The 72,089-nt window shown below is 41.5% G+C and overlaps 1 protein-coding gene, 1 non-coding gene and 1 pseudogene across 2 annotated transcripts; 1 reads left to right on the forward strand and 2 right to left on the reverse strand.

Annotated features, from left to right (window-relative positions):
* Positions 1-10,050: 10,050 nt before the first annotated feature.
* LOC143282415 (structural maintenance of chromosomes protein 5-like) lies at positions 10,051-50,221 on the reverse strand. Its single transcript, XM_076588048.1, has 25 exons — positions 50,012-50,221; positions 46,662-46,856; positions 45,655-45,766; positions 44,579-44,704; positions 38,975-39,187; positions 37,355-37,516; positions 36,475-36,546; positions 35,880-35,941; positions 35,169-35,250; positions 33,211-33,328; positions 32,019-32,173; positions 31,112-31,320; positions 29,838-30,021; positions 27,617-27,675; positions 26,642-26,708; positions 24,406-24,507; positions 22,667-22,734; positions 21,862-21,985; positions 20,749-20,871; positions 19,433-19,558; positions 17,773-17,868; positions 15,221-15,448; positions 14,705-14,884; positions 13,432-13,527; positions 10,051-11,461 (listed from the first exon to the last, which is right to left on the reverse strand). The coding sequence occupies exons 1-25, from the start codon at positions 50,167-50,169 to the stop codon at positions 11,336-11,338; spliced, it is 3,243 nt and encodes a 1,080-aa protein (XP_076444163.1). The 5' UTR covers positions 50,170-50,221; the 3' UTR covers positions 10,051-11,335.
* A 950-nt stretch (positions 50,222-51,171) lies between these two features.
* On the reverse strand, positions 51,172-51,243 carry Trnaq-cug (transfer RNA glutamine (anticodon CUG)). The gene has a single exon. It is a non-coding gene; the product is annotated as a tRNA-Gln (tRNA).
* A 20,639-nt stretch (positions 51,244-71,882) lies between these two features.
* On the forward strand, positions 71,883-72,005 carry LOC143282584 (5S ribosomal RNA; annotated as a pseudogene).
* The last annotated feature ends 84 nt before the right edge of the window (positions 72,006-72,089 follow it).

Here is a 72,089-nt window from a genome sequence, read left to right on the forward strand (position 1 = left end):
TGTATAGACCTACTTACTTGCTGCGTTTTTCTCTCTGTGTCTGTCTCTCTGTTTATGTCTTATCTTTGTGTATCTTTGTGTGTGACTGCCTCTCTCTCTATGTCCTTCTCTGTGTGTGTGTGTGTGTGTGTGTGTGTGTGCGTCCCGTCTCCCTCCCACCATCCTCTCTCTGTGTCTTTTTCTGTCTGTGTCTGTCCGTCTCTCTGTCTGTCTCTGTTTTTCTTTCTCTCTGTCCGACCTATCTATCTATCTATCTATCTATCTATCTATCCATCTATCTGTATGTCTGTCTGTATCTTTATCTATCTATCTGTTTGTCTATCTGTCTGTCTGTCTGTATCTATATTCTGTCTGTATGTCTGTTTGAAGAAAAGCACTTTCCGTCTCGTTTTTTTTTTTTTTCTTTCAGTTGGCTTAACTCAGTCGTTAAACGCCTTGGCATGCTAAAAGGTCTCGACGGTTTGTGTCCATGCACACACTGTGTGTGTGCGTGTGTGTGTGCATGTGTGTGCGTGTGTGTGTGTGTGTGTGTGTGTGTTTGTGCGTATGTGTGTGCGCGGTGTGTGTGTGTGTATGCGCGCGCGCGTGTGTGTGTATGTGTGTGTGTGCGCGCGCACGCGCGTGTGTATGTGCGTGTTTCTGTGTGTGTGAACAAACACGCGCACACATCATGTGAGTCAGCCCAAGTGTACATGCGCGTGTGTGGGTGGTGGGTGGAGCGTGCACGTATAGGATCACACACACACACACACACACACACACACACACACACACACACACGGGTCCGTCCGAATGTGTCAACGGTACCGTGGGCACACACATATATAGGTACACCTACACTTCCAAATCGAACGATCGGTCATGACCCGGTATTCAATAACCCATAAGTGTTAGCTCTTATCGATCAACCAGCCAATCAGTCGAGTATCCAACTGACCAACACTGTTCAGCACTGACCAGTCAGTCAAACAAATCCACTACCCAAAAATCTTTTCTAACGGTTCGTTGCCAATTGATTAAGTACAATCTTGTGGGTGGTCAGGGCTCATGACGGAAAGTCACCCAGGTATATAATTATTGTTATTGTCGCTATAGACTCTGTCTGACACACAAAACATCTCAGTCAACAAAACAGCTCGTGATAGAATTATTGGTTGGTATGGTGTCACGTCAGCTTCAAATGGTTTAAATACAATTTTCATTTGTAAAAAAAATAATTAAAAATAAAAATAAAAAAATAAAAATAAATGTCAACTATATGGGGGTTCAGTTTTGTGATGTTCCCAGTGTGAAATCTTTTTTTTTTTTTTATTCGATTCGAATTAGATCTCTCTCTCTCTCTCTCTCTCTCTCTTGTGGTGATGGTGGTGGTTGGGGTTGGGGGTGGGGATGAATTAAGATAAGATTAAGCAATAAAGCTTCGATTTTCTTTTCTTCTTTATGGGCTGTGTAACTCCCACGTTCACTGGTATGAACACGAGTAGCCTACTCTTTAACGTGAATAACCGTCTTTTGTATTTGTATTTCTTTTTGTCACAACAGATTTCTTGGTGTGAAATTCGGGCTACTCTCCCCAGGGAGAGCGCGTCGTTACACTACAGCGCCGCCCTTTCTTTTTTTTTTCATTTTATTTTATTTTATTTTTGGCCGCGTGCAGTTTTATTTGTTTTACCTATCGAAGTGGGATTTTTCTACAGAATTTTACCAGGAACAACCCTTTTGTTGCCGTGGGTTCTTTTACGTGCACTAAGTGCATGCTAGCACACAGGACCTCGGTTTATCGTCTCATCCGAATGACTAGCGTCCAGACCACCACTCAAGGTCTAGTGGAGGGGGAGAAAATATCGGCGGCTGAGCCGTGATTCGAACCAGCGCGCTCAGATTCTCTCGCTTCCTATGCGGACGCGTTACCTCTAGGCCGCGTTACTTCTAGGCCGTCACTCCATTTACCCACTGCCATCGGGTGTTTTTGTTTCTTACTTTCTCAAAAAAAAAAAAAATAAATAAATAAATTTAAAAAAATAATAATAATAAACACCCCCACCCCTGCCTCTCTCTCTCTCCCTTCTTTCCCTCCCTATTAAAAAAAAAAAAAAAAGTGATCGTCGATTACTCATCACTTTATGCGCGAGAGAAAATCAGAGATGATATTTCTGTCATTGTAGGTGGCATGAAAAGCGGAAGGGTGGTGGGTAGAGTACATGGTGTGAGGTGTCCATCGAGGGTGTGTGTGTGTGTGTGTGTGTGTGTGTGTGGCTGGGGAGAGGAGGGGGGCGGGGGGGAGGGGCGTAGCGGCGGACAGACGTTGAGAAAGTGGGGGTGGGGACAGGGGTGATGGTTTCGTGAGAGAGGACGAACTAACGAACGAAGAGAGAGAAAGAAAGAGAGAGAGAGAGAGAGAGAGAGAGAGAGTGCGCGCGCACTGTGTGTGCCAGCATGCGCTTTGGCATGTTTTCGTATTAGCTTCAAGTCAATCCCGGCTGTTGACAGCCTAATTAGGGAAATGCCATTCATTTGGCATGCAATGCGGTGATCGAGACACACAGCTCTCCACACCTCCACCCCACCCCCACTCTGCCTTACCTCTTCTTTTTGTTGCTACACTTCCTGTTCCTACCGATTTCATACCTACTATGATTATCTTAAATCCTACTCTAGTAGGTAATCTTATCCAAATTCTATAATAATAATAATAATAATGAAGCAAAAGTTGTTGTTTTTTAAAAGAGGGGGTGGGGTGTAATATTTTTTATTTCTATTTTCTTTGTCTATTTAGCAGGGGATGATGGGTGGATTTTTCGTGGTTTTTGTGATGTTGTTTTTTGTTGCGGGTAATACTTTGATCGATGTGTCTGCCTGCCCGTCGATCTAAATTATCCACTCTATTAGTTTACTGTCTTGTCTCTGGCACGGCAGCCAACATTTAGCTGAAAAAGTGACCCATAAATTAATCTCTCTGGATAATGCTGACCAGTGCAAGATACAAGAGAGAGAGAGAGAGAGAGAGAGAGTCGTTTAGATCCAAGGGAGACTACACACATACAGAAACGCACAAAACCCGGGCGAACTCGTCACGCAGCTTTTTTTAAAATTTGTTTTCGGCTTTGGTGCTAATTTTAATGAACAGATTGATTTGGCACCACCACACGGCCATTGTGGAAACACCAACTCCAGGAAGGATGCTCAATCAGTCTGGTGATACTACTGACCAGTTAGTTAGTGCCATCAGATTGGGGGGATTCAGAAGAAGATCGTGTCCTGTCTATGGTGACACAGAACAGATACTGCTGAACACCACCAAACTGATTCAGCTGCAGTACAGTGTCTCCTCAGGGGTGTGGCCCCATCAGGACTTACCACTGGCAGCTCACTGTCAACGGTGGAGGAAGGTGGTAAAATGGATAAGATGCTCATCTGCCAATACAGAGTCCACGAGGGTTTGGGTTCAAATCCAGCTCTCACCCTTTCTCTTAAGTTTGACTGGAAAATCAAACCGTGCGTCTAGTCATTTGAATGAGACGATAAACCGAGGTCCCATACACAGCATGCACTTAGCGCACTGAAAAAGAACCTACGGCAACAAGTGTTGTCCCCTGGCTAAATTCTGTACAAAAAAATCCACTCTAATAGGTACACAAATACACACACACACACACACATGCACTCAAGGCCTGACTAGGTGCGTTGGGTTATGCTGCTGGTCAGGCATCTGCCCAGATGTTGTGGTGTAGCATATATAGATTTGTCTGAACGCAGGGACGCCTCCTTAAGAATCTGAAACTGAAACTAAACTGTAAACGGCTTGCACCGAGACTGTGGCAGACAAGTTAAGGAGCGTGGTGGTTTGTGAATGGGAAATTGTGGATGAGCTGCTTGAGAGTAATACCACTAAAACTGCATGGATGACAGCACAATGCACACACACACACACACACTCTCACTCACACACACTCACACATACACAGGCACGTGCACACACACACACACACACAACTTTCATCTGGATTTTCTTCCATTAGTAATCTCCTCAAACTTTCACACAGACAAGTTAAGAAAGAAAACAACAACTGTCATTACCTCTGATGTCTCTTAACTTACACATTCTGTTCACTTTAAACGCTTCAATAACAAACAAACATCATTTGCAAACTACATCATACACACACACACACCGATGGACACACACTCATCAGCATGTCAGCATTATTCAAACAGTAATTTAGTGTATCCTACATACTGTCGTAAACAAAATAAAGAACCAGTGCATTTCTGAACTGCTCCATCCAACCAATTTTGCACGTATCTGAGTATCAAAATGCTGGTGTGCATATACACACATATGTACACCCTCTTGGATTTCAATGTAGTAAATGAAGTCTCTCTTTCAATCTCTCTAGCACATACACACCCACGCACATACACACACACACACCCTTTTGTGTCAAATTACAATGAAATCGCGTACACACACGCACGCACATACACACTTTTGGGATTCATAAGAATGAAATTAAGCCTTACACACACTTTTGGAATTAATGACAATGAAGTCACACACACATGCACACACATATTTTTTTTTATTAATGACAATGAAGTCAAGCCTCACACACACACACACACAAAACACACACACACACACTTCACTTTTGGGTTTCATGACAATAAATGAAGTCAGTCACACTCACACACTTTTTTGTTTCATGACAATAAATGAAGTCACACCCACAAACACACATGCACTTGATGAGATGAGGGATTACTAGACCTAAAAGAGCCTATGGAATACAGATTAAGGTGTTACTGGAAGAAAGAGAGTGAAGGAGGTGTGTGTCGGGGGCAGTGGGGGGGGGGGGGGGTTGGTGAAGGGGGGGGAGGAGAACGAATAAACAAAAACTCATGATTTAAATTCTGGTCATTTGAACTAAAACCACATGGTGAACATAATCACCAGTTATGTTTTAGAAATATTGTACATAATTATGTACATATCTTGATTCTGATTTCATTTGTTCTCTTTGTCTGGACACTAGTGAAAACAGGACTCCAACTGATCCTTCAATAATAATAAGAGATTTTATTATTTATAATAATAAAAAAAAAAAAATATATATATATATATAACCATTATATATATCTATAATGGGGGGGGGGGGGGGGGCATAGAAGAAAATAAGGCTACACTTCATCTGTCTATATACTAATGCTAGATAAACCATTTCACTTCCGGAACTATTTGTGGTTCTTACAAAATAATCATCACCAACTTCTAAAACAAAAATCATAAAAATTAAAATTCTGCACAAAAGTATGTAAAAATATGTTTTCTTGGAGGAAAATGAATGGAAAATATAATTACCTTAATTTCAGTGTTGACAGGATAAGATAACTCACACTCAGGGGAAGATAACTCAGATTTTTAAAGAAATAAAATACACAAAATATTCAATTTTATTTTATTTTATTGGTAGAAATAGTGTTAAAATATCAGCAAATACATTAGACACAACAAACAAGTGCAATTATGTTGTTTCCTTTCTGTTGTTCAATGACAATGATCCAAAAAGTGTGTGTTCGTGTGTGTGTGTGTGTGTGTGTGTGTGTGTGTGCGTGCGTGCGTGCGTGCGTGCGTGCGTGCGTGCATGCATGCGTGCGTGCGTGTGTGTTGACATATTTTTGAAAAGCGCATAGAGCCCTATCAAAAGAATAGGGACCATATAAATTAACTTTTTTTTCATTCAAAGTTCATTTGCTTTCTTTTTTGGACATTACTGAAAACAGGACTCCAATTCATCATTTTGTCTACTGATAAATATTATATTCCACAATATGAATACTGATCATCTGTGCTATTTCTCAACAACAGGCATGGAAGGCCAAGAGAGAAGGGCCAAAATGGCCAAATTTCATTTTAACAGCACGCATATATAGCTTACTAGTTCATTTATTCATTATCATACTATTCAGTGGATTCAGCAACTAAAGATCAGCAGCAAGAAAACATGTGTACTAACAGATCTGCCCAAATCATACATGTGTTTCTTCAACACAGTATGTTCATATCCTGTTTTTTTTTAATTATCTTTTTTTTTTTTTTTTTTTTTTTTTCTCATTCAGCACTTGAAATGGAAAATTCGATGGGCACAATAGCCGAGTGGTTAAAACGTTGGACTTTCAATCTGAGGGTCCCGGATTCAAATCTCGGTGACAGCGCCTGGTGGATAAAGGGTGGAGATTTTTCTGATCTCCCAGGTCAACATATGCACAGACCTGCTAGTGCCTGAACCCCCTTCGTGAGTATACGCAAGCAGAAAATCAAATATGCACGTTAAAGATCCTGTAATCCATGTCAGTATTCGGTGGGTTATGGAAACAATAAGATACCCCAGCATGCACACCCCCGAAAGCCGAGTATGGCTGCCTATATGGCGGGATAAAAACGGTCATACACGTAAAAGCCCACTCGTGCAAATACAAGTGAACGTGGGAGTTGCAGCCCACAAACGCAGAAGAAGAAGAAATGGAAAATTCAAGGTGAGTGTGAGAACTTTAAAGATTCCCCACCACACCCTCATCTGGCAAAGCAAACTTGTGAATGTCTGTGAATGGGGTTTTGGCAATGAGAGCATGGGAGGTAACTGACAAAGGAAGCAGTACACTATGGCCCAGTGAGAACCTTGGGGAAAAAAAAAAAAAAGAATTATGAAGGACTTCATAACCCCCCCCCCCACACACACACACACACACACCAGGCAAATGTGTAATGTGGAGAGGGGGCAATCATTAACTGTGAAACTGGTGTCACACACTATAGGGAGAACAATTGCTAATCAACGTTCCACACAAAACATTCAACGCCAAGCAATGTACACTGAATCTATCTAAAATGTAAACTAGAAAAAAAATCAAGAATTTCAAGAGTCCAACACTCTCCAATACCACATTTGAGCTGCCAAGTAGTGCTATGCCCTTCAGTTATGTTTCCAGAGACGCCAACCCCCTGTCAAGTGTGTGTAGGAACAATCAGGAAATTTGGTAGGAACATTCTGAATTTGGTAGAAACGCTCGGACTCCCAGCCACATCAGCAAACATACATTTTATCTACAAGGCATACAAACACTTGGGCCCAACTGCAACATGGTGTGACTGCTATGATTACGCTGATTGGTCCATGCAATACTGTTTCAATGATCATCATCGAGTGAGACCAAGGTTAGTAGCAGCGACTTCCCTGGTCTCGTGATCGGTAGGTCTAAAGAGTCTTGGTAATGTTACGACAAGAAAGCATGTGACCATGCTATCTAGTCGAAAATGAACTCGTCGGAACAATCTTGACGTTGGCGTAACGACGGAACAAACTGCGACTGATCGTAACAAAATACCGCAAAATTGTAACAGTTGGCATCTCAGTGTTCCCTTTTTTTCTTGCAAAATTAATACAATCTGATAAAATGTCACTGTGTCTTTCATTTTTTTGGGGTTTTTTTTGCTCATTTTGTTTTGCTGCACTGACTCTAACAAACGGTTAACAAAAATACATACATATGAGAGAAGCACCGACTCTTTTAACAAAATATACAAACATGCACATGAAAGACGCACTGACTCAGACAGACAGTTAAGAAAAAAATATATATATATGCAAGTGAAAGACGCAATGACTTTTGACAAAACGGGGGATAACAAAAAGTACAGACACATGAAAGATTGACTGCAAAAGGCACACTTTGTCCACAGCGGACAGGCACTGAATCTGGTGCCAGGTTGTGCTGCTTTCTGCAGAAAAACCATCACTCATCTATGGTATGATTCATCTCAGCTTTCTTTGGTTCACAATCAATGCACGCCCTATAGTCATACAAATCCACGCCACCTTGTATTTCTCATCTATGTTTGGTAACACCTTGGATGATTGATAATGACACTGTTTGAGATTTGACAATCACATCTTATATATGCCAAATAGCCATGTGTTACAAATTTTGTCCACTTACTCTGTCAAAAGCACCATGTGATGGATGAGGTGGTCAAATGGTAAGAGAACTGGATTCTTGCTTCGGTTTCTTTAGTACTGAACTTCAACCCCTATTGCACCTAAAGGGTTAATTAAGGGTGGAATTTTTTTTCTGATCTCCCGGGTCAAATTATGTGCAGACCTGTTAATGCCTGAACCACTTTTGTGTGTATACGACACACACAGAAGATCAAATATGCCTGTTAAAGATCCTGGAATTGATGTCAACTTTCAGTGGGTTATGGAAACATGAACGTAACCAGCATTCACATTCCTGAAAAAGAGTATGGCTGCCTACATGGAGGGGTCAATAAACAAAAAAACAAACAACAAAAAAAACAAAAAAAAAAGTTACAAGTCTGTGTGAGTGCGTATACGTGTGTGCGACTGAAACCCTGATTGAATGACACAAGAAACAAATGATGAGCACCCAGTGACAGCTGGTAGTCAGCTCTACCCAGGTAGGCAGCCTGTTGTACAAATGACTCCGTGTTTGTAAAGCGCTTAGAGCTTGGTCTCTGACAAGAGGATCGTACCAATATCTTTATTGCTCCCTTCATTTTCGATTGAATTGTCCAATAATAGTTCATGTCTGTACTTCTTCTTCGAGCTAATGCTCCAATGCTTTCTCAGAATCAGCTAAAGCAATTTTGGTTGTGGTGCACCTCAGGTCGCAAAGCTTAAGCCGGTTGTCGCCATTTTGCTGCGCGTGTGATCGGCGAGTCAAAACACAGCCAGTAACCCCACCAAATAGTTCAAATAAAGGACTATCCCATGATGTAGATGGGGTTTCTAGCTATCAATAGAATCTAGAAAGATTCCCCAAGCTAAAGCTACCACTGTTTTTGTCAGTGTACTCAATACAAACCAGGGAAAAGTCAAAATATTTCTGTGACGAGTTATCCCGTCACTGTGGCAGTGAAGCGTAGACAGCTGCACTGAGGAGTTATCTCCATATACAGGCAGCATAGGGGTTAACTCTTTCCATATGAACGGCGAAAGAGATGACGTTAACAGCGTTTCACCCCAATTACCATCATCAAAATATTGCAAGTGGAAGGCTCTTATACTGAAGACGTGAATGTTGACAAAGAATACCACAATTCTGACGATGGAAGCTAAAGGTTGGGTCATTCAGACACCCACTAGACATCCGAGGGGTCTGTGTAGAGGAGAAGAGAGGACTGGCCGTACTGAGTGAGTTAAGAAAAACAAACCAAACAGAAAATTATGTAATGTTCAAAATTATTTTTGGATGCAGAAAAAAAAGGAAAAAAAAGAAAAGAAATACCACCACCGCAAGTCTATTCTCTTTTAATGACAAATGTTTAAAATTATTCTAAGACACAGTTAAGAAAAAAAAATAAAATAAAGGCTCTACTCTTTTCTCTATAAATGACAGATCGACTCTATCCTCTAGAAACAACAAAGTATTCCGCACAACCAAAATCCAAAACACTCTTGAATCTTGTTTGGCTGAAATACTGTTTCTCGTTAAGCTGTCAATCTCCACCAGCCTCTTGACTGCGGAGCTCCTATCATCTGCACTTGCATCAGTAAAACCTACCCATAAAACCAAGCACCATTCAAATCTCAGCAGTAATGCAAATGTTCAACAGACTTTCCACTTTGTACATATCTACAGCACACCATTTCATACACATCCGTACCACAGAAGTTGATGCCATTCATGTCACGCCGCCAACATAATGAAGACTTAACTAGAGTTTTTTTTCCCTAAAGAAGATGGTGACCTCTGTAAACTGGGAAAAAAAAAAAAAAAAAAAAAAAAACATTAAAAAACAAAGGGCTGTGATGATGTTTTTCAACAACAAGATGTTTCAGTCAAGGCAAGTCAACTCCTTATCTGTTGTTTGCTATAAACTCAGATTTTCCCAGTCTGCAATCATCCGTTTGAATTCTCTGCCTTTTTCAGTCTTCTGCTTTGGTTGACTCACTTTAACACAGGCTGGGCCAAAAAAAAAAAAAAAAAAAAAAACCAAAAAAAAAAACCAAAAACACCCGATTCACGGAAAAAAACAACAACAACAACAAAAACAAACCCTCAGGCAAACATCTCCACTGATTCACCAATCACATATTTCATATTTTTCTGTGTCTGTCAACTACAAAGATTCCCATCACATCAAAACATGTTTGCTGCCGTCCATCCAGCTGCTGGCAAAGTGTATGCTGCCATTACGACTGACATTATTTCACTGGTTCCATAATAATTCATGTAAAACCTTGTTCCACACTGTAGTAAATGCAGAACAGGAATTACCGGGGGAAAAAAAAAAAGAAAAAAAAAAAAAAGAAATCTTCATCATTTACACACGAAGCACTGAAAAACAAACAAACAAACAAAAAAAATCCTGTGCGAACGACAGTTTCACATATGCTCCCCCCACCTCCTCTCCCTCCCTGAGGCATGCAGAAATAGGATTCGGCAATGGAGTCAAAGAAATGGAGATGATGATGACGATGTGAGATGTGACTCAGACTCAAGGAAGGAAGGAAGGAGGCAGAAAGGCTGAGAGACTTATCTGCCGACGCAGTGTCTATAAGGGTCTGCGTTTGATCACCGCTCTTGACCTTTCTTCACAGTGTGACTGGAAAACCAAACTGAGCGTCTAGTCATCCCGATGAGAAGATAAACCAGGGCCCCCATCCATGCGCAGCCAGCACTTGGTGCACTGAAAAAGAGCCCACGGCAACGTAAGTGTCGTCCTTTGTATTTGTATTTCTTTTTATCACAACAGATTTCTCTGTGTGAAATTTGGGCTGCTCTCCCCGGGGAGAGCGCGTCGCTACACTACAGCGCCACCCATTTTTTTGTACTTTTTCCTGCGTGCAGTTGGATTTGTTTTTCTTATCCAAGTGGATTTTTCTACAGAATTTTGCCAGGAACAACCCTTTTGTTGCCGTGGGTTCTTTTACGTGCGCAAAGTGCATGCTGCTAACGGGACCTCGGTTTATCGTCTCATCCGAATGACTAGCGTCCAGACCACCACTCAAGGCCTGGTGGAGGGGGAGAAAATATCGGCGGCCGAGCCGTGATTCGAACCAGCGCACTCAGATTCTCTGGCTTCCTAGGCGGACGCGTTACCTCTAGACCATCACTCCACATATGGCAAAAACATGTTGGCAAGATTCTGTAGAAATCCAGCTCTGATGTATAGGTACCCCGAGGCCTGACTAGCGTAGCTGGTTTATGCTGCTGTCAGGCGTCTCCCTCGCAGATGCGGTGTAACTTATTTGTGTCTGTCCAAATGCAGATGAAGCCTCCTTGAGAGACAAACTGAAACTGACACAGCGCCTCAGTTGATTTCTGCTCCCTTCCGTATGAAGGCCCGGAGGTTCCACTGCTTGTGGCTCATGAGGTGAGGCCCGTTGTTCACACACAGTACCGTCATGTTGTCCGCATACTCCAGATCAGGCAGCAACTGAAAAATAATAACGATACTAATCGTAACAACAATAATAACAATAATGATAATATCAATAGCAGTAATATTATACTATCAATAATAATAATGGATACTTATATAGCACACTATCCAGAAATCTGCTCTAAGTGCTTTACAAAAACACTTTTGTTAACATAACACATTACATCAATGTTACATACACACACCGAAATGTGACTACACACACACACACACACACACACACACACACAATGCATACAAACATTTTAACATACATGTGTACCTAACAGCTGCCCTCAACACATACACACACACAGGCATGCACAAACATACATAAACACATGTTATTAATTATCATTAATAGAATAGAATAAATCTTTTATTACCAAGTGTACCGGGGTCACAAGGAATACTGAGGGGGATAGTACATATAAAGGAACAAACATAAATCAAAAATCATACACAAACACAAATGCAACAGCACAAACACACTCACACGTGCACACGCGCGCACGCACACACACACACACACACACACGCGTTTGAACAGAAGCCGCATATCACATGTTGATGGGGCTGATGACTAGATCTTCAGGTAATCGGTTGTTGATTGCACTTTTCTATTTTATCATACTGGATTTGTTCAAGAGACAGGGCATTGACTGCTTTTGGGGGAAAAGCTACTGGCAAAGCGATTGGTTTTCATCCTTATACTTCTGTTCCGTTGACCAGAGGGGAGCATCTTGAAAATCCCCAAAACTGGATGTGATTCGTCCTGGCTGATTGATTTTGCTTTTTTGAGTACCCGCTTATGATATATGTCATCTAGAGAAGGTACATCAGCTCCGGTAATCTTGGCAGCTGTTTTTACGATTCAAATGACAATTTTAATGATAATTCATGTACTTTTTTAGCACTACATCTTGTGCAGAAACAAGTCATAGAGCTTTCACACCCAACTTTTATATGCATGCGTAACTGAAATGAATGGATGAAAGACAAAACTTATAAACACATGCAGGTACATTTTATTTTGATTGTTTTTTTGTTTTTTTTAATAAAAACTAAATGCATAAAATATTCTTAAAACCAAAAAAAACCCAGCAGCTGGTAACAGACAAGATGTTATCTTGGTAACAGATAAAATCTTATCTAACTTTATTGCTAAATATCCCAGCCGACCACATGTAGCCATATCAGGACTGAAAAACTGTAAATACAGGCCCAATAAATCTGAAAAGTACAAGGAAAAAAAAAAAAAAAAAAAAAAAAAAAAAAGAGAAAAAACCCTGAAAAAGAAGGCACAAGGACACAACTGGTAAAGAAAATCAGGCAGAAGTACGGTCCCTTTTTATTTGTCTTTGTATTTCATTTTGTATTTCTTTTTATCACAACAGATTCCTCTGTGTGAAATTCGGTCTGCTCTCCCCAGGGAGAGCGCATCACTACACTACAGTGCCACCATTTTTTTTTTTTTTTTTTTTTTTTGCAGTTTAATTTGTTTTTCCCATCAAAGTGGATTTTTCTACATAATTTTGCCAGGAACACCCCTTTTGTTGCCATAGGTTCTTTTACGTGGGCTAAGTACATGCTGCACACGGGACCTCGGTTTATCGTCTCATCCGCAAGACTAGCGTCCAGACCACCACTCAAGGTCTAGTAGAGGAGGAGAAAATATCGGCGGCTGAGCCGTGATTCGAACCAGCGCGCTCAGATTCTCTCGCTTCCTAGGCGGACGCGTTACCTCTAGGCCATCACTCCACAAATATATATGCATGCACTCAAAGCCTGACTTACGCTTTGGGTCATGCTACTGTCAGGCATCTGCCTAGCATGATGTTGTGTAGTGTTTATGAATTAGTCCACAAGCAGTGATGCCTACTTGGGAAACTGAAAGTGTACTAGAGCAACAGGCTCAAGGGATGTAAATCATTATATCTAGATTCTGATTCACAACCTTTAAAAAAAAAAAAGACATCTCCTACCTTGGGGGTGAGCAGAAAGTACTGAGAGGCGCTCTGCTTGCACACTGTCTGCACCACCAGTTCAAACACTTTACGCTCATTGACCGGGTCCATGCCCTGAAAAAGGCAAACAAGGCAAAATCAGTCCATGGAGAACAAGGCCTTCAAGACCCACTTGTGACTGAGAGTAAAACACACAAGCTTTTTATGTATTGAGTATAATTTCAAAATGTAATGTTTAAGATGAGAAAGATCAGTTTAAAGCAAATTAAGTCCCATAGCATTAATTACAGAGTAATTTCCCTTTTTTACTATCTGCACCAAAATGTTTGCAAAATAAATAAAACTTCCATGCTTAGCAAAAGAAGTTCCTGTTTGAACAAAAAATGATAATAATGACTGCTCTTGTTGTTGGGTCAGAATATCAGATCAAAGTGCCAAGTTTAGAGAATACAAAAAATATAAATATAACAGTAAATGCAGTTTGCATATAATTAGGCTTCATTATTTATTTTTTTGTGCCCAACCCAGAGGTGCAACATTGTTTTAAACAAGATGACTGGAAAGAACTGAATTTTTCCTATTTTTATGCCAAATTTGGTGTCAACTGACAAAGTATTTGCAGAGAAAATGTCAATGTTAAAGTTTACCACGGACACACAGACACACACGCAGACAACCGAACACCGGGTTAAAACATAGACTCACTTTGTTTACACAAGTGAGTCAAAAATAGTGTGTCAACATTCACAAGAAGACACAAAACACACAACACGAACTGATTCACATATAATGTAATAGTGTTGAAGCGAGGGAGGAGGCGGCGGGTTGGCTTTGTTGAGAGAGCCTGAAGTAGAGGGCCCAGAGTGTCCACGAATCGATTGTGACCGCGCCTTAATTTTAGCCCGATCACCCAATCGAGCCATGTAATTATGTGACCTGATTGAAGACATTGTTTGACACAAAGCAAGAACGCCCAATAATAGACAGACAGACAGAATATAGGGAAAAAAAAAAAAAGCCGTATGAAGAGAACAGGAACAGGAGTCAAGATGGTTGCCAGAAAAAAAGAGGGAGCCAGTAAGGGTGGCAAAGGGGAGGTTACCTACTTCCACTGTTATCGGCCATAGCTATTTTCGATTTCCCCGCATAGGCCGGTATTAGTTTGCACAGGACAGGAATGTCAGACCCCTGCTGGAGTCTGCACTAGTGGGTCACAGTCAAGTATATGTTGTTAAAATACAAGAGGGCCAAATCTTCAGCTGAAGTGCTACACGTTATTGTGCAGAGTTACCTGGTTGATTTCATCCACACAGCGGAAGGGGCACTTGGCCAGCTCCTGCAGGGCCATCATGTAGAGCACTGTGGCCACGCTGCGCTCCCCTCCGCTCTGGTGGAATGGGGTGAGCTCCCTTAGCGTCTCCCCATCTCGGAACTTCACCTTGATCCGCACCCCGTACCGGTCATAAGCCTCCTGCCTCGCAAGACACACACAGCGATGATGCGTTCATGTCACCAAACACACAGCAACAGTGTTAAACACCAGTAATGCGTACATGTCACCCAACACACGGCAATAATGCAACACACACCAGTGATGCATTCATGTCACCCAATACACAGCAACAGTGTTCAACAGCAATAATGCGTTCATGTCACCCAACACACAGTAATGATGCAACACACAGCAGCAATGCATTCATGTCACCCAACACACAGCAATAAACAAGTAAAAAAAAAAAAAATTTTTAAATCATGACAACACCAAAAGCCACACACATACACACAAAGAAAAAAAAAACCCACCGACCTGATCATCGGGAATGTTGAGGTCCACCTCCCCGCAGCAGTCCATGGCGGAGAAGAAGCGGGCAAAGTTGACATTGATGCGGTCGATGAGCTCCTTGAGGGGGTCCAGCCACTGGTTCCTCATGTCCGTCACGTCCCCCTTCAGCTGCTGCTCTTCCCGCTCCTTACGCTCCAGCTCCGCCCGCATCCGCTCTATCTCCTTCTGCCGGTTCTGGTACTGCTGCACCACCTGTGTACACAGATTGTGACCGTTCAGTCACCTCCCTCTGATACGATGCTGCTGTAAGCCTGTTAAAAGATCATTCATGTCATGACCGTTCAATGTCAGGTCAGAGGCAGAGGCACTTCTCTGCTACTGGTAACCATAAAGCCCAGTACTACCTGCCGCATGTGGGGAGTAAACCCAACGTAAAAATCCGATCTGGAGAGGGATAGTCCCTACCAGATTAGGCACATCATTAAAGATGGCTTTTAACCCTTTGAGCCCTGACCACAGCTTTACTGGTGTTGGGGAGAGGTGGCATAATGCCTGGCCACCGGTTGAGCGGTGCGTAAACACTTGTGTCGTGTTTTGCTATTGGTTGACTTATATTGAAGAGCCAATCAGAAAAACCGTAATATTCTGATGTCAGCAAACGTAGTACCAACATTGCCGCGCCTTTTCACTGTGTTTTGTGCATGTGCTTTGGATAAAAAAGATCGATTTCTACCATGAAGCATGCAGTCTCAACCTGACACGCCTCCTTTGATCAACTGATTCTGCATGCTCAGATTCATTTTCAACATCACTATCTGTAGCAAAATCATCCAATTCAAATTCCACCTCACTATCAGAGTAATCATTGTCATACTCTACTTCCGATAAATCATCAAGCATATCAATTACTTGCTGCGTTGTGTACAGTTGTTTTCTCGCACGTTTTGTCCCTGATTTCTGCCCTGACGGGCCAGGTTGAGGCTCTGCACGTTTCAAGTGTTTACGCACCGCTCAACCTGTGGCTGGGCATTATGTCATTTTTCTCTGCCACTGGTAAAGCAGTGGTCAGGGCTCAAAGGGTTAAGGGAGGTGGTAGCTGGCCCCCTATACATAACGTGCGGCATGCATAGCCCACCAGTGTGTGGATACGCCACGGTGCCCACGAACCAGCCCCTATGCACAAGTCAAATAATAAGAGGTCATCCCAACAGCGAAGCAGGCAGAAGAGGAGACATCTCCTATCAGCTGCAATGGCGGATGAGGATGCCAAACAACAGGTAGGGAGACTTGTGAGCACACTGGTGGCCCAGGGCATAGGGTCGCTCTATACTGGGCCACAGCAGCAGTGGAGTCCGGCAGCCCCCTGAGTGTCTGAGCAGCCCTCTTTAGGATCGCTCTGCTCAAGGGGGTAGAAAAGGTGCCCCAAACATAACCTGCTTCACTTCTCCCTGGCCAGCTTACTGCGGCTGTTGGGGATCCCTCACAGCGGTTGACAAACTACTTCTTCTTCTGCGTTCGTGGGCTGCAACTCCCACATTCACTCGTATATACGCGAGTGGGCTTTTACGTGTATGACCGTTTTTAACCCGCCATGTAGGCAGCCATACTCTGCTTTCGGGGGTGTGCATGCTGGGTATGTTCTCGTTTCCATAACCCACTGAACGCTGACATGGATTACAGGATCTTTAACGTGCGTACTTGATCTTCTGCTTGTGTATACACACGAAGGGGGTTCAGGCACTGGCAGGTCTGCACTATGTTGACCTGGGAGATCGTAAAAATCTCCACCCTTTACCCACCAGGCGCCGTCACCGTGATTCGAACACGGGACCTTCAGATTGAAAGTCCAACGCTTTAACCATTCGGCTATTGCGCCCGTCAGTTGACAAACAAAAAAGAATGCCCTAATTCAGTAAATGAAAAGTTGTATGCTTTTTCTTGTACGGGTGATTTATTCCATAATCGCTATTGATTACAATGACATAGTTATGGAGAGCCGGGTACTGGTCTTGATTATTGTCTCGTTTTGAGTTGACTGTGTAATGGACTATAATGACATCTGTTACTGTTAAAGTTCACTGTATTCAGTTTTTTTTCCCCCATCTATTCTGAATTGACATAATGAATTTATGTACAAAATAAAACAATGGTTGACCCAAGATAGTCCATGACACACACACACACACACACACACACAAATTAAGGACAAAAAAGAAAGAAAAAAAAGAAGAAAGTGATGATGCTCAACCTTGGCACATGGAACGTGAGAACTCTGCTGGATAACATCAAGGCAGACAGACCAGAGAACGTTAGATTTTTGGTTTTTTTTAATCACTCTTCACAATTGAAGTGTTCCAAATTTACTTTCATGTAAAACTGTGGTGTTTTCAGCATATCGTAAGCTGTCTTCTGCAACAAAATAAATAAAGCCTTATTCTACATGATTTGTTTATCTTTTTTTTTTTTTTTTTGGTATGTGTGTTCTGTGAGGAGTTACTTCCTATCATACAGGATTTAGGAGTTCCCTTTGAATTTTTCTGTCAGGAAGCAGAGGGTTAACCAAACAACATGCTCACAGATTCATCTATTTGGAACATGGAGTCGGCTCGTGCCTGCTGCCGATGAATCTCGTCGTCAAGCTCTTCCAGCGTTTGGGGACAGCTGGCAAACACCTGGAACCCAACCTGAGATCTATCAAAGCACTGTACACACAGACAAAGCTTGTCAAAGTAGAAAAAAATAATGAGAGGTGTGTGTGTGTGTGGTGTGTGTGTGGTGTGTGTGGTTCGTGTGTATATGTATTATGTGTGTGAGTGTGTGCACGCGTGCGTGTGTGCGTGTGTGTGTGTGTGTCTGCGTGTGTGCATGTGTGCGTGTGGGTGACAGAGCAAGAGAGAGAGGTACATCATGTGTCTGTGAAATGTGTGTGTGTGTGTGTATGTGTGTGTGTGTGTGTGTGTGTGTGTGTGTGTGTGTGTGTGTGTGTGTGTGTGTGCGTGTGCGTGTGTGTGTGTGTGCGTGACAGAGCAAGAGAGAGAGGTACATCATGTGTGTGTTGTGTGTGTGTGTGTGTGTGTGTGTGTGTGTGTGTGTGCATCATGTATACCACAATTCACTATGGAAATGGCCAGGAATATATATGTGTGTGTGTGTATGTACGGTGTCTCAGAAAGAAGGATATTCCTGGTGTGCAAGAGATAAATGGAAGTTGTTTCTGAATTGTTTTCTTGCTTAGCCATTATCACTTTTTCTTACACTCTTGCATTTACTCCAAACACAGCCAAACACTTACAAAAGTTTCTGTCTAATTTGTGAATGCAAAATGGTTAAATAACAAACAAAAGTAATTAAAAGACATAATGAGGTTTTCATATGGTGAAACAGCTGCTGTTTGCTGTTGATGTATGTAATGACCTCTGCTGCGACCCACAAAAAGCACACACACACACACAAACATGCACATAGTCAGATCTGATGGTAAAGCATGGTCCCATTTGCACCATGCATTTTGCACACATAAAAGAACTCACAGAAATGAAAGTGCAATCCCTGACAAATTCTGTAGAAAAATCTATTCTGATAGTATAACAAATGCACCAAAAAAAAAAAAAAAGGGAAGTGCTGCACTGCAGTGAAACGCACTCCCAAGGGAGAGCAGCCTGGATTTCACACACACAGAAATCTGTTGTGACAAAAACTATTTCAACACAGCACAACACAACACACACATGCACGCACACCCACACCTAGTCGTACAACCCCCCCTTCCCCCCTTCTCCCCTCAACCTTCCACACACAGAAATATCCTTTTATAAGGCCTGCCTACAGCTCCTCTCTCCCAGAATTGTTTGTGGCCTTCTTGGATTCTTCCAGCAATACAACACACACACACACACACACACGTAGTCACACACACACCCACCCACACACAGAAATACCCTTTTAAGGTCTGCAGACAACTCTTCCCCCCTCAGTGGTGTTCTTGACTTCTTCCAGCAATACAACATAACACACAAATGTGCACACACACACACACACACACACACACACAGACACACACACGCAGTCACCCACCCACACACAGAAATACCCTTTTAAGGTCTGCAGACAACTCTTCCCCACTCAGTGGTGTTCTTGACTTCTTCCAGCAATACAACATAACACACAAAAGTGCACACACACACACACACACACACACAGTCACACACACACCCACCCACCCACACACAGAAATACCCTTTTAAGGTCCGCAGACAGCTCCTCTCCCCCAGTGGTGTTGGTGGCCCTCTTGGCTTCCTCCAGCTTCTCTCTAGCGCTCTGCTTGGCGTCTCGCACCTGCTGCCGGAGGGCCTCCACCTCTCTCTGTTCAAAAACACACAGCTTCAACAAAATTTGCATATTTTATCTTTCGTTAAGATAAAGGAGTTCATTCTTCTACTTTCCAACAACTTCAACAATATATATATATATTTTTTTGTTTGTTTGTTTGTTTATCTGACAGTTCATTTCTTTAATTTCCAACAACTTCGAAGCTGACTTACACATTTTTTTTGTTAGTTTATCTAAGAGTTCATTTCTGTACTTTCCAACAAAAAGCGAAATTTGGCCAAGCAGAGCAAACCAATAGGCCTAGTTTGCATCAGTTTGACATGGTACAGTATATGACACCAAACATTAATTTTAGTTTATCTAACTTATGTTTATCTAAATGCAGAATAGTTAATTACCTGTAAGTATTCTGATATTTGATTTTCCTAAAATTACGTTTAATCTAACACATTTTCCATGAACCACCAGTGCAGACTCTAGCAAAGGTATGATTCCCTGTCCTGTGCAAAGTACACACCCGCTGAAGGGGAGAAAACAAAAGTAGATGCAGCCAGTTACCTTCCCCTCGTTATTCATGTCAGTTGATTTGATGGTAACTAATTTGATTTCTTAGTTTGTTTTCATCCCCTGAAACTTCCTTGTATAATCTAAATGTTCATTTCTCATCACAGTTGTAACCTAACAGTTCAAGCACATTCTCATAGTAGAGGGCCAGAATGTCCACGAATCGATTGCGATCACGCCTTAATTTTAGCTCGATCGCCCAATCGAGCCACGTAATTATGAGACCCGACTGACGACATTATTTGACATAAAACAAGAACGCCAGAGAATTGACAGACAGACAGAAAATATGAAAAAACTTAGCCGTATGAAGAGCACAGGAACAGGAGTCAAGTGGGCTGCTGGAAAAAGAGGGCACTAGTCAGGGTGGCAAAGGGGAGGTTACCTACTTCCAGGAGGTTATTGGCCTTAGCTACATTCGTTTTCTCCGCATAGGCAGGTATTAGTTTGCACAGGACAGGAATGTCAGACCCCTGCCGCAGTCTCTACTAGTGGGTCACAGTTAAGTATGTGTTGTTAAATATACAGTTCAAGCATGTTCTCATACACATACATTGCACACTCCCACCCCCACACCCTCATGTCATGAACTCACCGTCAATGCCTGTAGTCATGTCATGAACTCACCGTCAATGCCTGCAGTCATGTCATGAACTCACCGTCAATGCCTGCAGTCCTTGCTGCTGATTCTGCAGCTGGGCCTCCAGCAGTGAGTATCGCTTCACCGTTTCTGCCTGCTCCAGACTCTTGCACACCTTCTGCTGGCTCAGCTCAAAACATTTCTGTCAACAACAAAACAGTTTCAGTTTCAAAGAAAAAAAAGGCAGAAGAAAAAAGAAAAAAAAAAAGAAAAAAAAAGGCAGATGCTTCATCTCTGCATTGACAACAAATACAGTGCTTCTGATTCAGCTGAGAGAGGTACAGAGACAGAGAGAGAGAGACAAGAGAGAGTGAGAGAAAGACAGAGTGAGAGAGAATGTGAATCAATGTGTGTAAGAGATAGAGCGCGTCAGAGAAAGAGAGAGAAATAGAGAGGTGTGTTTGCTGTGTTGTGTTGTGCTGTGCTGTCATGTGTGAGAGTGTGTTGTGTTGTGTTTAATGTGTGTGTGTGTGTGTGTGTGTGTGTGTGTGTGTGTGTGTGGTGAGGTGTATATGTGTGTGTGTGTGTTTGTCTGTGTGTGAGCACTTGAGGGCGTAATTTATACTTTTCTGCAGATGAGTCACATTTTCAATCAATGCTTCCTTGTACAATTATTTTGTGTACTGTTTTTATGGACGTTCTTAGAGCCCACTGCATAGGATGTTTGTGCCATATGATATATATCATAAAAATTATTGTAATTTCCTGCCTAGAATGCAATGCATCACATATGGGGTACCCCGTACTTTTTGTACAAAATTATAATTCAGTCACTGGTATTGTGCATACATCTGATAGGATGTGTTTGCACTGAGGAAAACAACAACAATAAACAAAAAAACAAAAACAAAAAATGAAAAAACACTGATAATTCAAATGACATACTCTCTCACAATCGCACAGTATGTGGCATGGAAGAAAGAATGTTTACGTTACAAAATCAACACCCCTCCCCTGCCCCCCCCAAAAGCAACAAAAAAACAATGAAAAAAACCAACAACAAAGTCAGTGATGATAAACTTTGTGTTGGCAACTCACTTAAGATTCAATCATTCCTCTGTTACTGGAAATCCTGCTAATTTTTCTTTTTAATAATACCGGTTGGTGACATGTACACAACATGTACATTTACCTGAGTGTGACCGTGCATCTTGGCTAAATTGACAATCTTCTGGTTGATGATGTCGAAGATTTTCTGACATGTGCGTCTTTCCTCAGCACTCAAATCAATGGCTTCCTTTCTCACTCTTTTTATGCTGGACAATAAGACACAACAGGAAGTTAACGGAAACAAATGTAGAAAAAAAAAAAAAAGGCGTTATGTCGGTTATCACTGTCAACTACTTTGCATCAAATCAAATCAATGAGCACAGACCTTTCCACAGGCACCACCTCCCTCCCCAGCACCTATCCACACACAGACACTGAAAAGCAGACACACACACACACACACACACACACACACACAATGCATGCATGCATCTACACACACGCACACACACACAAATAAGCACGCACACACACACACACACACACACACACACACACACAGAAGAAGAAGAAGAAAAAAATCACAAAGCACACAATTACAAACACACAAGGCAAGTGTGGATGGGAAAAAAAGACAAAAATTCATGTCACACTTGATTCAAACATGCAATCCCTATCATTTTTTTTTGGGGGGGGAAGATGTTTTCTTCTCTATTTCAGTGCCCATGCTCCTTTCATGATCATATCTTAAAGTATGTACACAATTCCACATGGTCATGTCACTTGTCAGCATTATTCGGATACTGAACTTAAAGAAACTGATCAGACCGTAACACAAATTGCTAATGAACACACACACACACACACACACACACACACACACACACACCACAAAACTCCCACCACAAAATCAATACATAACACACACATGCACACACAGAAACTACCTTTCTTTCTTTGTCTCAATCTGCTGCTGAAGTCTCCGTTTCTGGTCTTTTTGGCGCGTCAGTTCTTTCTGTAATACAAAACACACAGGGTCTTTACGGGGGTTTTTTGTTGTTGTTTTTTTTGCATAGACAATACATTTTCAATATTTCATCACTGCTTGTGACAAACTATGGCACAGAATAATAATCACAAAAGAAAAATGAATAAATTACAAACAATAGCAAAAAAACCCCCAAAAAACAAAGAGGGATAAGAGAAGGTTGGAGAGAAGGACCAATACAAAGGAGCAAACGAGAGAAAGAAAATGACCGAAAGAGATTGTTTAAGTCAATGAAGTTGTCCAAATCTCTCAATCACAAGTCTGGAAGGAAAAAAAAAAAAAAAAAAAAAGAAAGAAAATCCTTATGGGATAATCATCATCATCATCATCATCATCATTGCTGCTTAAAGCCCAACTGATAATCATCATCATCATTATCACTGCTGCTTACAGCCCAGCAAATAATTATTGTCATCATTATCATTGCTGCTTGCACTAGTTAAGCCCAACTGACCACACAGGATTATATAAGGGATGAAAACACCATCAACATTTACCCTGTAAGACCCAAAAAGAGAGAATATTGGAAAATAAATTTTGGCACGTGTACAGCCACATTCAAGCATTTGGAATCTGGAATACTCTATAAACTTTACAACAGAAAATTTTAAAAAATTAAGCAAGCTAAACTTACATATAATATACAAAATTGTATACAAAATCAGGCACACAGAACTAAAAAAAATTCCAGCAAGCAATTCACACATCCTTGGCACAAAAAAAAACCAAAAAAACACTTCTTCTACTCATTTGTAACAAAAAAAAAACAAAAAGGAATGTGGCACAGTATGAATGCCCAATTATCAAATCAGAAAAAGTAAAGAAATATTAAAAGGCATCCTCAAAAACATACAACAAAGAGATTGACAGAAGAGAAATTTTATCACAGAATACCAGAAGGTGGGGACACCATTTACAATTGAAGGAGCCCCCAGCAGGTGATGAACAAATGAGACGACAGTGAAATGTGTTAAAACAGACATCATCTTTTGAGAAAGAAAAAAAAAATACTGGATACAACTATATTGTCTGTGCACTCACAGAAATTTGTCTTTTTGGTTCACGTTCATGTAACATTAAACTTATGAAGCACACAATCAAATTGTATTTACCTTATCTGTAAATGGCTGCAGCAACACAGAACCATACAGAGCAGAAACTTCTTCTTCTTCTGCGTTCACTTGTATGCACACGAGTGGGCTTTTACGCGTATGACCGTTTTTACCCCGCCATGTAGGCAGCCATACTCCATTTTCAGGGGTGTGCATGCTGGGTATGTTCTTGTTTCCATAACCCACCGAACGCTGACATGGATTACAGGATCTTTAACGTGCGTATTTGATCTTCTGCTTGCATATACACACAAAGGGGGTTCAGGCAGTAGCAGGTCTGCACATATGTTGACCTGGGAGATCGTAAAAATCTCCACCCTTTACCCACCAGGCGCCGTCACCATGATTCGAACCCGGGACCCTCAAATTGACAGTCCAACGCTTTAACCACTCGGCTATTGCGCCCGTCAGAGCAGAAACAAAATTCAACAGACGAAACAGCACAAGGGCATATTTCCATCAAAATTACCCCCACCTCCACCCCCGGTGAACAACAACTGTAACAACTACGACCACTACAGTTTACCTTCCTCTCTCTGAAGCCATTGAGGGATTTCTCCTTCTCCGCTTGCTGGCGCTGCAACTCTCGGTACTGGTTCTCCTTCTGTTCCAAGGCCCGCTGCACGTTCTGCACAAATCCACCACAATTCAATTCAACGGTCATACCTATAGCGTGGGTACCCAGGCTTTGACACACAGCCGACATACCTGGAGGAATCTGGTGAACAGTTCTCCTGTGTGGAGGAATCTGCTGAACAGTTCTCCTGTGCGACAGACCTGGAGGAATCTGGTGAACAGTTCTCCTGTGTGGAGGAATCTGGTGAACAGTTCTCCTGTGCGACAGACCTGAAGGAATCTGCTGAACAGTTCTCTTGTGTGACAGAGAAATCTGGTGAACAGTTCTCCTGTGTGGAGAAATCTGGTGAACAGTTCTCCTGTGTGACAGACCTGGAGTAATCTGGTGAACAGTTCTCCTGTGTGACAGACCTGGAGGAATCTGGTGAACAGTTCTCCTGTGCGACAGACGTGGAGGAATCTGGTGAACAGTTCTCCTGTGCGACAGACCTGAAGAAATCTGGTGAACAGTTCTCCTGTGTGACAGACCTGGAGGAATCTGGTGAACAGTTCTCCTATGTGACAGACCTGGAATAATCTGGTGAACAGTTCTCCTGTGTGACAGACCTGAAGGAACAGTTCTCCTATGCGACAGACCTGAAGGAACAGTTCTCCTGTGTGACAGACCTGGAGGAATCTGGTGAACAGTTCTCCTATGTGACAGACCTGGAGTAATCTGGTGGACAGTTCTCCTGTGTGACAGAGGAATCTGGTGAACAGTTCTCCTGTGTGACAGACCTGGAGGAATCTAGTGAACAGTTCTCCTGTGTGACAGACCAGGAGCAATCTGGTGAACAGTTCTTCTCTGTAGCACACCAATGACTCTTTTCAGACTTTTTCACAGAGTTATGGAAGAAGTAGAAGTGGATGTAGGCTCTCAAGGCTCTGACTAGTGTATTGGGGTTATGTGTAGGTCAAACAACTGCTCCTTTTTCCCCTTTTAATAAGAAGACATGCTGCAGCAAATAAATGGATCAGTCCACAACATTTGATGCCTCTTTGAAACTGAAACTGAAACTGAAATAACCACAATTCCCTTTTGTTTAAAACCTATCAATGGATACCTCTTCGAAACGCGAACTGAAACCGAAACCACCACAATTCCCTCTTGCTTAAAAACCTATCACTGGATGCCTCTTTGAAACTCTAACCAAAACTGAAACAACCACAATTCCTTCTTGTCTAAAATATATAATCGATCACTGGAAAAAATACAATATTGTATTAATGTGTGCATGTGTGTCAATGAGTAGGCATAATAATAATAATAATAATAATAATACCGTAAATTTGGATAGCCATCTTTCTGCCTAGGAGCTTAGAGCACTTTACATGAAAGAAAAAGTTATAGATTACATGAACCATTCATGATCACTCATTCTCCCTCCCTTTGCCACCTTCCCCATATCTCTCTCATTTGTCATACGTACAAAGTGAGCAGACAGGTATGGGGTGGTACTGGAGAATAATGAAACTGAGAGTGCTTACAAACATGTTTTAAAAATATGAGCTTTTAGTGAAGAGCAAAAGGCAGAGATGGAATCAGATGAACAGATATAATGTGGAAGATTGTTCCAGATATGAGCAGCAGCAAAGAGGACAGAACATCCACCAGAGGCACAGGTCTTGTGCTGACATGGGGAATCTTCAGAAGGTAACAGCGGAAGGGCAGAGAGTTCTGATGTACTGATGAGGTCAAAAAGATAGGTAGGTTCAGTGGAGTAGAAAGCAGAAAGTAGAGACACGTAACTGTTATCTAATTCTCGCCTCAAAGGGGAGCCAGTGCAGAGTACAGGGGTGGGGAGAAATGTGATCAATACGAGGGGCTCTGAGAGTCAAGACCATTGTTGCGTATAGAATGAGTAGTGTTACAACATACAAAGACAGTGAGTGAACTGACTTATTTCATTTTGTCATCTGCAGTATAATGAGTTTTCTTTACATGTAGTGCTCTTTGAGCAATACTGCAGGAAGAAAAACTCAACTGCTAAAGTTCAAGTTTGGAAAAAAAAAAAAAAAAAAGAGAGAGATAAAGCAACCTTCACATACCTGCGTGTGTGAAAACTTGAAACCTCAAAACCTTGTTCCTCTTTTTTTCATTATTTTTATCCTTTTGTACAATCACTTTCATTATCATCCCAACTTACCTGGATGGTCTGAAGAAGAATCCGCTCCCTTTGTGTGTCAATAGATGTTGCCAGGAACTGTGGCTCTCTGAAATAACAGCAAATGGATTAACCAGTTTGGAACCTCTTATGGATCCCCCACCAACCCCCCCCACCCCCTCCCCCAACAAAATCATAGCATAGCAGAATGAGTGAACACAAAATCTGCTGGATGAGTTAATCCACATTTCAAAATCTGAAGGCATAGCTTCTGACTCACCATGACCATTTTTCAATTCTCAAGGTCTGCAAAAAACACAACAAATGCAGCTACCAAGTACATCCGCTATCCTTTGTGGTACCGGTAATTTCATCTCCACAAGTGTGCACACTAGCAAGCTATTTGCTCTTCACAGGGCTCTTGAACATTCAAAGCCAGCAAAATTCACACACATAATACGGATGTCCATGATAATAAAGCCCTGGACTGATGTTAATCATAAAAGGGCAGGAAACAGACCCCTGCCAGACTCTGTGTACAATTTATGTATTCAAACATAATGTGGAGTTATGGCCTAGAGGTAACGTGTCCGCATAGGCAGCGAGAAAATCTGAGCACGCTGGTTCGAATCACGGTACAGTCGTCAATATCTTCTCCCCCTCCACTAGACCTTGAGTGGTGGTCTGGACGCTAGTCATTCGGAAGAGACGATAAACCAAGATCCCATGTGCAGCATGCACTTAGTGCACATAAAAGAACCCACGGCAACAAAAGGGTTGTCCCTGGCAAAATTCTGTAGAAAAATCCATTTTGATAAGAAAAACAAATAAAACTGCACGCAGAAAAAAAAAAAAAAAAAAGGGTGGCGCTGTCAGTGTAGTGACGCGCTCACCCTGGGGAGAGCAGCCCGAATTTCACAAAGAGAAATCTGTTGTAACACAAAAGAGAAATACAACAAAATAATCTCATCAAGAAGATGATGACAAAGAAAATTAAAGAAAAGTGTTTTCTCTTACTTGAGAGGGGTGTTTCTGGAGGAGACTGCACCGTCATATCTGCTTGTCTTGATGCTATACTGTTGATGAAAAACAAAACAGATGGCAACATCAGACACTGTGTGAAAACAGAGCGCAGGAGACTGATGGAATGGAGGGGCAAGGGAGACAACAAGGAAGACAGAAAGACAGCATCTTATCGATGTTCATAACCGTCCTGTGGTTCCTTTGTGTGTATGTGAAGGGGATAAGAGAAGAGAACTCAAAACTCAGAGGAATGGGATTAGGAAAGGGTCAAAACAAAGGTTCATTCATGCGCATCCTGCACTCAAGGGAGTTGTTGTCATCACACTATCAAGTATATGTGTACACCCCTGCATACGTAAGTATACACACTGAAGGAAACAAAGACATGAGATCAATTAAAAGCTGTCAAAGGACAAATACAAATAACACAATGATAAACTTAGATGGAGTCTCCCGTCGGTCCGACGGATGAGTATGCAGGCAGGCTTATCTGTCGGTGTGTGTCCTCATGTGGGGGAAGAGGCCGATTCTGGATGCACAGCACTTCCCACAGGTGTTGCAAGGGAAAACGTAGCCTGTCTGCCTGACCAGCACAGGTGACTTTTTTTTTAGTGAGGAGGAGTTGTGCAGTCCCTTCCCCACTCTCTCGCTTACCGACGCTCACAGTCCCACAGGTGCAGATACTGCCACGTGTAGAACAGCCTCGGCAGGTGCTGGTTTTTTCTTCGGAGCTCCATCTCCTAGGGGATTTCCAGCCAAGGATAAGAGCTCCCCCTGCCCTTTGGTCATCCTCTTCCGCCTTCACAGCCGTTGGGAAAGGTTTCCTCCTCCGCCTGGTCCGTCATTGGGAGACTTCACATGCGGCAGGTAGTACTGGGTTACATGGTACCAGCAGCAAGGGCTATGCCCCTGACCTGACCACCATGATAAACTGGTCATTAATATAAACTCTTGTCGCTATGAACAGAGGTAATATCAAACTGCAATAACAGTGAAGTGAAAAAAACAGTATACCCAGTCATATGACGTTATTTTTGGAATTCTAAATTCCCATTTTTCTCCTTCTGTTGATAGCATGACAAACATCTCAACACATTAAGCCTGTGAGTATTGTTTGATTCTATGAGTAGCTCAGACAATGCTACATCAACAGAACCATTAAAAAATTTCATTCTTAAGTCTTCGTACATGAAACATTCAAGTAAAAAATGAAACTCAAGTTCAGATCATATCTTACAAAATTTACTGACATAATCTTGATTGCATTCACTGAATCAAAACACACTGTTAATAAGTGACTGATTTGTGAAATAGCAACTCATACGCAGTATGTGTTAATACTATAAATGCATTTTTCTTTTTCTTTTTTTTTTTTTAAACAGTTTTGACAGACTTCTAACTCTCATAAGTGTCTCTGACTGAGTCAGACCATTCCTGGATAAAGAAATCCACAGAACTGTTTGAATAAAAATTTCCAACATGATAAAGCCACAGCAACAAGTCCAGTCTTGCATAATATTTCTCTGATCTTTGACAGCCACAATTTCTTCCCATTACTTACTATCCATATCAAGCAACATTTGATAGGCACTGAAAGGTAACCTGCCATGATCCATCTGTAGCAATATACATTAGTATTTAATAGAGTTAGAACTTGAATCAACAGTTCAGGGATAGCGGACAGGGAATGGAAGGAAACCTTACATTCATAACAATGAACAATCACCTAATGAGATCATCACTATAAATCTGCTGGAAAATTAAATCATTCCTATCCAAGACACACTGACAGACAGACACAGACAGAAAGGAAGAAATAGAAAAAGAAAAAAAAATGTTTAATACATACAAAATATATCAAACTGACAAATACTCAATAAAATAAAACTGAATAAAACAATTACATTAAACAAACAAACATATAAACACACCCTTAAAAAAGAAAAGAAAAGAAATAAAAACTTTAAAAACAAATCTATATGAATAACTGGAAATTCTTGTTAGCCAAAACTACCACCACCTTCTCTTTCCGTCATGACTACCTATCTCTCACTAATTAAAAAAATAAATAAATAAAATAAAATTTCTAAAATTTTTTTTTTTTTTTTTTTAAAGAGGAAAAAGAAAATCACTATAAAATCTTTTTTTTCTCATCACCTACAATGGACTCCTTCCAATCTTCATCCGACACAGGGGGCTGGGGGTGTACTCTTACCTGAACTGTCGAGGTGTAGAAGGTCCTCAATTCTGGGTGTCTGCGAATGACATCCTCCACATGCTTGCGTGCGCTGTCGTTACCCACAGGTATGTTGTGAACATTGTACAGCAGACACAGGGAGGCCATGACCGGGTCCGGACATTGGAACAGATCTTTCATGTAACCGAAGAAACCGAACTTTCTGCAACACATTAATCACCGGGGAGTGAAAAAGATCTTCCATGTAACCGAAGAAACCGTACTTTCTGCAACACATTAATCAAATGCATACACAACAACTTTTTTTTATGTTAATAACTAAACAAAGACAATGTGTTACAAGTCTGAGTGTGTATGTGTGCGTGCCGGAAATCTGATTGAATGACACAGGAAACGAATGATGAGCACCCAATGGTAGCTGTCAGTCAGCTCTACCCAGACAGGCAGCCTGTTGTGCAAAGGACCCCGAGTTTGTAAAGCACTTAGAACTTGGTCTCCCACGAAGAATAGGCACTATATAAGTATCCCTATCAAATCAAATCAAACATCACAAACTGACACATACTCATACCTCACCCCCCTCCACACATACCCCCACAAAATCTCCCCAAACATACACTATGTCAGTCTCAGTTACATTTAAAATAATACAAACAAAACAAAACAATTAAGAAATGACCATCTCCAACAACAACCACAGCAGAAAAAAAATCACCCCTTTCAATTTGTTTTTTTTGTTTGGGTTTTTTTTTTTGGAGCTTGTGCTCCCATTTGCTCTGTCACTAAATTTATCCATGAAAAAGGCACATTCATGTAAAGGCTCAACACTCAAGGAAAAAACAACTGTCTTATCATCCAAAAATTATGTCAGGCAGAGATCAACATGGTGTCATGCCTTTTGAAATTACTAAAAACATAAACAGACATGTACATCCATTTTGTGCTGCGACCAGTTTCAAAATCAATCAAGTTGTCTGCTATACTGAGTTTCTTTTAATACTTGCTATTGTTATTGCTTGTCTTCAGTTTTTCATTAAATGTGTTTCTGTTCTCTATGAAATGTAATAAACATTATATTAGAAAATAAATCATTAATGAATTACAGTCTCCCATGCTATCAGAGCTGATGTTTTGCAAATGCAAATGCATCACCAAATCACCATCACTGATGCCATGGATATGAGTACACACCCAAGCAGCCATCCACCCCTCGTCCTACCCTTGAGCATGTGAACAAGTATACATCTAGGTACCTCATACTACTCTGTCACAAGTAAAAACATCTTCCTTACTTTATAGAGTTGATGGAATCTCTTGGTTGAAAAGATGATAAAGGCTGAGGTGGCACTTTCACGGCATTGACCTTCAGCTTCTGTTCATCCCTCATAATTTGCATGAAAAGTTCAAGGTCGTCCGGGTCTTCGCAGACAAAAGCCCGTATGTCGTTTGGAGCTATATGGGTCTCCACAAACTTTGCGTGGCTTGGGTCAATCATGTTGAGCTGAAGACAAAAACACATTTACTGGGTTCTGTCACTACAAATCTCTTACAGGAGACTGTTAAAGGTTCACACAGGATTTTCACTTTCAAATTCCTAAACCTCTGCCATTTTTTTTTTTTTTGCAAAACATTCTGTTACTTTTCAGAAACCAAATACCCACCTAATATAATTATTCTGTTTTCTACTGATCACTGAATTCAAACTTGGCATGTCCTCTCGTTGAAAAAGAAAAACATGAATGCTGAATAGCAGGATGTGAAATAAATGAAAATCCAGCACCAGCATTCAACTCTGAGACTATATCGTATTTACCTTAGGATTATTCTTTCTGTATGCTTTCAAAAGCTTTAACAATATTGTGTTCCTGATTTGTCCAAATTTGCAAATTTTCTCCCCAAACCCTGCTCAAAATTCATGAACTTTTTCCTGACTGTACAAACCACTTTATTCATTACCAGAAATTCAGTGACAAACAACAACACTTAAATTACCACTCACACAGACAATGAGCTGTTCGCAAATTTTTCAATGCCACTTTGTTAACTATCGGAATTTCAGCAACAGACAAAAAAAACACCCAACATACACTCATGCATAGGATGATGAGATTTTCATCATTTGCTTCATGTCATTTTATTCACCATCAGAAATTCAGCAACAGACAACAACAACAACGACACGTCCGTTACCGCACTCACACAGAGGATGATAGGTTCATAGATGGTGGCCTTGAACTTGTTCTTGTTTTGTCGCAGCCACAGGACGGCGTCGTAGGTGTGCTTGTGGATACGACGCAGCTGTTCCAGCCTCTGGTTGCCCACGTCCTGAATGTTCCTCAACTCCTGCTGTGCCTCTGTCAACAGAATGGAGCTGGACTGTCAGAAATGCCTACCCCCTGAATCTATCAGCACTGCTGATGGGGCGATGGCCCAGTGGTAATGCAGCCTACTAGTTGTGTCTGCAAATCCATTCTCCCAATTTTTATTTTCAAATATGGACTAAGATCTTTACTTCTCCTTCAAATAGATCTTTAATGTTGGTCTGGGTGCTAGTCTTTCCAATGAGATGAACCATAGGTCCCATGTGCGGCATGTGCTTAGCACACATCAAGAACTCACAGCAACAAAATCACTGGCAAAATTCTACAGAAAAATCCACTGTAGCATGCGCTTAGGGTACTCAAAACAATCCACAGCAACAAAATCCTTGGCAAAATTCTACAGAAAAATCCACTTTGACAGCAAAACGAAAATACTTGCAGACAGCCTCCACAAACTAAAACTATCAATAACACCATGTAGCAATTCTGACTTTACAATTAGTAAAGAGTGGTTACTTTCTCCATTCACAATGTACACAACTTCAAGCATGTAAAAAGTCAACTTGTACAGTAGATCAAATTATAGTGAAAGCAGCCCACCACCAATGCTGAGGAAGAAGTTAGGTGAGCATTGGTGGTGGGCTGCTTTCACTAATTTGATCTAATGTACAAGTGGGCTTTTACATGTATGACCATTTTTAGTCTGTGAGAGCGAGAAAGAGACGGAGAGACAGACAGAGTAAAGAGAGAAAGACAGAACAAGAGAGAGAGGAAGACAGGAAGAGAGAGGGAGAGTTAAAGTGAGGGAAAGAGAGCAACATGTACAGACAAGTGAGTGTGTGTGCGTATGTCTGTGAATGTGTCTCTGTGTGACAAAGAGAGACTGAGAGAAAGAGAGAGAGAGAGAGGGTGAAAGAGAGAGAAAGAGAGAGAACAACACATACAGATCAGATCATTTTCTTCAACTCTCTTAGAAGTCCAATGCCGAACCGATTCTGCCATGCCCCCCTCCGTCCACCACCCTGTAAAGACTACAGGTGGCAAAAGAACAAAAGAAACACACAACACACCCTGGATCTCTCTGCGTAAGTTGCTGACTTCCGACGAAATGCCGGAGCCTTCCTGGTTAATGGTGTTGATGTCTTTCATCAGCTGACGCATCCCTTCATTCACTTCTTGCAGTTCTCCCTGTGAAATAATAAAAAAAAATCCTGTGTTTGTAAAGCACTTAGAGCTTGAGGACAGGCGCTATATGAGTACCCATATCATTCATTCATTCAAACACACAGACTGTGCTTTCAGAACTGCCCATCCTCCTTGTGAGAAATTCACTGAAATGAATATACAAGACAGATCAGGGTTAAATAAATAAATGAGCAAAACTGAAAATGTCAGATGGTTGTAATTTACAGTTTATGTTTATGTTTATATCCAAAAAGCATTGAAAACGGTCCAACAGTTATAGGAGGACAAAAAAAAAAAAGATCACATACACACATACACAGACACTCACACTGACAAACACACAAAATATTGCCCTGTAGCAACCTGTTCCAGTTCTTAACCCATATTACAGCTAAGTGCCCACTAGAACCCACTAAAAATCCCTTTTTTTTTTTACCACTGAGTATCCAACAGTGCCAGCAAAACATAAGGTAACTATGAGCACAACCATCGCAGTTTACAAAAGGACATTTTTGCAAGACTGCCTGCCCCGTTTTCGCCAATTCCTGTCTATGTTTTGCACTCCACTGGGTCTGATTTGGTCGAGTTTTGCTAAAGTTTTGAATTTTCACAATTTAAGATGAGTTTCATGACTGATGAGGAGCTATGACATTTGCTGAACAATGATTCTGATGACGATGGTGAACTATTTCATTTATTTCTGTGCAAGAAGCTTGTAAAGGTCTATCCTACTGAGATGGAAAGAGACCTAGATATTGACTTTTAAGGCTGAAACACTTGACTGAGGATGGGAGGGGTGGGGTGGGGGGGGGGGGTTCTTCTCTTAAGACCTTGTGCTGTCCAGCTCTCCAGAGAGTTTCTTATCACTGATTTCAGAGCCACTGCTTCCAAGTTAGCTGATAATGACAGTGATAGTGAAAGAGAAGAAGATTCAAACATGAATCAATTGGATGATCATCCAAATCGAAGATCGAAACTGGCAGAAAGAACTACACAGTGTCAGTCATCAATTTCACTGAACATGTTGATGTTGTGCACAATCTTCCTGTTTGTGCTAGTCCCATGGATTATTTTTCTCTTTTCTTTATGGAGAAGATGTTTGAAGTCATGACAGTCGAGGCGATATTACTTTGAAACAAAGTACTTTTTTTTTTTTTAATTGTCAAATTTGACGTTTCCATATTAGTTCTTTTTCAATTGGGTACACTGCAATAAGAGCCTGGAAAAAAATCCTTTTACTTTATTATATGCAAAAACAGGAAAAATAACTCAGTGCAACAAAAGGAGGCAATTATCATATTATTAACATTTTTTAAAAAATTACCAACTATCGAAAATTGCAAGAGTTCTTTCCTTGACATGGGATTTCATGGGTGATTAGTACCTTGGGGTGTCCATATGACGAAGAAGAAGAAGATAGGTGATTAGTGCTGGGTGACCTGGGGTTGAGCAGAAGACTGTTCCTTAACCATCCTTCCCTCTCCCCTCCCCACTCCCTTCTCGCACCTCCACCCCTACCCCAAGCAACCCATTGTCCTTCCCCATCTGTTTAGAAATTATTTTCATCCATCCAATATCACTTCTGGTGGAACAACAAGAAATTGTAGACTAACTTACATGCACAAAACAAAAAAAAAAAGCCCTCACTGAAAGTGGAATGACATAACTTTGAAGACTACCTGACACACACAAAACAAAAAAAGCCCTCACTGAAAGTGGAATGACGTAACTTTGAAGACTACCTAACACGCGCAAAACAAAAAAAAAGCCCATTAAATACAAAACATTGAAAACTTTTCCCTCAAGGCGGTTTCCTGCAGGTATGAAACCACACAAAACTTACTGCAAGATGCGATTCATCCGCCCCTTCCAACTGACTGAGCTCAGCTTCCAACGCTGCCATCTGACTTGTGAGGTCATCCAACCTGGTGTCAAAAAAGAGAGAGAAGTGAAAAGAATTGAAAAAAAAAAAAAAAAAAAAATCCTTTAACCCTCAAGATTCCAATCATTGTAACTCCAGTAAAATCAAGGGAAGAAAGGACAGTTAAAAGAGACGGAAAGGAAGGACAGATGGAAAGAAAAAAAATAGGAAAAACAAAGCAAGTTTTGTGCACTCCAAAACATGCATGATTTTATGAAGCACATTGTCGCGCACCCAATAACAAATGAAAGGTGGAAAGGAAGAACAAACAAGCAAAAACGCAACATCTCCCCAGCAGACATTATATAATGTACATCATTGTAATCAGAGAACTTAACGCACACATGCATCGCATGCTGCAGAAACGAAAAACTGTCTCCTAACAGAACACACACACACACACACACACACACAGAGTATTCATCTCTTTCAAACTTGTACGCACTTCTCTATTAAATCAAATGCTTATAACCATACTCTATTTTCTGTAATATTTAGATTTAGTTTTTCTGTCCATTTCCCCTTCTCTATTCCTTATGACACAAAACTACTTTATCTGTAACAAATGAACAGCAGAGACAAAGAGGGGGAAAAAATCAAATGACTCTTCTGGTCATGTGTTATTGAACTCACTTTTTCACTCTTTTTTCTTCTTCAGACTGTTTCTGGTCAAAGTCTGATTTCACTTCCTGAATCTGGAACAAAGCACAAAGCATGTCAGTGCTGATCGAAATCAGGAGAAAATATGTTTCTCACATGCCTGAAATCCGACAGTCACTCTGAGCACTGAATAGGAATGAGGACTGAACTTCTGCTATTTACCTGTTGAAAGTTTACTTCACATATATTCATAAACTTGAAAGATTTCATACGGTTTTTCATTGTTTTTGTTCTAAAACGATATCTAATCTAAACATATTTACCATGACCCACAGGTGCAGACTCACCAAAGGTCTGATTCCTGTCCTGTGCAAACTATTATGTCACTCATGCAGAGAAACTGACAGTAGTGCAGCTTGTGACCTCCTTTACCATATTAATTCCCTTCTGTGTTCATATGTTCTAAAATAATGTGAAACAGCGCGACTTAACATACCAATAAACTGTTACATCGCTACTGTGGCTCATTCGGAACAAAGCTACTTGCAAAAAACACACCAAAAAACACACCAAAAAACAAAGAAAAAACAAAGCCTTAATTGTACTAAACTGAAACAGGTGACGTTACCTTGTCATCCAGATTTTCCAAATCACGGCTGCTTTCCTGGACTTTGTTGGCATTGTCTCTTATCTCTGTTGTCTGCAAAACCATGGAAACCACGGTTACACATCAAAGGAAAGGATTCATTAAAATGATAACGGTTAATAGGCAGAGGATAAAAATGTTGACAAAACATATTAATGACAGCAAGCTGTGACAATGAATCATATCCAAAAATAATCAATATTTTAATGACAGTAAGCTTTTACAATGATTTTGGTCCCAAAGCAATGAATACTTTGAAGTTTAATGACATCAAGCTGTAACAATGAAATGTGAAACGTCCTGAAACAATACTTCATTGACAGCAAGTTGTAACTATGAATCATATCCTAAAACAATCATTACTTCAACGACAGCAAGCTCTAACTGAATGGTGTCCAAAAACAATCAATACTTCATTGACAACAAGCTTTAACTACGATTCATGTCTTAAAACAATGAATACTTCAACGACAGCAAGCTATAACAATGAATGGTGTCCAAAAACGATCAATACTTCAATGACAGCAGGCTTTAACAATGAATGGTGTCCTAAAACAATACTTCTAATGACAGCAAGCTGGAACAATGAATCGTGTCCTGAAACAATCAATACTTCAATGACATCAAGCTCTAACAATGAATCGTGTCCTGAAACAATCAATACTTCAATGACAGCAAACTCTAACAACGAATCGTGTCCTAAAATAATCAATACTTCAATGACAGCAAGCTATAGCAATGAATCGTGTCATCAAACAATCCATGCTTCAATGACAGTAAGCTATAACAATCAATTGTATCCTAAAACAATCTAATCATCTGAAGGCTTAACAACAGAATCTTTCCATTAGAACAGTTTTACCTTCTGCTTCAGCTCGGTGTCGAGCGTGTTTTTAAGCTCCCCCATCTGCCTAACTTGTCGCTGCAACGGTGCGTTCTCCTTCTCTGCTCTCTTCAGTGCGGCTATCTTGGCATCACGCTGCTCCTTCACAGCTTCAAACACCGTCTTCAGTTGATTATATTCCTGGTGATAAAAGTTTCAGTTTCAGTTTCTCAGGAGGCATCACTGCATTCAGACACATCCACACACCTACACCACATCTGCTAGGCAAATGCCTGACCAGCAGCATACCCCCAACGCACTTTGGCCTTGAGTGCATGCATATATTTGTGTACATATCAGAGTGGATATCCTCTGCAAAATTCTTCCAGAAGACAACACTCATATTGCCATGGGTTCTTTTTCAGCGCACCAAGGGCATGCTGCACACAGAGCCTCAGTTTATCATCCCATCTGAATGACTACACGCTCAGTCGGACTTTTCAGTCAACTTGGGAGAAATGGCACGACCAAAATTCAGACCCACACCCAGATAAGTGTCTTAACCATTTTGCCACCTTCCTCTCTGTTATTGCTGAAAAAACAACAAGAAAGAAAGAGAGAAGGAGAAAACACAGACAAATAATCCATCATCAACTTAAATTTCAGATTTTTTTTATGGAGAAAGTAACATGTACCCTATCTAAGTAAAGGCTGAATCAATCAAACAACATAAAAATAATATTCAAGCATGTGCGAAAATATTATACATGTCATAAGCCTGTGACAATCATTTTGAGAACAAAAATGTAACTGATTTTATTGCGCTGCTCATCAATATTACCTGAACTGAAACTTTGAAAATCTTGTCTGTATAGAATTCATAAATGAAGATACTTTCCTTTGTCAGTCAGTGAAAGCTGGTCAGTAAAATTGCAAACTGGTTATTTGTGCTAGGAAGTCTATTTCATAATAAGAGTCAATGTGAATAATGGCACTGATTAAGAGTAACCTTTATCTTACATTTGCCCATACAACCATATTTTTTTCAGGCAATCTGACACTTATTTGTTGACATGGCAAATTTGAAAGACAAATGTACTATGGATGTCTACCATATCTCTCTTAAACACAAACATACAAAAACTGTTTTTGTTTTTTTCTGAATAAAAGATGCATCCTAGCACTAATGTAACCTGTTGTCACAAAATAAAACCATCCATATTGATGTAACTTTCACACCACAAAAACACACTTCTATGACATAATGTTTTCAAAACCAGATCCATGAAACAGATAAGCCAAATGCATTTTCTTGTGTGCAGGGGACTATAAACAATTCCTTTACAGCTGTGTAAAATGTTCCCAGCTCTTCAATATGTTGGGATTTAAATTACAGTATTTTCTTAAGAATCTTGCCATGGCACCACAGATTACTGTGTTTTGCACACACATAAACTACATGTACCGTTACGTTTTGTTGTCCTTTCGTACAACATTTATAGACGGGAGAGCTTACTGGGTTCAACAGTCATAATCATATTGTCTACACTGAAACACCGCACTCAAGACTTCCACACAGACCTCTAACAATGACACATAATTACAACAAAGAATGTTAACTCGCATGATCAAGAGCAACCAAACTTATGTTGCACGTACCAGCCAAGGTCTCTTCATTTTGAGGATGTTCACTTTCTGTAGGAACTTTTCCCTCTCTCTGTAGTTGTGGACATCAGGCTCCAGACGGGCGTTCTTCTGGACCTCTGTGTCCAACTCACCGCGCATGTCCTCCAACCGCTTGTCCATGTCGTGCGTCCTTCGTCCCATCTCGATCAGTCGCTGGTGGGTCTCGTACATTTCCACAGTGCCCACCTGAAAGGTGAATGAATGGCTTTTTATTACCACATGACATGTGCGATAGCCGAGTGGTTTAAGCGTTGGACTTTCAATCTGAGAGTTCCTGGTTCGAATCTCGGTAACGGCGCCTGGTGGGTAAAGGGTGGAGATTTTTCCGATCTCCCAGGTCAACATATGTGCAGACCTGCTTATGCCTGAACCCCCTTCGTGTGTATACGCAAGCAGAAGATCAAATATGCACGTTAAAGATCCTGTGATCCATGTCAGCGTTCAGTGGGTTAGGGAAACAAGAATATACCCAGTATGCACACCCCCGAAAACAGAGTATGGCTGCCTACATGGCAAGGTAAAAACGGTCATATGCATAAAAGCCCACTCGTGTACGTACGAGTGAATGTGGGAGTTGCAGCCCATGAACTAAGAAGTGTAGTTTTGTTAATCAAATACCTGGATTTTGCTTCTACTAGTAGTCAACCACAATGACAAGTACAGTTCACTTTTTACGAGCAGTTCTGTGTAGTTTTATTGATTAATTACGTGGAATTTGCTGCTACTAGTCCGCCACACTGCATGTACTTTTACTGTAAATGAATAAACAGTATTCATCATGACTGCTCATCAATCAAGAATCCTGGATCTTCTCGCTATCCTGGTCATCCTAACTCCATCAGTGGTTAGAAGGAAGATAGGAAACATCTAAAAACCATCAGGGGTTACAGGGAAGGGAAAAAGATGATAACATCTTCTGGAGTAACAGGGAAGGAAGGAAAAATTGTAACACCACCAAGGGTTACAGGGAAGGAAAGAAAGATCGTAACACCACCAAGGGTTACAGGGAAGGAAAGAACGATTGCAACACCATTAGTGGTTACAGGGACGAGAGGAAAGATTGTAACACCATCAGTGGTTACAGGGATGGGAGGAAAGATCGTAACACCATTAGTGGTTACAGGGAAGGGAGGAAAGATTGTAACACCATCAGGGGTTACAGGGAAGGGAGGACAGATTGTTACACCATTAGTGGTTACAGGGAAGGAAAGAAAGCAACACCATTAGTGGTTACAGGGACGGGAGGAAAGATTGTTACACCATTAGTGGTTACAGGGATGGGAGGAAAGATCGTAACACCATTAGTGGTTACAGGGAAGGAAAGAAAGCAACACCATTAGTGGTTACAGGGACGGGAGGAAAGATTGTTACACCATTAGTGGTTACATGGATGGGAGGAAAGATTGTAACACCATCAGGGGTTACAGGGAAGGAAAGAAAGCAACACCATTAGTGGTTACAGGGACGGGAGGAAAGATTGTTACACCATTAGTGGTTACAGGGATGGGAGGAAAGATCGTAACACCATCAGGGGTGACATGGAAGGAAAGAAAGATTGTAACACCATCAAATGTTACAGGGAAAGGAGGAAAGATCGTAACACCATCAGGGGTTACAGGGAAGGGAGGAAAGATCGTAACACCATCTGGGGTTACAGAGAAGTGAGGAAAGATCGTAACACCATCAGTGGTTACAGTGAAGGGAGGAAAGATCGTAACAGCATCAGTAGTTACAGGGAAGGGAGGAAAGATCGTAACACCACCAAGGGTTACAGAGAAGAGAGGAAAGATTGTAACACCATCAGTGGTTACAGGGAAGGGAGGAAAGATCGTAACACCACCAAGGGTTACAGGGAAGGGAGGAAAGATTGTAACACCATCAGGGGTTACAGGGACGGGAGGAAAGATCGTAACACCATCAGAGGTTACAGGGAAGGGAGGAAAGATTGTAACACCATCAGGGGTTACAGGGAAGGGAGGAAAGATTGTAACACCATCAGGGGTTACAGGGAAGGGAGGAAAGATCGTAACACCATCAGAGGTTACAGGGAAGGGAGGAAAGATCCTAACACCATCACGGGTTACAGAGAAGAGAGGAAAGATCGTAACACCATTAGGGGTTACAGGGAAGGAAAGAAAGCAACACCATTAGTGGTTACAGGGATGGGAGGAAAGATCGTAACACCATCAGGGGTGACATGGAAGGAAAGAAAGATTGTAACACCATCAGTGGTTACAGGGAAAGGAGGAAAGATCGTAACACTATCAGCGGTTACAGGGACGGGAGGAAAAATCATAACACCATCTGGGGTTACAGGGAAGGGAGGAAAGATCGCAACACCATCTGGGGTTACAGGAACGGGAGGAAAGATTGTTACACCATCAGGGGTTACAGGGAAGGGAGGAAAGATTGTAACACCATCAGGGGTTACAGGGAAGGGAGGAAAGTAACACCATCAGGGGTTATATTACAGACAGTGGAGGAAAGATTGTAACTCCATCAGTGGTTACAGGGAAAGGAGGAAAGATTTTAACAGCATCAGTGGCTACAGCGACAGGAGGAAAGACTGTTACACCATTATGGGTTACAGGAACTGGAGGGAAGATTGTAACACCATCAGGAGTACAGTGGAACCTCCCTATTAAGACTTTGAAAAATCAGCCAAATTTAGGTCTTAATTGAGAGGGGTCTTAATAGAGAGGAGTCACATTGGGCACATTTCACACAGACGCACTCACACACATAGATACGCACACATATGAATGAAAGAAAAACTGTAATGATGAAATCAGTGTCAATTAAAACACTAAACATTACATATACATGTACTGTACACACAGTCATAGAAATCTCTTCTATACATGTGGCTATTGTTTTGTAAAAAACTGTGAGATCATTGATTGTTTTTTGGACACAGTGTTTTTGATGATGTGCATTTTCTCTATCTCTACTTTTGCATCACTCATGTTCTCAAGAATTGAGATGCCATGAGCAAGTCCAAAGCGAGCAAGTTCATGAGCATATTTTGCTGCTGTGGAGAAGTCAATCACTGGTGCTTCTTCAGCCTCAGGCTCCTCTTCCTCAGCATCTTCCTTGACATCTTCAGCTGCACTGCCTGAAGCTGTGGATTGTGCTGTGTAGCAGGTGTCAGGGAAGATCTGCAGGTTTTCCTAAACAGCTGTCATCTCCTCCAGTGTTGCACCCTCCAACAGAGCAGCAGCTCCATCACCCAGAGGCTCCTCTTCTTCACCTGGCCCTTCAGCTGTAGCCACTGCAACCTGGACATCTTTGCACACACACACACACACACACACGCACGCACACACACAGAGTACAGACACACATACACACAAACAAACACACACACACACACAGAGTACAGACACACACACACACACACACACACACACACACACACACACACACACACATGCACAGAGAAAATGTCACCTACAAATTACAAATCAAAATGTATGTGAAACAAAGACAATGGAAGCACACACACACAAACACACACACACACACACACACATGCACAGAGAAAATGTCACCTACAAACTACAAATCAAAATGTATGTGAAACAAAGAGAATGGAAGCACACACACACACACACACATGCACATGCACAGAGAAAATGTCACCTACAATGTATGTGAAACAGAGAATGGAAGCACACACACACACACACACACACACACACACACAGAGAAAATGTCACCTACAAATTACAAATCAAAATGTATGTGAAACAAAGACAATTGAAGCACACACACACACACAAAGAAAACTCACTTCTGTTCTTTGTGTTTGTATTGTCCAGAATTGATGTGAATGAATAAAGAATTTTAACTGTAGAATGGAAACAAGTCAGAAAATGTATATGAAATAAAGAGTTATCACAAACATACACACAAATGCACACATAGAACACAAAATATAAGTTTTATCTCTCTTAGTCTTGCACACAAACACACACATGCACATACCTTGTTGAGGATCTGGACAGAATCCACACTTCTTGAAACAGCTCGTCACTGTGCTTGGCTTCAAGGAGTTCCAGGCTTTCTTCAGCCAGAAGACAGCATCCAACAGACTGACTGACTTGGCCAGTTCTGTGCCAGTGGCAGTGCCATCCCTCTCCATTTCAAAAAGAACATGGCGAAGAAGGCATTTTCTGTACTGCAGTTTTACAGCCTGGATTATTCCAGCGTCACAGGGCTGCAGACGCGAGGTGGTGTTGGGTGGCAGCATCACAAATTTGATGTTTGAGAGCTGGATTGGGGGGTGAGCAGAGCAGTTGTCCACAAACAATAGAATATGTCTCTGCAAAATCTTCATTCTGTTGTTCAGTTTACTGGCCCACTCTGTGAAGATGATTGAGGTCATCCATGCTTTTTTATTAAATTTGTAATCCACCCCAAGTGATGATATGTCCAGTCCTTGGAAACACCTTGGTTTGGCACTTCTTCCAATTACAAGAGGCTTGAGCTTTTCCCCTGTGGCACTGACACAAAGCAGAATGCTGACCCTCTCCTTTGATGTCTTGATGCCAGCTGCCTCTTGGCCTTTCACTACCATCGATTTGGACGGCAAAGTTCTGTAAAAAAGACCAGTCTCGTCCGCGTTGAAAATGTTTTCCGGGCTGTAGCCCTCACAAAGATGTGGCAAACGGCCGATCCAATCATCTACAGTTTGTTGGTTGACGTCTCCCCGCTCACCACTCAGACACGACTGATGAACATTTCGTCGTTTTAGCCATTTTTCCAACCAGCCATTCGATGCCATGAAGCCATCACACCCACTACCCACAGCCAGACACAGTGCTTTTTCTTGGATCAGTTTTCCTGTCACTGGAATATTTTTTCTTCTGGCTTCACAAAACCACTCCCACACTTCCTCGTCGATGTCCGTGTACGTGGTTTTGCGAATTTTTGACAACTTTCTGTCCCCACTCTCACCGCTCTGCCATCTTGTCAGGATCGACTCTTTGTCTCTGATAATTGACTGGATTTGAGTTTTACCAACATCCAACGATTTCGCAATGGAAATCGCACTTTCCCCACGCGAACTCCGTTCAACAACCTTGACACGTTCTTCCAGAGTCAGGGCTTTTCTTTTTCGTGAAGATTTTGATGCTGACATCTTGAAGTGAAAACGCACGTGGAAGCTGAAGCCGAGATGAAAATGTGTGCAGTGGAACCGTTGTGTCGTCTTTGGCGGAAGGCGCGAACGCTATTGGAAGGGCGATAACTCTGAGCGACTTTTATGAAGCAGTGTTTCCTGTCTTTGTCTAAAAAGTGGGAATGTAGCGACTTTTTAAGATCGGTACCACGCATTTTCGATTTATTTTCAGTCATTTTGGGGCAAATTTTACGCAAGAAGTCGTATCTGACTAATATTTTTCGGTCGCAAGTCGCGTTTGGGAGGTGGTCGTAATACAGAGTTATTTTATATAATAAAGTGTGTCGGTCGTGAGGGTGCCGGTCGCATCTTAGAGGGAGTCGTAATAGGGAAGGTCGGAGTGAGGAGGTTCCACTGTAACAGGGAAGGGACCGCTCTAAAATAAGCTTACTCACCGCCTTTTCTGTGTTTTCCAGCAGCTCCTGTTGTGTCATCCGCGCAAAGTCAGCAACTTTTTCCTGCGGCAGGAACTGAACAAGGTTGCCCACCTGTATGTTCAGACGTGCCACCATCTCCTCCACCTGAAGATCACACAGTATTTTTTGTCACTGAAACAACTGAACCATGTTTCCCAATACTAATAACCCACCTCAAAACACTTTTAACTAACTAAACCGGACTAAAAAACAAAGCCTTCAAAGACACATGTGCAGTGCTCGAAATACACACCCATCACCCAAATACTCCTACAGTCCTGGACAACTAAATCAAGTAGAAATGTTCTCTCCAACTAAACCCCCTTGAAATCCCTTCCCTTCTCCCTTTTCGATTTGACACCTCAACATCCACACCCCGTTTTTTTTTCCTTTTCCTGTAAGAAATCATACAAATAAAAATGAATTATCAGTGTTTACTAACTTGTCACTGCTCTGCCAGTAGTTGCTTTTATTAACCATCTCTTTACTTTGGGCAGGCCTGCAGAAATTTGCCGGATGAAGTATTGAGTAGATCTTTTTTTCTTTCTTTTTTTTTTTTAAGTACTTGTCCCCTGAACAACTAAAAATTATCTAGGAATTTTTACTTCTAGCATGTGTGATGCCCTCTTCATCCAAAGCAAGAATTTTGGAAGAGAAAAAAACAGAGGCGCAGTAGTACATATATCATTTTGCAACAGGACATTTCTTAATGGACAATGATGTCACTGGGACTTCCACTTCTGACATATAAACTAGATTCTCAAAAGGTTTTTGTTTTATCAAAACCGATGACATGTCTCTGATGAAAATGTCAAAGAAATTCTATCATACTTCAACAATTTCTTCCATGGTATAACTGATTTTTAACTTTGATCACTGATTTTAACTTTAAAGACTAGTATTACCAGTACCAAAGCAGTGGTGTAGCGAATCATTATAAATGGAAAAAAGAATCAGCACGGGAAATAAAACAAAAAAGAGTTATGTTTACAATTCAAAACATTAACATGAAAGGGAAACATTCAAAATTCTTTCAACCTGAACAGGATACTTACACTTTTCAAGTTGGCAGCGCGTCCATTTACCCACCAGTTTGAGGTGACTTTGTTGTCCCTTCCCTTTGAGATTTCACGACGTATTGTGTAATTATCCCCATCACAATTGAAACTGAAACGAAATCACTATATAAGTAGATCAGAATCAACTGTATAAATGGAACACACATCATCTACCTAACAATACAATTATCATGATACAAATAGCGATATAACACAACCAAAGGAAGGATTAAAATTCTCTTCATATGAACAAAATATTCAAAGATGTAAGCGTACATGTCAATGTAATCTGGTTAACACTTCTTTCTTTTCTTCTCCTTCTTCTTGAAGTTCTTTGTTCGTGGACTACAGCTCCCATGTTCACTCATATGAGAAGGCTTTTACGTGTATGACCATTTTTACCCGCCAAACTGATTCTCTATTTTAAGGAGTGTTAACATTCTAATTATCACAGTCCAGATAGTGTCACTCTAGAGTTGTTTTAGAAAGAAAATCTTAAAATTCTATCAATATCAACAGAATACCAGAGAAGTAAGCAATGTCAATACAACCATAGGTGCAACAATCAAACTAGCAGTTACACAGTCACAGCTGGATTCTGGAGTTGCTTACCTCTCTGATATTATGTTTATAACATCAACAATGAAGATAATTCAAATTTCTAACTTGCTTTCTTAAACTGCTATAAATGACACATTATTATTTAATACAGATAGTAATGATAAACGATTAATCATAATAAGGTTAACTCTCTCCATACGAACGGTGAAAGAGACGACGTTAACAGCGTTTCTCCCCAATTACCACCATCAAAATATTACAAGCGGAAGGCTCTTACACTGCAGAGGTGAATGTTGACAAAGAATACCACAATTCTGACGACGGAAGCTAAAGGTTGGGTCATTGAGACACCCACTGGACATCCGAGGGGTCTGTGCAGAGGAGAAGAGAGGACTGGCCGTACTGAGTGAGTTAAGTTACACATTCAGCACAGTCATACTTACAGTTCCATTTCAATGATGCCACGATTGGCTCCATAGCGGATAAAATCAGCAGGACTGCTGGCACGTCCCAACCAGCTGGTCTTGCCAGCCAGCCCCAGGCAAATGGCGCATACAATGGCTGACTTTCCTGTCCCATTGGGCCCGATGATCACATTCAAATAGGGGCCTGTGTTGAACTCCACAGATTCATATGTTCTGTAATGAATGAATCATCCAAATGTTCATGTACCTGCTGAATGTCCACAAAAAATATGCCGCCCCACCCCACCCCACCCCTCTTAATAAAATCAGGAGAACACACACAGACTGAAAACAGTGAAACAGTGACAGAGAAACAAATGGTCACTTTTTAAGTTAAATTACGGTCTTCAAAAGAATTACATTAAAACAGATGAAGTGTAAAATTTATGTTAATACAAATTATTCTTTCAATATAATTTACAGAATAGCTAAAATTCACGTTAAATACTATTTCAATATAATTCACAGAATAGCCAACATTAACCCTTTCACTGCCAGGAAAATAAGATTTAAGTGAAATCTGTTTGCCAGGGTTTTTTCCACAAAGAACGGGTATAAAATTTCAAAAAAATTTGTGCTCTTTGTTATTGGAGAAAGACCCATAAAAGTATATATTTTCTGAAAGGTAAATGAATAAAGAATACCAAACACATGATGTGTTCCCATTTTATATATTTTCAGTTATATGCTGTTGTTCTGAAATCAGTGTTTTGTTTTTTTGTCACATTTTCAACTTGTTCATTACAAACATTAGTCAGGTAATTTGCACTAAAATATATTTTCTGGACAAATGGATATCTGCACACACAAAATCGTACCAGAACCACAATAAAAATTTTTTTAAAAAAAAAAAGAAGAAAAAAAAAGACAGATACACAATGCATTGTGACCTCTCCAAAGTTATAATATGGATGTGAGGCCACGCCCCCTCAGTCTCTACCCCCCTCCTCTTCACCCGTCTCACACAGTCACTTTAAGTTTATCCAGTTCTCATCAGACTGCGGTGGCTGAGTGCCAAGAAAATTGCTCACACTGTGTCCTGCGAACAATTTGGTCACTTTGTGTCATATGCTACATCTACGCAGCCGGCATCACTTACTGACAGTCGTATATTGACCACTCTCTTGATTGCTCCCAGTAAACCAACCAAAACGTTCAAATAAAGGACTGCCCCATGACGTAGATGTTTCTAACTATGAATAGAATCTAGGAAGATTCCCCAACCTAAAGCTACCAGTATTTTTGTCAATGAACTGAATGCAAACCAAGGAAAAGTCAGAATATTTTGATGACAAGTTATCTTGTCAATGTGGCAGTGAAGCGAACATGTTTACGCTGATGAGTTATCTCGTCATATAGGCAGCCTAGGGGTTAATGATTAAATCCACACTCAATATCATTAAGTTCATTAACTCATCAAGAAAAGAGAGAGAGAAAAGAGAAAGAGAGAGGGAGAAAGAGAGACAGCCAAGTGAGAAAGGACAGACAGTATTTCAGTTTAACTTTAGTTAATTTTAATTCCTAACTTCACTGAATTTAAATGCAATTTATGCAATATTTATAATTTTAATTACAGAATGGGCAACCTGGTCAGACATTACAAAGTTTTATGCAAGTATATATTGATACATATTTTAATTATAAATACTCAAAAGCATGACACACTGAGTATTTGACACAGTGATAGCAATAACATTTCAGAACTTTTTTGTCCCCAGAAAAGATTAGACTTAGTTCAATCCCAACTGTCATATTGTAATTTACAGCTCATCAATGCCTATACATGAACTATGAAGATCTTTAAGCACCTTCCAAATCTATATATTATTCAGCAATGGACAGTGGCTTGGTTTGAGACTGAGTAACTCACAGCTTGCCAGTTCAGGTCTTGCACATATCATGAAAATAAACTTGGCAGTAGCATATGATAAAGATAGCAGTTTTTAGCACACTCTGTGTTGGAGTGTGTGATGGGGGTAGGGGGTTGTGTGGGTGGGTGTTGGTGTGTTAGATGTGTGTGTGTGTACATGTGAGAGAGAGAGAGAGAGAGAGAGAGAGAGAGAGAGAGAGAGTAAATGATCATGAGGCCCAACATTTCAAAGCCAAACTTTGACTGTAAAAGTAAAACTAAAATTTGAGACCAGCCTATCATTGTGAAAATCAAGTTCAGGTCTTGCACATATCATAAAAATAACCTTGGCAGTAACATATGATAAAGATAGCACACTCTGTGTTAAGAGTGTGTGGGGGTGTGGGGGGTTGTGTGGGTGGATGTGGGAGTGGGTGTGTTAGATACATGTGTGTGTGTGTGCACATGTGTGTGTGAGAGAGAGGGAGAGAGAGGGAGGGAGAGAGAGACACAGACAGAAACAGAGAGAGAGAGAGAGAGAGAGAGAGAGAGAGAGAGAGAGAGCATAAATGATCATTGGGCCCAACATTTCAATGCCAGACTTTCACTGTAAAACTAAAATTTGAGACCAGCCTATCATTGTGAAAATCAAGTTTACTAGTCAGAGGTCTAGCAAACCTTTCAAAACATATTTTGGTTATGTGACTTTCTTCCAACATATACACTAGTACATAAACATACATGATACAATCTTGAAAAATGGTTAAGACTAAGAGGATCATCTGCAGTGTCCTTGAGGTTCTGGGTTTGATTCCCGCTCTTGCCCTTTCTCCCAAATTTGACTGGAAAATCCATCTATTCTGGGTGTCTTGTCATTCGGATGAGACGTTAAACTAGGGTCCTATGTACAGTATTCACTTGGCAAGTGCTCTCTCGCCCATGAGGATTTTAGGACAGTCGGTGTTGAGGTGGTTCCCAAAAGCCAACTAGCCCCCAAGGGTGCAGCAAAAAGAGCCAGTGCATTCTTGCCTCCTAGTTTCTGAGTGTAGTTCTTCACAAAAGACTAAGCTGTAAATGACTTCCCATTGCTGTGGAGAAACCACTGCTTATACAGCCCTCACTTTGCTGTTGACCCAACTGTAAGCTTTTTAAAAGTCAATCTGTGAGTATGAATAAAGCCAAGTGTTGGGCCTATGGGAAAGGAATGCCAACTGCACGTGGTATTCCCAGGCGGTCACCCATGCAAGTACTTACCGGGTCCGATTTTGCTTAACTTCGGTGATCGGACGAGAACTTGTGTTATTTTCAACGTGGTATGTCATAGTGGAAAGTACACAAATATACGCATGTATAACGCGCGTTGGTTATGATGCTGGTCAGGCAACTGCCTAGCAGATGTGGTGTAGAGTACATATGAATTTATCCTAGCACAGTGACGCCTCCATGAGAAACTGAAACAATGCTTCAAATCCCAACTTACAAAATGTTCTGCAGCTTGATCCTGACGATTGCTCCTTCCTGAAAGCCTTCCGTCCTCTTTCGCACAACTTTCGACTTTCCTTTGTTCGTAGTATCTCCACCAGCAGTGACTACATGATTATTTGAGACAGAGTGCCCTCTTCGCTTTTCTTGATGCATAATTATTTTGCTCTGTGATCTTGGAAACAAATCCACGTTTCGCGCCGTTTCAATCTATTTCGCACCATAAGAAAAAGTAAAGGGGGAATAACCCGATTTGTTTTTATTTCCGGTTCACAGGTGGTTAGTGATTATATACATTGTCATTTTTCGCAGGGAACAATTTTGTCGTTAAATACACATCATGCGTGTAATGCTGTTCGCTTCATTCGACATGTAGTCTAATGGTTCAGACAACTAAATAATGCTTTCTGCCTAACTAATATAGTTGGCAGCTGTGCTTTTAAATATTTCGTTTAAATGCACGCTCCCGAAAGTTCCATTTTTGTGGCGGCGTGTGCCATGGGGAAGTCAAACATGACGAAGCCCACGGACATAAATACTAAATAGACTGATCTATCCACTCTACTCCATGTTTTCTTGTTGTGTTTACTCCCCACGTGTGGCAGGTAGTACTAGCTTACATAGTTACCATCAGCAGAGGACAGCATCTAACCTGCTGTGAACTACCTATTATATAAGAATTTGAAAAAGGACTTCACACTCCCGCGGACAAGACTCGCACTTGCAGGACCTGCCCACGTCTTCAATGGAAACTTCTCGTGCACAGAACGCATGGTTACTCTTAACATATCCAAGAACAAAGAATATGAAACTGTCCCCGGCCTGACAGTGCCTGGTAATAAATAAATAAGACTGTATTAACATCGCCTGAGCAGTTTTAAAGACGAAGAAACACGGGCAAACAGAGAAAGCAAATCGATGAATTAATTGAGACGAAGATGAGCAATAAGAAAAATAAGATTAAGGGTAAGAACAAGATTAAGAAGAAGATTAATAATAACAACAATAATGACCAATTTTGGAAATAGAATACTTTTGATAATAATAATCATTATCATTACAAATACTAATAAAGAAATAGATGAATGAATAGATAGATGAATATATGTGTACAGGAATTGGGGAAATCTGGATTTAAAAAAAAATAAATAAAAAAGTAGGTTCCACCGAGATTTGAACTCGGATCGCTGGATTCAGAGTCCAGAGTGCTAACCATTACACCATGGAACCTCGCCTGGCAGTCTGCACTAATTTTACTATTTTATACATATACAGATAGACTATTTGCAATTCTTGGATTTTTTCCAGCTTCCCGTTGGTGTGCTGACAGTATCTTTAGCGAAAACATTGCTTTGGGGGTGAAGGCTTAAGTGTGTCTGTGTGTCTGTCTGTCTGTGCGCAAGCAGGTGCATTGTGCGCGTGTGTGCATATTTGATTATGTTGTAATAGTAGCAGCAGTAGTAGTGGTAGTAGTAGCTAGTATTGTGACTCGATTTTCACTGAGAGTATAATATCGGACATGTAAGAAGAGAAAGGTGGGGGAGCGGATTTGAAGTTGGAATGGTGTGTTCGTATGATGTAATGAACAGCTAGGACAGGCCTGTATACAAAAAGCAGCCTGTGTCTGTGTGCGTAATGCTCTGCCGCTCAAGTGTGTGTGCGCGTGTGCGCGCGCGTGTGCGTGTGTGCGTCCGTGTGTGTGTGTGTGTGTCTGTGTGTGTGTGTGTGTGTGTGTGTGTGTGTGTGTACGCTCGCGCGCGCGCTCACACTCGCTTCAGTACGTGTGTTCTTGCTTGCTCGCGGCATCATCCTAGTCAGCCGTTTGTTTGTGATGATTTCTGAACTGTTTAATGTGTGTGTGTGTGTGTGTGTGTGTGTGTGTGTGTGTGTGTGTGTGTGTGTGTGTGTGTGTGTGTGTGCTCGTGCGCGCGCTCACGGTCGCTTCGGTGTGTTTGTTGTGATTTCTTACAGTAGTGCCTTTACAGGTATAGTGTATTTTTGAGTCTGTTAAGATCAGTTTTTTGCCGTTTGTTTGTTTGTTTTTTCTTTGTTTGTTTGTTGTTTGTTTGTTTCGTTTTGTGTGTGTGTGTGTGTGTGTGTGTGTCTGTGTGTGTGTGTGTGTCTGTGTGTGTGTGTGTGTGTGTGAAAAAGAAAAGAAAATAAACTGTTTATGAGTTCGATCTTGCTTATGGGACTATGGTAATGAAACAGAAAAATAATAGTTTAAATCATTTTTTTACATGTTTAGTTCTGACAAAAAAACCAAAAAACAAACAAACAAACAAACAAACAAACAAAACAAAAACAAAACAAAACAAAACAAAACAAAACAAAACAAAAACAAAAAAACCCCAACAACTAACACTGCATAAATATGGCCGGGGGAAACTGACAACCCTTTGACACTGAAATAAAATATGCCGGGGTCAGTTCGTGTGTTTATCACTGACTGACATAGGCCTAATTGTTTTTGCTAAACTTTATGTCTTGAAAGCATTCGTTCCCATGCAAGACATAAGAGTGGTTACCAATCTATAATCAGTATAATGATGAATTTTTTTACCCACTGATGTTTTCTCTGTGAAACCGATTCCAGTTGTAAACCAAACTGAACTAGTCTCTGCCGGTTCTTAGTGCAACCTTTTTAGCTTCTCTGTCGGCCACTGATTTCACTGATTTCCGCGGCCTATTCAAATGCGATAAAAGAATCAGTTATCAAGCACAATCGTGTCGGATAGTGCCCTAAAGTGTTTGACAACTGAAGAATTTGCTTCAAAAATATGGTCTGGTCGAGTTTTTATTTCATATTATTCCAAAGCATGTGATATTGATTTTGAGTCCGGCAACCAAAATTACTACTCAGTCTGGATCATTTACTGGGAGATTTATAAGAGAGCTCGGAGCAAGCAACACAGCAATTACTCAAGCTCAATATTCAGTATATATATATATATATATATATATATATATATATATATATATTATATCCGAGAGAGAGTCAGAGAGATGTAAGTGGGGGTTCTTTTGTCACGGTAACGATTATCATCCACAACTGTAAATTTTGGCGAGAGAACGAGACGAGAGTGAGACAGACAGACAGAGAGGTCTCTGCAGTATGCTGATAGGTGGTTTGAAGAACACATGCGTTAACAAGTGTTGGGCTTACTGAACCCGCATTGTTAAGCAACGATCGAATCATCGCCGCCGCCTGTACGAGTCTATCAGAACTATCACTGATATGAACCCTTCGTGAATCGTCATTTTTAGATACCTACTGTAGATGTGCACATCTACATTGATGTTCGGATCAATGTGACTGTTGGCTTTTTCAGTCGAGCTGGTGTGTTGTTGTTGTTTGTTGTTGATGTTAATGATGTTGTTTTGTGGGCGCATTGATCTGGAGAGGATGTTTTCTCACTCAGGCTCTCTGCCCGGGTCATGTTTTTTCGTCCGTCTCTCTCCATAAACACACACACACACACACTAAAAAAATATTTAAAAAAACTGGCTAAAACAAAAACGCGTGCACACACACACACACACACACACACACACACACACACACAGGAGAGAGAGAGAGAGACAGACAGACAGACAGACAGACAGACAGACACACACACACACACACACACACACACACACACACACACACACACACACACACACACACTGTAATGTCATAAGCATTATTTCCTTTATTGTTGACAGATCTGTGGTGACAATTCGCAGTGTTAGTAATAATGCCCCGTAGAATGAGCTCTTTCATCATCTCCACGAATCAATGTGAACACAGTTATGTGAAATAAGGCTAGCAAATCATCATGCTTTTTTTGGTTTTACTTTCTTTTTGTTTCATTTTTTGTTTCGCTTTGTTTGTTCTTCGGAGGAGGGGCAATATTATTCAAAACTGCAAGCTACAACAATAATGAACTAAATATTCCAACAAAAATTCACCGTGCTGAAAAGAAACAGATCTGTCAAACAGAGATGCTAATCCATGCCCTTAATTAAAAACAAAAACAAACAAACACACACACACACACAACAACATCAACAAACAAACAAACAAACAAAACATAGCGAAACATAAAACGTCCAAAACGCTCCAAAACAGAAAGAGCTAAACACCAAATTCAACGAAAGAGCTAAAACACATATGTTCAACTTTTGAAAGAAACAACTGTGTAACAACTATCGATAAGTTATATTTCGTTAACGTTTCGACAGAGTGCAATTGTTTTGTCAATTAAAAAAAAAAAAAATCTGGATTTAATATAACTTTTTTGTCATCCTTCGTCCCGGCTGCATTTATTAAAAGCAAAGTACATAATAACACAAATAGGTCCACGACTGTGGCTGTCAAAAAAAAAAAAAAAAAAAAAAAAAAAAGAAAAAAAAAAGCCTTCTAGTTATGGGAAGCTGCATGCCCGAAAGGCATTTCCGTTTTCGTCCAATTTTATGTTTAGGTATATGAACAATGTAAAATATTGTTTACAATTTCTATGCGTTTCTCTTTCATTCAATCACATATCCATCATGCTCTCGTTGAAAGCGTTTACAAGAAGATTATCAGCTTAATGTACAAAAGCTTTCACTGACCATGAGTAATCATTTTTTCGTCTTTTTTTTTTTTTTTTCTTCTTCGTCTTCTTCCTTTACCTTCTCGAAGAAAATCCATAGGCGACTGGAATCAGTTTTGATTATCATAATTATCGTAACTTATGTGCAAGTTCAGACTGTACAATTTTCGTTAGTTCCGCACTTTTGACATTGAAGATTTTTTTTTTTTTTAATCTTATGTCTGTGTCTGAATGTCTGTATCAATCTGTCTATATACTTGTCAAAGATTGTGCATAGTCAAGATTAAGAATAGTTAGTTGTCAAAGAAATAGTATGATACCGTCGTCAGTTGTTCTTCCCCTTGTTCCGGCAATGCAGTGCACTATATGCCTTCGTTTAGTAGTAATATAGTCAGGGCAATGCAGTAAACACTGATAATAAAATCAATAGTTGTAAGCAGATTTTGCGTTAAACTGAGCGTTTTCTTATTTTTTTTTAAAAAAAAAGAAAAAAAAAAAAGAAAAAAGAAAGAAAACACGAGTACAACTGAGCTAAAAATAGAAAAAAAAAAAAAAAAAAAAAAAAAAAAAGCCTTCGATGTAGTTGTTAGAGTCTTTGCCTCCAATAGAAAAAAACAAAAACAAAAAAAAACATTTTAGCCTTTCATGTAGGTGTTAGAGTCTTTGCCTCCAATAATTCATTTCGTTAATATCAGTAGGCTACACGTTTGGCGTTTGTATGGGAATAATTCAAATCGCATTCATTTCCAAAAGATCCTGTGGGAAACTATATCTAAGTTAGCACAAGCTAGGCAGCGGTGGAGATCTTTGATGGCGGCCTTTTGTGTTGCTAAGCGCGAAGAAGATTAAGATAAAATCAGGTGATATTTCCGTTAGTGTGTTCGAAAACAGAAGTTTTTTTGTTATTTTATTTTATTTTTAAGTATAGACCATGTAAACAGAAAAAAAAGAAGGAAAGATGGTTATCATGCTAATGTATATGCAAACTAACTGATCTAATCAAAGATCGCGTTAACTGCTGAGCCTATTTAACTTAAAGGTCGAGTTAACTGCTGAACCCATCTCAGTTTTGCAACGAAATATTCAGAGTAGGAGATGGCACCTACATTTCGTTACAGAAAGAAAAAAAAAAGAAGTGAAATTGTGTTTGGGGTATAACAACGACAAGGTAAACATAATACATTTCTATTAAAAAAAAATATTAAAAAAAGTTATGAAAATCGGGAATCACAATTAGTTGTCTGAAGTACATACAATTCCACTCAAGATTACGCGAGAAAGTACGTACTTTCGTACGTAACTTTGAAGGTAAAAATAGAAGTACTTGATTTTAAAGCTTCTATTATGCGAGAGAAGACTGGCTGGGAATGCCCAGACCGTTCACTAATTAAAAAGGATTAAAACACTTAAAGACATAAAATCTATTTGTTCCTTGTGTAACCGACTGCTTAGGCCATGTTTGGGCTAAACGCACATATGTCGAACACAAACCGTCGAAAGTCCAAGTATAAAACCACTCATTGTTAGGAAAGCGCACAACATTTCTGACAATCAACCACATCACTAAGCCCATTGCATAGACAGTGCACCGGTATTGCGTCGAAAAGTACTTGGTTGCATCCAGATTCCACAAGAAAATGAATGGAGAAAACAACAAAAATGCATTCGAAACATGTTGGGCCACACTTGCAAACAACTGTAGGATAGGCAATCATTTGCATGCAATGCCTAGTGTGGTGTTTGCATCATAACATACATGCTTGTCAGGGTTAGGCAGAGCATAAAGAGAGCGTCAGAAAAGAGGACGACGTTTCTGACACAGAATTTCTAGAAAGTGGGGACACGAACGGAAATGACATTTACGAAGAAAGACATCCCCGGGACAGAAAGACCGGGACAGCGAGAGAAAGAAAGAAAGAAATGAAGAACGCAAGCCAACATATACGAAAAAAAAAAGAAAAAGAAAAAAAAAGAAAAAAAAGCAAAATACACACACACACCAAAACATTGACTTCATACATTGACAAAGTACACCATTCCAACATTCATTTAATGAACACACCGCTATACTACAGAGAAAAAAAAAATGCATGTTGTCTGAATAAGACAACTGTCCAATAGAAGAAAAATGTACGTTGTCATATAAAAAGACAATAGTCTGGGACTAATGATGATATCATCATCGTCGTCGTCGTCGTCGTCATCAGCGGGATGGGGGAGATCCCGGGCGATCGTTGTCACCGGCGTCGTCGTTCTCGTCATCCACCTCAAGGCGGACAGAGCCTCGGTACCTGACGCCATTGATGCTGAGCCGAACTCGGAGACTCCGGTCTTCTTCGTCCGCATCCCAGCCTATGCAATGCAGAGGAAAATGGAATGAGACAGATGACAACGAAAGGAAATGGCATAGCGAACATTGGCATTGAATGAAAAGTATGTTGGTTTTTTGTTGTTGTTGTTGTTTGTTGTTGTTTTTTCAAGGCCTGACTAAGCGCGTTGGGTTACGCTCCTGGTCAGGCATCTGCTTGGCAGATGAGGTGTGGCGTATATAGATTTGGCCGAACACAGTGACGCCTCCTTGAGCTACTGATACTGAAAAGCATGACATAACACTATGGAATGATAACAGCACGGGCACAGCATTGCGTAACATGGTATCGCACGGAAAAAGCATCACAGTACGTCACAAGACGTCGTGCACGTGCACGAAATAAAACACCACGCTATTCAGCGTGGCATAAAATAACATATAGATATACAAATGAATGCTCTGAGAGGAAAGCAAAAGCATGTATGCATGTTTGTCAAACATTTAACAAAGTTTCGGAGGAAACCAAATGCTGATAACTAACTCTGTCATTGTGAAAAAATCACCCAGCAGAAAAATGAAGAGAGAGAGAGAGAGAGTGGTGGCATCGATGCTGAGTAGTGCGAACAAATTCTTACAGCACGCATGTTGAATAGCATTTCAAGCTCATTGAGTTTGTTTTTGTTTGTTTGTTTGCTTTCTCAAGGCCTGACTAAGCTCGTTGGGTTACGCTGCTGGTCAGGCATCTGCCGAGTAGATGTGATGTAACGTATATGGATTTCTCCGAACGCAGTTACGTCTCTTTGAAAAAAAAGAAGAAAAAAAAAAGAAATTGAAACAGAATAGCGTTTACCAAAACAAGAAGGGTGTGTGTGTGTGTGTGTGTGTGTGTGTGTGTGTGTGTGTGCGTGTGCGTGTGTTGGGGGGGGGGGGGGGGGGGAGAGATGCGATTTTGGATAATAAGGCGGGCCTTCAAGGAACCAATTTAATTTTCAAAATCATTTCAATATCGTCGTGGAGTCGCTTCGTGGACTTCGTCAACTTCTGCGTACGTATATTTAGGTCAGTAGGTCACACGAACAATGCTGCATGCAGAACCACTTCCTCGGCATTTCTTTCAATCATTTTGCATCTTGATGGCTCTCAGTTGTTATGTCACAGTGTTTATCGCACTGCGCATACTGATGGCAAAATTACCAAATGTCATTGATTTCATTGCTGAACTGGGAAAAGTATCAGTTAGGAAAAAAGGGTAACGAATGCCAAGGAAAGCAACCACGTCATAACTCATTTTTATTGGACCGTAGCCGGATACATTCCTACAACCCGGAAGAGAGACAGTTTTCATTCCTCCAACACTGTTACGCCAATATATAGCGTGCGGAAAGGTCACGGAAAGCTATCAATACCAACTTTCCAACCTGCTATCCAGTCTGGAAACTTTGATACGTCTGAGGACCGCACAAGCAAAGAATTTTCCTGCCCGCCACACCTCATCCCCACCCCACCCCACCACACACACACACACACACACACACACAGAGAAAGAGAGAGAGAGAGAGGGGGGCACGCAACACGCACCCACACAGAGTCCCAAACCCAAATGGACCTCAATAGCAACATCCTCCTCATTCATCATCAATAATAAAATGCTGTCCTGTGTGTGTGTGTGTGTGTGTGCGTGTGCGTGTATGTGTGCGTGTGCGTGTGCGTGTGTGTGTGTGTGTACTCACCTATGAAGCGAAGGGAGAAATCCCCTCTGCCTCTCTGAACATTCTGGGCAGGTGGTCTCCCCGGCGGACCGGCGGGCATGTTGGGCCCACCACCAGGTTGTCCGGGCTGTCGAGCGGCGGGCACGTTTGGCTGTCCACCAGCCTGCCCCCGTGGATGCGCGGGCATGTTGAGCCCCCCAGGTTGTCCCTGCTGACCGGCGGGCCAGTTGGACCCCCCGCCAGCCTGTCCGGGCTGTTGACGTGCGGGCACATTAGACCCATCGGGCAGACACTCTGGCTGTGCGGGCACGTCTGGTTCTTCTCGCCGTCCTTCGGGACGAGCGGGCATGTTGGGCTGTCTAACGAGCTCACCCTGCGGACGTCCGGGCATGTTCGGTTCTTCGGGTTCTCCCTCTGGACGTTCGGGCATATTCGACTCCTCGGGCTCTCCCTCTGGACGTCCGGGCATGTTTGGTTCTTCGGGCTCTCCCTCTGGACGTCCGGGCATGTTCGACTCTTTGGGCTCTCCATCTGGGCGTCCGGGAATGCTCGGTTCTTCGGGGTCTCCCTCTGACCGTCTTGGCAAGGATCGATCCTCGGGCTCCCCCACTTTCTGTTGACGGCCGGCACCCTGTTCGTTTCCATAGTCTGTCTCCATGGCAACGTCACGCACCTGCACTGCTTCTGTGAAGAGAATCATCATCACCATCATGATCATCATCATTGTCATTGTACTCATTTTTCACCACCAATATCATGTTCAATAGTTTTCATTGTATAGTCATTGTAAAAAAAAAAAAAAAAAAGGTAAACACACACACACACACACACACACACACACACACACACACACACACACACACACACCATGCCAGGACAGCAACACACCGCATGTTAAGTAAAAAAATATATATATTTTTAATCTTCCCTGATGTTGTAGCAACTGTACCACGGAGCAACTTAAGGTGGACGCAAAACGAATCCTCAAAAGATACCGGTGCCTATAAGTATACTCACTTCGTATGTTCGTTCTTCTATCTAACGTCTGTCCATGATTGTGGTTGCAGTCGAAAAAAATCAAACAGAACAACGCAACGCAATTAAAGATCCGGGAGTAGAAGAAGACAAAGAAGACATACCAGTTTTGACGACGGACAAGTCCAGCGCAGAAACCGTCGAAGTGCTGGCCGTGCTGTAGTCCGTTGAACTGCCAGCCACTCTGTCTTCGACTGGGGTATCCACAGGGGCCGTCTCGTCCTTAGAAACGATGGCCGTATAATCCTGGACCGTGAAATCCAAGTCGGAGACATCGTCCCTGGAGGTGCCAGCTTTGTTGCTGTCGGCTGGGTTGCCCGTGGAATAACTGTGTGAGGATCCCCCCCTTCTGGAGTTGCTGAATCCCCCCAAACCAGGTCTGAAGGGGTCCCCGTTGGACATGGGTATGGAGGATCCCTCCCCAGCGGAAAAACGACTGGAGTGGTGGGGGTCAAGCAGACCGTAACTGAATGCCCATGGGTTCCCCATGAAAGCGGGTGGGTTGAACGGATTTTGGTAAGGATACTGGAAATAACCTGAAAAAAAAATAACAACATGAAAAGGGTCACCCGAATGAAAGAAAAGCAGCATTATATTGGAAAACGTTCTCCCTCTTTCTATTCCAGTTGCAAAGAAAAGACTTATTATTCCACACTACTGCCACCGCTTACTCTCTCTCTCTCTCTCTCTCTCTCTCTCTCTCTCTATATATATATATATATATATATACTATATATATACTATATATATATATATATATATAATCAGCAGAGCACCAACACCACCACCAACACCACCAACACCAACACCAACTACTACTATTACTATTACTACTGATGGAGGTTTGACTCACCTGCCCCACCGCCAAAGAACGCAGGGTGGACAAACGGGGCCACGTGCGTATCAGCGGCCTGGGCGAAGAGAGGGCGCTGGGGGTGAGGGTCAAGGAAGCTGCCCGAGGTGGGCGTTTCCCTCTGATTGCGTTCAATAGCCTCCTCCACCTCGTGCGGCTGGCTCAGGTTGTGCTTGTGGCACTCGAAAGGGTAGAGAAACTTCAGGTACCTGTCAAAGAAACACGTTTTTTTGTTTGTTTTTTTCCCCCCATCATCTGCACCGTTTCAGCGGCATTTCTCCCACACCGCCCATTCACGGCCACACGCGGAGTTCATCTGTCGCAGTCCCAGTGCCGGTAGTCCACATGCACAGGGAACCATCGATGTTAGGTCGCCAGGAGGCCACATATCAGACACACTATTTTTAAGTTTCAAAGAGGTGTCAAAGCGTGAGAACTGATCCATCATATACGCTGCACCATGTCTAATATATATATATATATATATATATATATATATATATATATGTGTGTGTGTGTGTGTGTGTGTGTGTGTGTGTGTGTGTGTGTGTTGTAGTTTTTGGCGCAAACTCTGCATATAAGGCGCTCTAAGCGCCTCACATGAGACAAAGATACATATACAATTGTGCACAAAACCACAGAAGAGCACATAGAAGTGCAGAGATAAAATGTATATACACCAATAATCAAAGTATTTACTGAAAATTGTTCATGAAGACAGAACAGGCAGACAAATGATTTTACATACTTAGAAGAACACTGATTTGTGGACATTTAAAACAACACCTTGGAACCAACAATACAAACGGAAAACCGATTTTTTTAAGGAAAAAAAGGAGAAAAAAAAAATATATATATGAGGATTTCTTTCCCAATGAATAAGAAATGTGAAGCAAAAAAAAAAACACCCAAAAAACCAACAAAAACAACAACAAAAAAAACAAACAAACAAAAAAAACAAACAAAAAAAACCAACAACAAACAAACAAAAATGCTGGTGTTCCGTGACCTATATGCAACTGGGGCTCACAAAGACAATTTTCTTATAGACAGTTTTGCTGAAGGTGGTGCGGGTCCACGGAAATGTACAAGTTGAAACTTCTGGTTCTGAATAAAGATACCTTTTTTCCCCCTAAAAACACAATATATTTTCCCCTCTGATTCCATAAATCAGCTAACATGAAGGGGATTTCAATCTTTTACAGCAACCGGGTAGGGGACTTGTTTGTGTGGGTGAACAGTTCTAAGGGAGATAACCATTTGCTACGTTTGACGTTAGTTTCGTCCCCTGTTTTAAAGGAGACAACAATTTGTTACGCTTGTCGTTAAGTTTCGTCCCCTAACTGGCTAACTGACCCATGACTTCACTACCAAATCGACAAGCAGATTTTGACAGATGGACAGTTCTACATGTAATGGTCAGTTATCCATCCATCCATCCATCCATCTATCTATCTGACAAACTGACTGAATGACTACCAAACATACAGAAATATGGAGATAAACAGAATCATAGACAGACAGGAAAAAGTACTGGTCAATATGAAACACAGCGCCGCATCTGCTTTTTAAAAAAAATTGGAGGAATGGGGAGGCGTGGCACTGGTGGACAGACACATGAACTATGAATAAACCCTACACAGTGTTTGGGCTTCTGGGGAGAGAGAGAGAGACACAGAGACAGAGAGAGAGAGAGAGAGAGGGAGACAGAGACAGAGAGACAAACACAGACAGACACAGACAGACAGACAAACAGACATAGACACAGACAAACAGACAGAGGCAGAGACCGACAGAGATATAAACAGTCAAACAGAAGTTCATGCATGAAAAATATGTCATTATAAAAGATAAATCTGTCATAAAAATATGTCATTATTAGTCTTATACAGCACGGCACAGTATAGTGCAGTGCAGCACAGCACATCATATTACAGCACAGCAAATTACACCACGTCACAGCACAGCACAGCAAAGCAAGTCACAGCACAAGCACAGCACAGCACATCCATAGATACTGATATCTGTACTATCTATACTAGTGTCTGTTGGCACAGAAGAACACGTCACGTCACATAAAGTCACAGCACAGCACAACCCAACACCACACAATAGCACAACAGACCAAACCAAATACAGCAGCACAGCATAGCACAGCATAGTTCATCACACCAGATAACACGTACTGCACATAACAACAGAGCATGTTAACAGCACAACACACAAAAGCACAGGATAGCACAGCGCATCACAGCACAGGATAGCACAGCGCTGCAGCACACGACAGCACAAGATAGCCCAGAACAGGCCAGATCAACCCAACCAAATCCAACACCACACCACAAATGACAGCACAGCACAAGATAGCACAGAACAGGCCAAATCAACCCAACCTAACCCTACACCACACCACACATCACATGACAGCACAGCACAGCACAGAACAAGCCAGACCACCCCAAAGTAATCCAACACCACACCACAAACGACATCATAGCACAGCACAAGATAGCACAGAACAGGCCAAATCAATCCAACATAATCCAACACCACACAACACACGACAGCAAAGCACAGTACAGCAACAACACGGCACGGCACGGCACGGCACACAACCCATTCCAACCCATCCAACCCAATCCAACCCAATGCGACACAACATATCACCACACACACAGCAGCACAGCATTGCACAAGCTAACCCAAACCCAATCCATCCATGGCCTTTGTGAAAGGCCATCTTCTCACAAGGGCTACGGCCCAACCCCACCCAAACCTGACGGAGTTGTCAAAGGCCGTGCCCAACACCACATCACCAGAACCAATGACTCCACGACTATTATACACCACCCTTCACAGAAAAGACCACAGCCACGAACAACGTGACCTCAAAGGCAGATCGCCGCGGCCGTTGAACTCACCATTACAAAACCACACAACACCTAACCACATACTTACACATTACACCAACCCGCCGCACCCAACCCATACCAACCCAGCCCAATACAATACAAGTTCACTCACTGTACTCTCAGCGTGTAGGCGGCACTGGTGATTGTGGAGGGCAGACCCAACGCCTCGCGCACCTGTCTCCACAGCTTGCCGGTGATGACCTTCAGCATGCCCCCCCTTTCCACCACCAACCGGAACAATTCGTAAAGGTCCAGCGGCTGTCCTCCCATAATGGGCACACGCATGATGGGCTTATCTGTGGTAAAGAAGAAGAAAGAATAAGGATTTAGGATCAAGACCCAAGACCTAATCTCTGAACAGATTGACTTAGGCCTACTTAAAGCATGTCGTTTAGTTGAAATGAACTCTTTGAAGATAAAGATTTGATCTACTTTCACTCTTTTTCGGGTTAGAGTAGAAAGGTGGTAGACTGGATAAGATGCTCATGTGCCAATACGGTGTCCGTGAGGGTGCGGGTTCAATTCCCGCTCTCACCCTTTCTCCTGGGTTTGACTGGAGAAATCAAACTGGGGGTCGAGTAATTCGGATGAGACAATAAATAAACCGAGGTCCCATGCGTAGCACGCACTCAGGGCACTGAAAAAGAACCCATGGCAACAAAAAGGGTTGCCCTCTTGCAAAATTCAGTAGAAGAAATCTACTCTAACTGGTAAACAAATATACATATACATGCATACACTCAAGGCCTGACTAAAGGTGTTGGATTATACTGCTGATCAAGCAGATGTGGTGTGGCGTTTGTAGATTTGTCATACCGCAGTGACGCCTCCTTGAGAAGGTGAAACTGAAACTGAAACGCGGATTAAGAGAGCGCCACAGTAGCAGAATCGGTTCGAGCGTTTTGTGACTTCTGATCTCGTGTTCACCAGTGAGGAGAGTTGTGACAATGTCAACAGATTTGACTTGCTGTCGGTGCTGATGATGGAGTCTCCCGTCGGACCGACGGATGAGTAGGCAGGCAGGCTTATCTGTCGGTGTGTGTCCTCACATGGGAGAAGAGGCCGATTCTGTATGCGCAGCACTTCCTACAGGTGTTGCAAGGGAAAACGTCTCCAGAAGATGAACCCTGCTTCCTTCGCTCACGCTTCTCCTTAACGGCCAATGTTCTCTTGTTTTCAAGCGTCTTTATGCCACTAGAGCACAGCATCCTTCAGCGAGAGCGGTCAAGAGCATCAGTTTCCCAGGAAGCGATGTCTATAAGCCTGGTTGCCTGACCAGCACAGGTGACTTTTTTTTTTTTTTTTTTTTAGTGAAGAGGAGTTGTGCAGTCCCTTCCCCACTCTCTCGCCTACCGACGCTCAGTCCCACAGGTGCAGATACTGCCCTTTGGTCATCCTCTTCCGCCTTCACAGCCGTTCGGAAAGGTTTCCTCATCTGCCTGGTCCGTCGTTGGGAGACTTCACATGCGGCAGGTAGTACTGGGTTACATGGCACCAGTAGCAAGGGCTATGCTGATATGGTACAACAAAAGAAAAGAGGTGCTGTGGCCGAATCAGCCAGTCGTTGGACTTTTGATTCTACATTGGCTCCCCATTGAAGCGAGAATTAACTACAAAGTTGCGTGTCTCTGCTATTCTGCTTTCCACTTCGCAGGACCTACATATCTTTCTGATCTTATCAGTGTTTACACTCCCGCAAGAAATTTCCGCTCTTCCTCTGACTGTTACCTTTTGAAACTTCCTCGTGTTACCCCTAGGCTGCCTATATGACGAGATTACTCGTCATGGAAAGCATGTACGCATCGCTGCCACAATGACGAAATAACTCGTCATCGAAATATTCTGATTTTTCCCTGCTTTGCATTCAATTCGTTGACAAAAATGTTGGTAGCTTTTGCTCGAGGAATCTTTCTAGATTCTATTCATAGCTAGAAACCCACTGATCTGCGTCATAAGACAGTCCTTTATTTGAACGTTTTGGTTGGGTTACTGGCCGCAGTCTTAGCCTGGCTCCTCTCCTCGCTCGCTCAACAAAATGTCGGACTGACTCCGTGCTCAAGACATGCGATCGTGGCGAACTAAATCAACCAAGATTACTTTCTTTAGCTGATGCTCAGAAAGAATTGAAGCATAAATTCGAAGGAGAAGACAGTGGTGAACATTTATAGGACGATTTGATAGAAAATAAAGGGAGCAATCAAGAGATCCTCCCAAAAGCGATGATGAGCAGTTGAAAGGGAGCAACCAAAAGCGATTCTGGAATTACATCAAATCTCTCAGACGTGACTGTACGGGGGTATCTCCACTTCGAGACCAAGGAAGATTATTTGCATCCCCAAAAGAAAAGGCCAACATTCTAAACCACCAGTACAAGTCGGTCTTCACGAGAGAAAAAAGCAGCAAAATCCCAACACCATCGGGAGTGGCCTACCCTGCAATGGCCGAGATCACGATCGACAAGGAAGGGGTACGCAAATTGCTGAAGAACATCAACCCATATAAAGCAGCAGGACCTGATGAGATTCCAGCAAAAGTGTTGAAAGAGTGCGCAGATGAGATCGCGCCCCTGCTCTCTATTATCTTCACCAAATCACTGGCAGATGGATGTGTACCAGACGACTGGAAAATGGCGAACGTGACAGGAGTTTTCAAAAAGGGCAATCGTAACTCTGCTGCGAACTACAGACCGGTCTCCCTCACCAGCATATGCTGTAAGATGCAAGAACACATCCTCGCAAGCAACATTATGCGCCATCTGACCCAACATGAAATACTTGATAACTCACAACATGGGTTTAGAGCCAGAAGGAGTTGCGAAACTCAACTGCTAACATTGTTCCAAGACATCGCCAAAAACCAGGACAACAGACAGCAGACCGACATGGTAATCCTGGACTTCTCCAAAGCCTTTGACAAGGTCCCCCACAAACGCCTCCTCCGTAAGCTGGACCATTATGGTATACGAGGATCGACGTTAGACTGGATCAAGGCCTACCTTTCTGACCGCACCCAAATCGTCGTAGTTGACGGCGAAAAATCTGAGCCAGCACCTGTCATCAGCGGAGTCCCACAGGGGACAGTTCTAGGCCCCATCCTATTTCTGATTTACATCAACGATCTGCCTCAGAACATCAAGGCCAATATTAGATTGTTCGCTGATGACTGTATAGTCTACTCTACCATCAAGACAATCCAAGACTGTAAAATGCTCCAACGAGACCTCAACACCCTGTCTGACTGGGAACAGCGTTGGGGAATGGAATTCCACCCAGAAAAATGTAATGTCCTTACCTGTACAACATCAAGGAACCCCATCAGCTACAACTACAAATTAAAAGGACACACCCTCGAGCATGTTGACAGCGCAAAATATCTCGGCGTCGACATAAGAAATGATCTGAACTGGAAAGAACATGTTACAAGAGTCACCAACAAAGCCAATAGCATGGTAGGCTTCCTAAAAAGGAATCTAAAAACATCCAATAAAACCACCAAAGCCAGTGCCTACCAAACTCTTGTACGCCCACACCTGGAGTATTGTTCATCAGTCTGGAGCCCGTACAAAGAAGGTCAACAGAACAAGATTGAAATGGTGCAAAGAAGAGCAGCACGTTATGTACACAGTGACTACGGGCGGACCAGCAGCGTAACACACATGCTGCAAGAACTAGGATGGGAATCCCTCGAATCACGGCGGAACAGACAAAGGCTGACCCTGATGTATAAAATGGTCAACGGCATTGTAGACATCCCTCCAGACAAATTTCTCAAGAAAGGATCCGGCAGAACAAGATCAAATCATCGACACAAATTTGTCCATCTTAGCTCCTCCTCTGACCCTTATAAATACAGTTTTTTCCCATCAACCATCCCCGTCTGGAACTCCCTGCCTGCAACAGCAGCAGAGGCTCCCTCCTTGGCAGCTTTCAAGAGGGAGCTGAACAAGATCACAGTTTAGCCCCTCCCCCTCCCCCCTCCAAGGGACGCTGCGAGTGACGGTGGGAGAGAGCATGTATACATGCTCTTTCTCATTGTCACCCCCTCCGGAGGAAAAGATAGGTCTACTTAGGTTTTAGCTAGGTATTTACGCCTCTGCGCACACAGGTCATTAATAGTCAGTAATGACGGCTGACCTTCCAATTTGAAGATTGAAGAGTGGCCAAGATACGACTATCAGTGAGTGATGCCGGCTGTTCAGCTCTAGCAGACGACAGAAGTCACCGAATTTTTAGCAGTGTGAGCTATTTTCTTGGCACTCAGCCAACGCGGTCTGATGAGAACTGGATAAAGTGACTGTGTGAGACGGGTGAGGAGGAGGGGGGTGGAGACTGAGGGGGCGTGGCCTCACATCCATTTTATCACTTGCAGAAATCACAGTGCATTATATATCTATTTCTTTTTCTGATTTTTTTAAGATTGTGGTTGTTCTAGTATGATTTTGTGTGTGCAGGTATCCATTTGTCCAGAAAATATGATATTTTAGTGCAAATTACCTGACTAATGTTTGTTATGAACAAGTTGAAAATGTGACAAAACACTGATTTCAAAACAACAGCATGTCACTAAAAATACATAAAATGGGAAAACATCATGTGTTTTGTATTCTTTATTCATTTCCCTTTCAGAAAATATATACTTTTATGGGTATTTCTCCAATAACAAAGACCACAGAATTTTTTGAAAATTTATACCCGTTTTTTTGTGAAAAAAACCCTGGCAAACAGATTTCACTTAAATCTTATTTTCCTGGCAGCGAAAGGGTCCAAGATCCTATGGTGAACGTTCTTTCTTCTTTGCTGCTCCTCACATCTGGAACAATCTTCCTCGTCATATCCGTGCATCTGATTCTATTTCTGCTTTTCGCTCGTCACTAAAAACTCATCTTTTTAAAACCTATCTATGAGTACTCTCAGATTCCTTGTTCTCATGTCAGCTCACTTTGGATGTATGTAGAGTAGGAAAGGGAGAGTGTGAGTGGGGACGGGGGGAGGGGAGGGGGAGAAGGGGGGGGGGGTGAGAAAGAGTGGTCATGAATGTTTTATGTAACTTTAAAAATTTTCTTTCATGTAAAGCGCCCTGAGCTCTTAGAGAGAAAGGGCGCGATATAAATGTACATCATCATCATCATCATTATTATTATTATGTTGTTGTTGATGATGTTGTGTCCTTGGGAAAGGCATTTTGCTCCGATCTCTCTCTCTCTCTCTCTCCCCCCACACCCAGATGTGAATGGGTAGGTACCTGACTTTGGTTGGAGAAGTTTAGAGCGGCGGAAGGAGAAGACTGGCTCATGCCTTCCTATACCGTGCCTTGTAACGGGTAGATCTATATGTATAGATTTCAACACTCCTAAGGTCGTAAAAGACCGCTGTACCTTTAACTTTAAAATAGGAGGGATGTTCGGAAGATCACCAACAAAAGAACTTGATACACACATACTTTTAAAATGTACAACCATTGAATCACCTATGTCAATGATACTCACGTGTTTAATTAATGTCAAGTAGAACTAATCCAGCAGGCACTTTTAATAATGATTTTAATACATGTAAGAGTTCAGTCTTGACACAATCCCTTGCATGCGGGTTCATGTGGATGAATGTGCTACCATCTCTGTGTCTCTCTGTCTCTTACACACACACACACACACACACACACACACACACTCACAACCACACACACACACACTCTCTCTCTCTCTCTCTCTCTCGTCTATTCGATACAAGGATAGAACAGTCAACCGCTGACATCTTGGAAGTACGATAACTCTGGAAGCCGAATAACACACGCGCGATGTGAGACGCAATGGCGATTATTAGTTCATAGCTCAGAAAAGTGCTGCTGCACATTTTTTCTCCTTTTTTTTATCAGATAAAACTGTGCTCCTTCTCATGTCACCTCAAAGAACGTGACTTAATAAATAGTTGATAGCAATAATGGTTTCATTTGTTACCGAAATAAGTCCTACATTTAGGAAGGGTGTGCATACCAACTTTCGTCGGATTTTCGTGAGGACTCCCGGTTAATTTTAGCGAGAACCGCGTGCGCATGCGCGTCTCCGTTTCCTTTTTCTCCCAGGTCACCGAAAGGCTAAAATTTCGTCGTGGTAATCGATGTTTTGACGAAAGGATTCCGAAAATTTTCGGTGACTATTTTTGCAAATTTACGAGGTAAATTTGGTTTGATGATTAAACCCATTATTTGCTTCAGTCTTCTATGTTTACTTTGAGCGTGTTTCTCGTCATATATCTGCCATTACGTATTCGAACTGATCCATTTATAGAATCTGCCGGAAGGTTGTCTGAACAAAAGCAGTGCAAACTCAGAGAAGCCAGTTTCGGTGGTGGGCTGCTCATGTCGTCGTATGACCTACTTCTCGCTCTGCGAGCGACGAAAAGCCCACCACAAAAGCGGGCTGCACACCCTCCCCATTCATGGTATTCCGACGCGTTTCAAAGCGTATTTATTCCAGAAAAACGCGTGTTTGGGACCATTAGGCATTTGCCATCTTTATGACAGACACACTCACATACACGCTCACGCTCACGCACACACACACACACACACCTCCGCACCCCCCCCCCCCCCCCCCCCACCCCCCACCCCCCTCCTCCCATTCCCTTCCCACCGACCCTCTCCAGCCACAAGGCCGTGACGCAGCATTCATTTTGATGTACTCAAGTGACAGGGCCAGTGAATTTTATCATGAATAATGTTGATCATCATCACTTTATGATGCAGCGCTGGTCAACACCGAGAGAGTAACTAACGGGGGACTTCCCCCAAAATTAATCTAAAATTGAATGTTTCAATGGCTTTATTATTATAATAATATTTTTTTTTTAATTAATTAATTTTTTAATTTTTTAAATTTTTTTAGAATTATATTGTTGCTGCCTTTCGTTCTTTCTTGTTCATTTTTTTTTTTCTGAGACAGACAGACAGACAAGACAGATAGACAGACAGGCAGGCAGACAGCCAGCCAGCCATACAGACATACAGGTAGGTCTTATTAAGTAAATACTCACCTATTCCCACCATGTAGGCGAACAGTTCATCCAGAAACTCTTTGCGTTCCGGGTCATCGCTCAGCCGATATAACACCTGAAAGATAACAATGATTATAATGATAATTTAAAAGAAATGACAATGATAAAGTAGTAGTGGTAACAGCAGCTGCTGCAGTAGTAGTAGGATGAGCAGTAGTATTAGCAGCAGCAGCAGTAAGCAAGCAGTAGTAGTAGTAGTAGTATCACTGTCGCATGACATTTGTTGGTGCTTTTTGAAAAAAATAAAAAAATAAAAAATAAACGAAAAAGAAGAAAAAGAAAAAAGAAAACAAGGAAAATGAAGAAAAGCTTCACAAAAAAAAAAAAAAAAAAAATAATGAAAAAAAAAAAAAAAAAAAAAAAAAAAAAAAAAAAAAAAATATATATATATATATATATATATATATATATATATATATATATATTTTTTAAAGCTGTCAATGGTCTAGTAAAGACTGTAACAACATGGGAACCAGCGGTCTTAACTGTGCGACGAAGCAAAACAACACAGGTTAGACAGGCAAACAGACAGATAGAAAGACAGACAAACAGAAGGATAGATGTACAAATAAAAAGGTAGAGGTAGATAAATATGATATATATGTATACACACACAAACACACACACACACAGTTTCAGTTTCAGTAGCTCAGGGAGGCGTCACTGCGTTCGGACAAATCCATATACGCTACACCACATCTGCCAAGCAGATGCCTGACCAGCAGCGTAACCCAACGCACTTAGTCAGGCCTTGAGAAAAAGAAAAAAGAAAAAAAAAAGGTGAATAAATAATAGATAAATATTAATACACCAAAAAAGAACTACTACTACTACTAATATGTATAAGGCGTAGAAACTTGATAAAGTCAACTATAAGCGTACATAAAAAAAAAGTAATAATAATAATAATATAATAATAATAATAATAAAATATATAAATGAAAAAGACAACAATGATGATAGATAAGCAAATAAATGTAAAACACACACACAGACTGATAGAAAAACATTTGTTATTTTTCTTTGTTCGTCAAAAGGAAATCTAAAATGCTGTTATAACTATAAATGTTTCGTACAAAACAGTAGCTTGTTGATTTTAGATATAAAGTTGTTTTCATGGAAGCCTGCAGCTTTTTGTCATGTCGCGAATGATAATCAGCAAAAGAAATACAGCAACAATTCCATGAATCGTGTACTTCCCGATGCCAAACAAAACACACAATAAAACGGATTTCCGACGCTGTTCCGTTCGCTTGAAGTCGTGTCGGACGCATTGTTGTGACAGATTTTGATTTTTCTTTTCTTTTTTTTCTTTTTTTTTTTATGTTACCGGTCTTACTTTAAGGGCAACAACTCATGATTTCCAGATAACTCAGACACTTTTCTTGCAAGTTCCTTCCCTTAGATCGTTCATTCTCTTGCCAACGGCCGTACCACGTTTCATTGAAAACACCGGTTCTTATCCGATCACCGTGGTTAAGCAACGTCGGGCCCGGTTAGTACTTATATGGGTGACCGCCTGGGAACACAACTGCTGTTGGCATTCCGTTTTTTTTCCAGTATTGCTGGCAAATGGGTGCTAAAATAACAAATTACTGCGTATTTTATTTTGTTACACTATGTCATT

This window comes from Babylonia areolata, chromosome 5, assembly GCF_041734735.1.
Source record: "Babylonia areolata isolate BAREFJ2019XMU chromosome 5, ASM4173473v1, whole genome shotgun sequence".
Classification (NCBI taxonomy): Eukaryota; Metazoa; Mollusca; class Gastropoda; order Neogastropoda; family Buccinidae; genus Babylonia; species Babylonia areolata.

Bases quoted from the DNA above. Each gene is read 5' to 3' on its own strand.
- LOC143282415 (XM_076588048.1), bottom strand. From the start codon at position 50,169: ATGCATCAAGAAAAGCGAAGAGGGCACTCTGTCTCAAATAATCATGTA. The intron at 39,188-44,578 runs GTGAGTAAGCTT...TTCACCTTTCAG, and splicing joins TGGAAAACACAGAAAAGGCG to GTGGGCACTGTGGAAATGTA. The intron at 36,547-37,354 runs GTAAAACTGTTC...ATGGTTTTGCAG, and splicing joins ACACCGAGCTGAAGCAGAAG to ACAACAGAGATAAGAGACAA.